Consider the following 68,540-nt stretch of genomic DNA (forward strand, 5'->3'; position numbering starts at 1 on the left):
TGCCACCTCCCAAAAATACTCCTCAACTTTCAGTCTGTCATAAGACTCTACTGACCACCATCTAAGGACCACCCACTAGCTACTCCTGGGTCATGTCACCTTGTTCCTCCTTGTTCCTGGAGGATTTTAGCTGCTGGGTAGCCGTCTCTCACCCACTCTTCCCCTGCTCTAATTCTTGGTGGTTTTAATGACACTTAGATGGTCCATCCAGTATCCTTTGTGCTCAGTTTATTTATCTTTCCTACCACAGTCTTGTCTGCTCAACCCTAGCTCTTTGTTCCTGTGCTCATACCCTGCAGACCTTGTCATAATCAATAACCAAACCACTTCTTGCTCTTAATTTCAGGCATTCTCATTTCCAACCACCACCTCCTGTTTTTTTCCCTATTTATTACCTCTTCTGATATTCTAATTCCCACCAACTTTAGATCCCATGAGGACAATCCCTTGATCAATTCTTTCCATTAATCTCAGCTCTTTTCAATGTCACTTTTTCCAATTTATCAACTCATGGCTCTACCTCCCTTTTAACTCAATCATCAGAATCAGTTTCTGCATACATTCTCAACTTCCCTACCTGACTCTCCTTTCTTTAAGCTTTTCTGGCTAACCCACAAAAATGGGAAAATTCAACTCTCTACCTCTTCTGTGCCTGCACCCAAGCAGCTGAATGGACATGGGGAAAAAATGCAAAACCATGCACCATTGTCTCACTTTTATTTTTATTTTATTTGTTGACAGAGAAAGAGGGAATGGGGGAGGGGCAGAGGGAGAGAGAGATAATCTCAAGCGGGCTCCGCCCCCAGCATGGAGCTCCCAGTGGGAGTTAAATCTCAGGGTCCTGAGATCATGACCTGGGCTGAAATCAAGAGTTGGACACTTAACCGAGCTGACTGAGCCATGCTGGTGCCCCAGTTGCCTCACTTTTAATTCATGACTGCTAACCTCAAGCAGTCCTCTAATGCTGCTTAGCAATTACATTGTGTTTCCTTGTGTGTTAAGTCTTCTGCTGTCCCACACGACTGTTACACACTCTCCTCTCTCCTCAAACTATCAACACTTCTTCCCCCATCTCCGTTCTAGCTGATATTTTTGCTTCCTATTTCAGGGGAAATGGAGGAACGATCAGAAGAGAATGCCCACTGGCTCTTATCAACTATTTGTATGTGCCCAGACACCCTGCCCTTTGTCTGTCACTGTGGCTGTTACTGTGGTTTCTAAGTGAACCTGTTCACTTATGGACCAGACTGCATCATGTCTCCCCCGTAAGGACATTGCGCCAGCACTCTCCCCCTCTCTTCTTTGTATCATGGATTTCCTTTCTCTATTAGATCATTTCAGTCAGCACATAAACATATTTCTCCCATTTGTTTATAAATATATATTAACATATTTTTTTAACTGTCTCCCTACAAATCTTCCCATTTTGGCAAAACTAATTCCTTTCCTTCCATTTACTCTTGGACCCTCTCCAATCAGATTTTGCCTCTGGCAGTCCACCGAAACTGCTTTCCGCATGGCCAACAGTGGCATCTACAGTACTAAATCCAGTGTTAATCTTTGTCTTCATCCTAATCCTAATTGATCTCACTACAGTTATCATGGACCCCCCCTCCTCTGTCACTTGGTATTTCCTTTCTTAAATTGGGTTCCAGGACATCACGCTCTCCCAGATTCCCTCTCATCTCTCTGGCCCCTTCTTAGTTTTCTTTTGCTTCATCCTCAGCTTCCTCAATTCTAAATGTAGAGTACCTTAAGGTCCAGTCCTTGGGCCTGTCCATTTTATTCTATCTCCCTTGATGATCTCATTTACTTCTGTGGCTTTATGTACCATTTATATGATGAGGACTCTCAAATTTATAGCTCTTACCTAGACTGCTCCTTTGAACTTCAGACTAGATCATCCAACTGTCCATGTGATGACACCACCAAGATTTCTAATAATCATCTCAAACTTAACATGCCCTAAACCTAATTTCCTAATACTATCCATAGAGTCTAAACTTCCCCATCTCAGTAAAATCTTGTCAGCTCTAATTGCAAAATATATCCAGAATCTGGCTGTCACTCTTCCTACTGGTACCTCCCTGGTCCTATTACCGTCATCACTTGCCTGTGTTATAGCAAAAAGTTTCCAGCTGTTTTCCCTTCTCTACCCTTGCCTTATCTTCTGTCTGTTCCCATCACAGCAGCCAGAAAAATCCTATTAAAAATAAGTCAGGGGGCACCTGGGTGTCTCAGTGGGTTAAAGCCTCTGCCTTCGGCTCAGGTCATGATCTCAAGGTCCTGGCATCGACAGCAGAGCCAGCTTCCTCCTTTCTCTCTGCCTGCCTCTCTGCCTACTTGTGGTCTCTGTCCATCAATTAAATAAATAAAATCTTAAAAAAAATAAAAATAAGTCAGGTTATGTCACTCCTCTGCTCAAAAGTTTTGCTGTGTGATTTGGGGGAGTTTACTTAAGTAAAATTACTTCACTTACTATCCTTTCTTATGCCCAGTTTTCTCATTTGAAAAACGGAGATAGCAGTACTACGTCATAGGGCTCCTGTGGGAAGTACACAAGATTACGTCTTCAGAGTGCTCACACCAGATTCCTTGTCTGTCTTTCTCAGACAGGTAGCCCCTACCTACCAAACTGTGTCTGGCACACAGCTGGTACCTGATGAACGTCTGCTGACTAGTTGAATGAATAGAACTTCTCAATAGACATTAGCTGTTCTCAGGGATTATTTGTCTCTACAGTTTCACTTTTGAGAACTTATCCTGCAGTTATGCATGTGCACAAAGATATGTGTATGTTTATTTGTCTTTTAAAAAAGATTTTATTTATTTATTTGACAGACAGAGATCACAAGTAGGCAGAGAGTCAGGCAGAGAGAGAGGAAGGGAAGCAGGCTCCCCGCTGAGCAGAGAGCCCGATGCGGGACTCGATCCCAGGACCCTGAGATCATGACCTGAGCCGAAGGCAGAGGCTTTAACCCACTGAGCCACCCAGGCGCCCCTGTATGTTTATTTGTAACACTGTTTATTTAAAAAAAAGATACAATCCAAATTTCCATAAATAGGGGACTGATTACAAGTGTATGATACATACATACATACATACATATATACATATGGAATATTAAGCAGTCATTAAAGTAAAAAAGATGGAGATATATATACTGATATGAAACCATGCCCTGAAAATATTGATGTTAAAAAAAACAAGGTTCAAAGCAGTATACATAGTATGTTCATATTTGTGTTTTTAAAAGGATAGAGATATGGGGTGCCTGGGTGGCTCAGGGGACTTCTGGAGCACTTCCGAGGACGCTTTGGTTGAGGATCCAACTCTTGATTTTGGCTCCGATCATGATCTCGGGATTGTGGGATCGAGCCTGGTGTCAGGCTCCATGTCTGGTGCAGAACTGATTTGAGATTCTCTCTCTGCCTCTCCCACTGTCCCTCCCCCAGCTTGTGCTCTCTCTGTGTCTCAAATGAATAAATAAAATAAAATAAAAAGGAAATAGGATCTTTGGAGAGAGAATTATTTAAGAAGAGATCACACCGTATCGGTATGAGTCCTAACCCAGTGACCTCTGTCCTTATAAGACACACACACACACATACACACTCACAGGGAAGAATGCCTTGTGAGGACAGAAGCAGGGATTAGAGTGTTGCATGAGAAACCAAGCAATGTCGAGGAGGGCCAGCACCCACCAGAGGCTGGAAGAAGCAAGGAAGGATTTCCCCTAAGCCTTCCGACAGTGTGTGGCCCTGCTGATGACACATTGGCTTCAGACTTCTAGCTTCCAGATCTGGGAGGGAATATATTTCTGCTGTGTGAGGCCAGCTAGTTTGTGGTGCTTTGTAACAGCGGCCCTAGAAAACAAATATAAGAAGGAGGGGAGGGGGGAAGCAGAAAAGCTAGTTGGCTCTCAGGGGCGCTCATGAGGTCTGTCTAGTTCATCAGCTGTATTCACAAAACTGATTTTTAAGCAGTGCTTGCTGTGTACCATTCATAAAGGGACCCAGGAAAGCTCTTTCTCTTCTAGCACTTGTTCCATCCGTACTGGGGTCTGGATATTTCTGCCCAGTTGCCTCCGGCTTTCCAGACTTGGTGGAGTGTGTTGCAAAGTGTCTCCCCGCAGGTTCCTCCACTGGAACCCTGTGGGGCAAGGGGTACTCTTGGGCAGGGGGCCTGGCTTATTATCTCAGCAGCTATAGGGCTTGCGCCAACAAACCCTGGCTCCTGCCGGGGGCAGGCTCCTGCTGTCCGCCTTCCAGCCGGGTGTCTGCTCTTTGCTCTCAGATCCCCCCTCCTGTTTGGCCCTCTGGCCCCTGCCGGCTGGGTCACTGCCCCCGCTGGCATCACCACTCTGAAGCCAGCAACCCTGCTGGGCCATTCACAGGCATAGCCTAGTGGAGGTGGGGGACAGATGTTAGTTCCTTGCCCCCCGACCCCCAAAACACACACATATGCTCAATGTGTACCAGTGCCCTGGGAAGGGGTCCAGGCAGAGAGAGTAATGGGAGGCTGCAGGCTCCTGGGGGATGTAAATGGGCTGGGCAGTGTGTGGGGGCGGGGTGGGGTGGGGGGGTATGTGTGTGCATGCATGCACACTGGGGAGACAGACAGTGGCAGTAATCAGTGTGAGATGGAGGGTTTGTCCTCAGACTGCCCTCCTGGGCAATTACATGCCAGCAACTTCATCCACCAGCTGGCACTCAGGCTCGGGACCACCAAGACCTCCCATATAGCCCCCAGCTTAGTCCCTGAAAACTCCCCACCACATTCTCTGGCCTCTGTGCTGGCACTAGGCCAAGGAAGTCGGCCTGGGGTGACTTCTCTCCCTCAACACACACACACACACACACACACACTTCTTCCCCCTAGATGCCATAACCCTCTCAGAACAAACTATCTCCATCCTTTCTGCCTGCTGCTACTTTCTGCCAACTTCCCAACCTCCTCCTCTCTTCCTTACCCTTTTTATTTATTAAATTTTTAAAGATTTTATTTGTTTATCTGAGAGACAGAGATCACAAGTAGGCAGAGAGGCAGGCAGAGAGAGAGAGGAGGAAGCAGGTTCCCTGCTGAGCAGAGAGCCCGAGCGAGCGAGCGAGCGAGCGGGGCTTGATCCCAGGACCCTGGGATCATGACCCAAGCCGAAGGCAGAGGCCTTAACCCACTGAGCCACACTTCCTAACCCTTTTTAAAGTGCAGATGGTACTATTGACGAGACTCTGGAAAAGAAGTGGTCTCCTGAGGTAGTAGAAGGGAGGGGCCCTGAACTCAACTCTGATTCTTCCTTCAGCCCAAGGTGGAAACTTATAAATCAATTGAATGGACCCCCCAGACAAGGGCTTCCTGATTTCAGTGCACACACTCGGAGTGTTGTATGTGTTACGGGAGCACCCACCGTCTACAGGTAAGGAAGTGGAGGTAGATGCAGGGAGTTACTTACTCTGTCTATGCAACGGAGAGACTCCAGTGTTTTTATTCTGCGGGAGGGGAGGCACGGCTGGTGAGGAGACAAATAGGAAGCAGACTGCTTCTAGAATGGCTTATGGAAACAGTCCAGAGAGAGGCTGGACTTGAAAAGGTGCAGGGCCAACTTCTAGGCTGCCCATCTGACCTTAAGAAAGGAAGGGAAAGAGAGGGCTGCAGAAGAACTGGAAGGCGTGACCCCTCTGTCTTCTCTCTGCCCCACCGCCTCCTAGCCCCAGGGCTCCCGGAACACTAGGGCAGGGGAAGGGAACTCGGGAGGCATTTATTTCCCAGTGTACCCCCGATTGAGTACACACCCTCTCTTGGCATTCAGTCTGAGTAGGCTTAAAGGGAGAATATTCTACAGATATAGAGGAGTACCGAGGAGGAAAGAGCAGAGGGAAACAAGAAGAAAGGTAGGGATAGGAAAAAGAGCATGCCAAGAAGGGGGGAGGTGTAGAGGAGGAACAAGAGATTCAGACCAGCAGAGTCCTGGGAAGGAGAGCGGCCCCACCATTTGTCCGACCTCCAAACCAGGATGAGAGGGATTCGGAAGCAGCCTTGCCTATGGGCTGAATTGCAGCCTCCGCTCCGGGAACCCTGAGCAAATACGCCCTGATCCCCACATAAAGGGCCAATTAACCGCGCCATCTCTGGGAACAAATCCGCTAACAGGGTGACAAGCCCCTAGACGCTGGCAGGCCCTGTGTTTGCTGAGAGGCCCATTGGGAGCAAATCAGGGGATTAGGATGGGGCAGGAGCCACATGGTGGGATGCAGTTTCCTGTCTACCACAGCTCTCCGTGCCCTGCAGCAAGGCCAGGTGCCGGGACCCTGGATTTCTGTCCAGGCTTAGCCTCTGGTGTGATAGAAGCTGGGTGACCCCAGTCAGCAGGAGGCAAAACACAGGGTCCCAGAACCGGAAATCTGAAGCATCAGAGCAGAGAAGGTAGTACAATATCTCCTTATCAGAAGAGGAAATTGAAGTCCACAGAGGGGATGTCTTCCATTTGGCAAATATGGGATTGGAAAGCCCTTCTGGGTGCACCATTCCTGAACTGATTGCTTTTCTGGTGAGGGAAACCTATCTCTTACAGTCTCTTACCTGAATGCTGCCTGGCCCTGGAGCAAGGGACAGTGTCAAATCCCATATTTTAGTACCCTGGTGCTAGCCCCTGTCTACACCGACTCATCTCAGCCTCAAGGTCAGGTGGGATTTAAGCCTTTTGTGGGGCACCAGACCCCAAGTTCAGCACAGGCAGACCAGGTGCTGAAAGAACAGCTCCCAGGGCGCTGCCTCCCGCAGGACAGTCTCAGCACCCCAATCCCCTAGCACTTTTGTCTCCGGCTTTGGGAACTTAGTCCAGCGCAGAGCTGCTGCGTGTGGATTGAGGGTGGAGTTCTGGGACAAGCCTCCCCCTCTTTGACAAAGTGTCTTCATTTGAGCACTCCCTGCCTGATACTTTGAACTCGGGAATGTGTTTACTGTGGGCTCTGTGACCCGGTGGCATCCACCTGTCTGGATCTAGGCTTGTTCACCAGCCCCTCCCAGGTCAGAAGCAGCCACCCCAGGAAGGTGGTCTCATCATCCAGAGCCTGAAGACTGGGCTAGAACCCCACCACTCAGCCATCAACATGGCTTTGCCCCAGATAGATAGGCCCAGGTCTCTCGCTCTCCTTGACACCTCAACGCTATCTCCAGCCTAGAAAAGTGAGCAAGTGAGTGGGTGGTGGAGGACGAGGAGATTTTTCAGGTAAAAAGAACTGCAGAAAACTCAGAAGCAGGCTGGGTGGAGAAGAGGGGATCACGGTTTCTCCCCACTGCTCCGCATTGGAAGGACAAGCTTTATCGAGTACGAACGGTTTTGCACGAGTTTTGCATCAGGCCCTTCTCTTCTCTTGCACTTGCCTTTACAGAAAATACTGCTCTCTTTGTCTTTGTCCTGGACTATCTGCCTTCAGTCTCCTCAAGAAGGTAAAACAATTTAATAAACCACGTCAGCGCACAGTACTGTAAAAGTATGCAAATAGATGGCCCGAGGTATGCATATAGATGCTAAGTGCTCGGGTTCCCTTGAGCCTGCCCCCTCCAGTTTTATCCTTGGTGAGTCTCCTGCGCGTACTACTAGAGTAGAGCGTGTGGAGCAGGACTCCGGGTCAAGACACAGCACCCTGTCCCATGTTCTCTCCGCTGTAAAACGGGCTACAGCGGGTTGACGAGTGGACGCGCCGTGCAGTTATTCCGCACCCGCTCCGGACTCCCGCGCCAAACCACTCCAGCCTCCAGCACTTCGCAGCTAAGCCCCGGGACTTGGGAGGAAATTGAAACCAGGGCTTTGAGAGGTGGAGGAACGTTCTTGGTCTTAGCCTAAGGAAGGGTTAAAAAGAGAGAAGGGAATTCTGTTTTAAAGTCAGTCAGAAGGGCAGAGTCAGACAGAGCCTCATCCCTCATCTTGGCTGCTTTGAGAAAGGAGGGAAACTGCTGCGGTGTCCAAAACCCCGACCCGGGACGCGGGGCGCGGGGCGGGGACTCAACTCGCGCGCTACGCGACTCGAGTCTCTGGCCCTGCTAGTGGCCATCGGGGTGGGGATGGGAGGGTGGAGGGAGGCGGATTAATCCCTTAATTACGCCGTGATCGGCGTGGCACCTGCTTTCCGCCCGCCCAGCTCCCGGGGGACCGCGGCACTGGGGGGTGGAGAGAAGGACGAGGGAAGGAGGAGGGCACGCGGAGGCACGCACCGTACCCAGGCGCGCCGGCAGGAGAGCGGCACCGTGGCTGGGGCAGCGCGCAGAGGCTGTGGAGGGGCTTACGGCTCCCGGCCCGCGGGTCTCAGACCCAGGGGCTGGGCCCCGAGCCCCCCGCCCCGATCCCAGCTGGGTCGCGCCATGCTGCGCTACCTGCTCAAAACACTGCTTCAGATGAACTTGTTCGCGGACTCGCTGGCGGGGGACGTCTCCAACTCCAGCGACCTGCTCTTCGGCCTCAACTCCTCGGTGGCGGCGCTCAACCACAGCCTGCTGCCCCCCGGCGATCCTTCTTTCAATGGTAAGACCCTGCCCCGTGGGGACGTCGGATCAAGGGATGGGGTAAGGCGGGAAGGCGGCGAGGAGGGGGAGGCCAAAGCGCCCCTGCCTCAAGATCTGGAACCAAGCGGAGCGTCCCAAGCGCCTCCAGGGGGAGGGGGTGAGAACCAAGGGGGAATTTGGGGCTTGGAGCCCCTGAGTGGGGGGTATCGGCGGAAGATCCAGGGCTTGGGAGGAGATGGCTGTCAAGTCCGTTGCTCTCCATCTGCGCAACCGACCCCCGCGGCCACCCCAAGTGAGGAGAACCGTGGCTGGTGATGGGCAATACCGAGCTAAGAGAGGCCGGCACACAGGGTAGGGAGGGCGGAAGAGGGCACGCGGTCGTCGGAGGGCCGGGGCCACTTGGTGACCCACCCAGCTAGCAGGTTTTCCTTCGTGGCCCCAAAGTTTTCCAAGAACTCACTTAGGACTTGGGTGAGGAAGCTGAAACGTTGGATGTGTTAGCTACAGAGGGCGACAAAAGCGGAGGGCGGTTTAGGGAAACTTCGACGTTTGCAGCTCAGAGGTGGAACTCACAACCGGCCCACCCGGCAGGACTGCGGCGGGCGGGCTGTGCCGGCGGGGAGGTCGTTACCGCTAATTACGGTGATTAATAAATGACTGAGACAGCGCGCGCTCCCCTAGCGCTGCGGGGAGGTGGCCCGAGTTGGCCGCTTGGAGTCTGGGGAAGACGCCCGATCGCGCCCCCTGCCGGCCGCGTCGGAAATTCCAGCTTTCCCGGACACCTTTGCCCAGGATTTCCCCTCTGGTTCCCCCCCATCCCTTGACATCCACCCACTACAATCTAGGGGCAGCACGGTCCTGGAAACTCGAAGAAGATTTAAAAAGGAGACATGGGCAATGTGCATGTGTTTGTGTGGGTGGTACTCCAGGTGCTGAGGGAGGAGCCCCAGAGCTTCATTAGCATGATCATTAGCTATTCATTAGCTGCTGTCGGAGCATCTCCTGAGACGGGGAATGACAGGGAAGAAATTCCAGGGAAAGGGTGCCTGCAGCTGTGTCTACAGGAATTAGGGGGAAAGGGCCGACCAGAAGGGTGTGGTATATACAAGGCAGCAGGGCCAAAGAAGGTGGGAAGTGAGCTGGAATTCTCCGAATACCTGGCCCCCCTTCAGGTTTCCAGGAGGTTAGGGGCAGAGCCCTTCTCCCAGACAGCACAGATACACCTCTGCACTCCCAGCGGTCTATCTAATAGTGTTGTCACCAAGAAGTGTCTCATTTACACTTGAAAATGTAAGGAGATCTGTAGGTAAGTTATTGACGGCCACATCTTGCAGCCGAGGAAACAAATTCAGAGAAGATGAAAAGTACTCCAGCGGTCACAAAAGCAGCATAAAGCTTAGCAATAACAAACCTATTTCCATTACACCCTAAGGTTATGCGATGGGGGAGAAAGAAATATTAGGGCTTGATAGAATCTGATTAGGTACGGTGAGCTAGGGAGGAAGAGCCCCGAAATAATCAGGGAATTACCATATTTATTGAGCCTTCCCCCAAGCGCTTACATTCATTATGGTATTATGACAACCCTATCACCACTCCCATATTCAAAATAAACAGACTCAGAGAAGCTCCATAATTTGCTAAGTCTGTATAGCTAGGAAGTGTCAAATCTGAGATCTCAGCCCTACTTGGTTCCAGGACAATCCCTGAGCTCTTAGCTGCTCTACCGTGGCTCAGCATGGGGCGCTGCCTAAATTGGGACTGGGGTGGGATGCTGTAGAAGAGACAGCTGAGAAGCAGAGATTTCCATTTGGAAGGAAGGAAATCGAGAAAATTACTCCCTTCCCTAAGTGGGAGGGAAACTGATCTTGTCCTAGCCAGTTTAACTGTCCCTGGACAAAGTCGGCATGGGGCAACCCCTTCCAGCTTTGTCTCCGAAGGAACTTCTAAGAGTAGGGGTGGGGCAATGAAACCCAACCCCACACCGACGCCTGGAGCTCAAGGTCCCGGGGGTTTTGTAACAGAGTGGGAGGGGCGCGGGCGGGGGTAGGGTAAGGTAGAGAACAGGAGTCGGGGTACTCCTGGTTAATTGAGGACTCCAAATTATGCGAGGCAGCAGCGGCGCCTACTGGCCGCCGTGGGTTACAAATCCACTTGTGATGAAGTGGGAGTGTCTGAGCCTAATGGGCTCGAGGATCCTGGATCCTAAAGCAACTGCGGAAGATGAAGCCCGCAGGAGTCTGCAGGCCAAGTGAGAGCCAAGAGCAGACCGTGCAGGTGAACCGATTCGATGAAACAAAAGAAGGAATGGAGGCCCCTTCCTAGTTAATGATTCAGGAAAGGAGTCCCCTTCCTAGTTAGTGATTCTTAGCCTTTCTCTGCTACATCAACCTGTAGAAGAATCTGTTGAAAACTCCGCACCTCTTAGAAAAGGTGCGTTATTCGCATGTTGCTACCATTTTCATTCAGTTCCTGGGACTTTACGGGTTTCTCCAAGCATGATCGTCTGGGAGTCAGTAAGAGGGGTACCTGGCTGGCTCAGTCCGCAGAGCCTGCGACTCTTGATCTCTGAGTCATGAGCTCAAGTCCAACGTTGAACATAGAGTTTACTTAATAAAATAAACACACAAACAAAAAAAGACAAAGAAGCACTCTACGTCCATTCACGGACTCCAGGTTAAGAACCTCTCCTAGTCCCAGACTCTAGTCATATCACTCTCTTCTCACCTTTCCTGAGAGACCCCAGGCTGGCCCACCACCATGTGGAGGCCAAGGACCACGTGTTGGCTCTGGTGCCCCGCTTCAGGGAATGAGGACAATCTGCGAACCAGTCGGTGTGGGAGACTGACTACCCCTGGACTAGAGGAGTGGTCTACTTGCCCCGACAAGGCCCAGTCACTCTCCACTTAACCTTGAGAGAGAAGGCTGGTGTCTTTAGGCAGCCTAGAAAGCCAGCCTAGGAGTTTGTGTCCTGATTCTTCTACTGATGTGCCTATCTGTAAGCATATCCTTTCCAGCCCAAGAACGTGGAGGTACCTGTCTGCCCAGAGGACCCCTTCGGAGGGAAGGGGGATGGGGGGCAGACAAGGTTGTCTTTCGCTCTGGAACCTCTCCCTAATTTCCCGGGGCGAAATGCTGTGCCAACCCCCCTGCCCTCAGCGTCAAGGGTGGAGCCGGAGGACGCGATGCCGCGCATCGTGGAGCAGCCGCCAGATCTGTTGGTCTCCCGAGGCGAGCCCGCCACGCTGCCCTGCCGCGCCGAGGGCCGGCCCCGGCCCAACATCGAGTGGTACAAGAATGGGGCGCGAGTGGCCACTGCGCGCGAGGATCCGCGCGCGCACCGCCTGCTGCTGCCCAGCGGCGCCCTCTTCTTCCCGCGCATCGTGCACGGGCGCCGCGCGCGCCCCGACGAGGGTGTCTACACTTGTGTGGCGCGCAACTACCTGGGGGCAGCGGCCAGTAGAAATGCCTCGCTGGAAGTGGCAGGTGAGAGTCGCACTGTCTTCTGGTTGGTTCCCACCAGATGCGGGAAGGCCCCAGGTAATCCGATCAGGAACCAGCCCCAATCAGCTCCTTCAGCATCTTCTTTTGGGACCGTGACCCTGCGTGTCTAACGTCCACGCGCTGGCCAGAGTATTTTTGCACCCGGGGAAGAGTTCGGGTCTGTGGTGATACACCCCTCCCCAAAACACTTCCCATGTGTCCTGACCCAGTTGTTCATTTATTCCCCTGGTCATTCATTCTCATTCTCTCTTTGTCTCTGTCCCTGTCTCTCTCTCTCTCTACAGTCCTCCGTGATGATTTCCGGCAGTCTCCTGGAAACGTGGAGGTGGCAGTGGGGGAGCCGGCGGTAATGGAATGCGTGCCCCCCCGTGGCCACCCAGAGCCTTCCGTGTCCTGGAAGAAGGACAGTGCAAGACTCAAGGAGGAGGAGGGGAGGATCACGGTGAGAAGGTCGTCTTGGTGGGCGGGGCCATAGGGTAAGGCGCCCTGCATGTCCCAAAGGAGGAAAGAGTGAATCTAAGGGTTTTGGAGGGCCAAAGAGTAATGTCTTGAGTATGATAAGATTTAAGGAGATTTAAGGTCCTGGCATTAGCAGACCAGAGGCTGAGAGTCAGCTAGTAAGTGAGGGATAAGTTAAGGATGGATAGGATGGACTTGGAATAAAACAGGTGGGGAGCAAGAGGCCCCAGGAACTTGTGGAAGGTAGGTTTGGCTGTGGGAACAAAGACCTGAGGGCCCCTCCCCCCCACTCTTGGGCAGATCACTTAAGGATTCCTTATCTGATAAGTGGGTCAATTTTTCTGGTCTTCTTACTGGGCTTATTGGGAGGATGAAATAAATAAATTTGCTTTGATGGCTACCAAAGACCAAAGTTACCATTATTACTCTGCAGATCCGTGGAGGGAAGCTGATGATGTCACATACACTCAAGAGTGATGCAGGGCTGTATGTGTGTGTGGCCTCCAACATGGCGGGAGAACGGGAGAGTGGGGCCGCTGAACTTGTGGTACTGGGTAGGCACAGGGAGTTTGGGGGTTACAGGGGTGTGCAGCCTGGGTCGTAAGAAGCCGTGCAGACCCCCCGGCGATTCACTCACTCCCGCTCCATAGAGCGACCCTCGTTCCTGCGTAGACCAGTGAATCAGGTGGTCCTGGCAGACGCCCCCGTGGATTTCCCATGTGAGGCGCAGGGGGACCCCCCACCCCGTCTACGCTGGCGCAAGGAGGATGGGGAACTGCCCACAGGCAGGTGAGAATCCCTCTCCTCCTGCCTGTAAGGCGACCCAACCAGCTCAAGAGCTGGGAAGGCAGACACCATCTCACTTGATGACACACAGAAACCTGTCTCCTGTGGCCCCTGCCCTATCTGGTTCCTGTCTCATTTGATGGGTCCCTGTTGGGGCCTACCTTGTCTTTATGTATCCCAATTGTGGTGTCTGTCCTGGGGGAGAGAAAAGGGGTCTGTAGCTCTGGCCAACCCAGCCTGGGGGTGGGGAGTGGAGCAGGTATGAGATCCGGAGTGACCACAGCCTTCGGATCGGGCGTGTGAGTGCTGACGACGAGGGGACCTACACCTGTGTGGCTGAGAACAGCGTGGGCCGCGCCGAAGCGTCTGGCTCCCTCACTGTTCACGGTAAGGGCCCACATGGGACCGCCCGAGGCAGGGATGAGTTGCAGGAATGTGCAGGACCGGGTAAAGAGGAGAAGGAGGAAGAAAAGGCCGACTGGGAGAGATGGGTGGGCCACTTGAGACTTGGAGAAGAGAAAGGAGGAGAAAGCTGAGCCTGCTTGAACAAGAGATGGGTATCAGCTCCCATTAAGCCAACCTTGGGCTTCCCTCTCTCTCCTGTTCCCTCAGTCTCCCTTCTGAATGCCTGACTCCCTGTTCTTTTATCCCCTCCCCCTTCCCAGTCCCACCCCAGCTGGTGACCCAGCCCCAGGACCAGATGGCAGCTCCTGGTGAGAGCGTGGCTTTCCAGTGCGAGACCAAAGGAAACCCCCCACCTGCCATCTTCTGGCAAAAGGAGGGAAGTCAAGTAGGTGGCCAGATCTGTGGGCTTCCCACAAGCTTCTCTTCTGGGTCTTAGCCGCCCTCCTTTTACATTCTGCAGACTTCTCCTGGAGGCCCTGTTTTACCTTTGGTCCTCCCAGAAACCCTTGCAAGTTATTTGGGAGGCTTAAATAAGATAATGAATATAAAAGGCCTGGAGCATATTGAACACTTTAAAAAGAAATGATGTTAATATGTTTAGGTGGGAGGAAGCAGTCCTGTATGGTAATTCCCTGGAGGATCCTTCTATTTTAAGCAAGGCTGTCCTGAAGATGTAGCAAATCCAGCCCATACCTGGGGCCTGGGCTTTAATAAACTGCTCTGAAAAGTATTTACTCTAACAAAGCTGCTCAGGGCACAGCAGGACTCGATCATCTACTTCCAAGGGACTTCCCCGGGGGAGCTCATGGTCAGCCCCCTGTGCAAACAAATTCCTCAATACACAAGCGGAATGAACACTCACTGAAGTTACAACATGAGTACCGAACGCTAAGGGAAGGGAATTTTGCTACTGGGAAACAGGGTCAGTATAATCAAATAAGTCTGACTAATCCCACCCCAGTGGACAACCAGTTCTCCCACTACCTCATTCCAAACCCACACCACAATTTTCCAACATCTTCTCCAGCATCTGGGATTGCTATATTTTAATTAGTTTCTTAAATGAGTAAAAATGCTGATGGTAGTAGAGGGTGGGAGTAGGTATCCATCAGGGGGTCAGCAAGGTGCCATTTACCTGTGACCCAAACCTCTTTCTCAACCTTCCATGTATCTACGTAACATAGAACCAGAAAGAAGGGGAAAATCTTAAACCTTTATCACATAATGTTTTAAAAGATTTTCACAATTACTCATTTAATCCTTATAACTATCCCCTAAGAGCCAAATTTGGGGAAATCTGGGCTCAGGAGGGTTAAAGAGCTTGCTCAAAGTTTCCCAAAGAATAAGTCACAAAGCTGGGAAGTGCACCCCAAAATCATCTAATAAAATTACCACATTTTTGTGAGTAGATCTAACTAGTTGGCCCAAGGTCATATAACTGGCTGGTGGTGACAGGGTAGGAACTAGAACCTTAGGAATTCTCTGAATTCTGGGGTTGATGGGAATAGGGATCTTTCTCTCAGCCGGCTGCCTGCTAATTCCCTACCCTGGTTCCTTGCTCTGTCCCCAGGTTCTGCTTTTCCCCAGTCAGCCACTTCAACCCAAGGGGCGCTTCTCAGTGTCTCCCAGTGGCCAGCTCAACATTACCTCTGTGCAGAGCGGGGATGCTGGTTACTACGTGTGTCAGGCTGTTAGTGTGGCCGGCAGCATCCTGGCCAAGGCCCTATTGGAGGTAAAAAGAGGTAGGTGCTCATGGAAACAGGCCTGGACCCATGGCCTAGAAGGAAACAATGGCTTCAAGATAATCTGTTTTTCTTGGATTCTATATAATATGTCTGCAAGGGGAGGGGCGCGTTCCTGAGACATGACCTTGAAGTTTGGAAATCCACTACAGCAGCCACTGATAGGTGGCTGGTCCCAGGCAGAGACTCCAGATGGTTATCGAAGCCCCCTCTGATCTCTGGGGGGAGGAGGAGAGAAGGAACAGAGAAGGAAGACAAGGGGCTGGTGGCCTGAACCCGGGATCCTCTCCTGAGGTGCCCAAGTTCTTCCTCTCTCAGCCTCCTCCTTGGATGGGCTGCCTCCCATCATCCTCCAGGGACCAGCCAACCAGACGCTGGCACTTGGCTCCTCTGTGTGGCTGCCATGCAGAGTGACTGGGAACCCTCAACCTAGTGTCCAGTGGAAGAAGGATGGGCAGTGGCTGCAGGGGGATGACCTCCAGCTCAACCTCATGGCCAACGGTACCCTGTACATCGCCAGCGTGCAGGTGAGTCCTCCCTACCCCCGGGGACCTGAGTAACTGAGCATGGCCACACAGTCCACGTGCCCACCTCTCGTAAGTACCTGCTGGGACTCCCACCATCTCTAGTCCTCTGCTCTCTGAGACCATGGAAAGTGGATCATGCCTTCCCCAGGCTTCTGAACAACCCCCCCTCAACCCCCTTCACCCGACCGTGCTCCATCTCCAGTTTGCCAGTTCTCTACCCTCCCCTGCAGGAGACAGACATGGGTTTCTACAGCTGTGTGGCCAAGAGTTTCACCGGGGAGGCCACGTGGAGCAGCTGGCTCAGGAGGCGGGGTGAGTTTTGCCTCTGGCCCCTTGCTTTGTCTGCACCTTCATCCATACCTGCTTGGAAAGTAGTCAGTACCTCCCCAGGCCCCAGCACTGCTTGAGCTTCCAAATACCATGGCCACGGTGGTGGGGAGGAGGAGGACGGAAGTGGTACCCTTGCGAGGCTGATGTGAGTAGGGTTTAGTTCACTCCTTTCCCTTCTCCACTGTCACCAGTGTCACAGCTCCCCAGCTTCTCTGTGAAGGGGGCAGGTTACATGGTAGGGGCATCCTTTTCCCATCTTTCTACTTAAAGATTATTTCCTCACTGCAGAAGATTGGGGAGTATCGCCAGAGCCCCCTACCGAACCCAGTATCCCTCCGGGGCCTCCCTCTCAGCCAGTGGTCACTGAGATCACCAAGAACAGCATTACCCTGACCTGGGAGCCCAACCCGCAGGCGGGGGCCACAGTCACCTCTTATGTGATAGAGGCCTTCAGGTATGGAGAAAGTTTTACATGCAAACCTGGAAAGTCAGAAGGGAATCTTATGTCCTTGGCTTGGCTTATGGTGGGGGGAAGCTTGGCTTATGTCCTTATGGTCTTGGCTATGGTGGAAAGAGTTTTGCCAGTTCCCTCTCCCAAGGTGAGGAGATAGGAGGGGGCCATAGAGAATGGATGAGAGGGAGTAGACGGGTTGGGGGTCCCTGGCTCAGACAACTGTCACCCCATCCCGGTTGCAGCCAAGCAGCTGGCAACACATGGCGGACGGTGGCCGATGGCGTACAACTGGAGACACACACGGTCGGTGGTCTGCAGCCCAACACCATCTATCTGTTCCTGGTGCGCGCTGTGGGAGCCTGGGGCCTCAGTGAGCCCAGCCCCGTCTCTGAGCCTGTGCGCACCCAGGGTGAGTAAAGTCAGAGTCCCTGGCTCGGGGATATGACACGAAACACTGCAGATCACCCCTCCCTTCAAACTATGACAGAATGGCATCTCTTCTCTGCTGTGCCAGGCCTCTCCTGGTAGCCCAGCCCGGAATAGGTCATGTCTCCCTCTCGTGGAGGGAACAAGAGAAGAAGGGAGAGGGGGAAATTCAATCGTCTTGGCAGACCCTCACTTCTGAGACTTTTACCCACAGATACTGTACCTTATTAGGACTAGAAGGGACCTTGGTAGGTTCATCTTCATGCTGGAGATGAGGAACTGAGGTCTCTAAAGTGCAGAAAGTTAGGTTCATAGTAGCTGGACACCCAGGCCCACCTCCAGAAACTCTTTCCCTGACCAGCTCCCTCCTGATCCTGGGGTGTGCTCTGGGGTGCTAAGTAGTCCAGTCTATGGGTGCAGTGCAAGGTAGGATACAAGGACACTTTCAGTCTCACTCCCTGTCCCTGGTGGCCCCTGCTGAGTGGGCTCTCTGGTCACTAGACAGCAACCCATCCAGGCCTGTGGAGGACCCGTGGAGAGGACAGCGGGGGCTGGCTGAAGTGGCTGTGCGCACGCAGGAGCCCATAGTCCTTGGGCCCCGGACCTTGCAGGTGTCCTGGACTGTGAGTGTGGCATAGGGATGAGGTTAAGGGCAGGGATGATCATGGGGGGCCATAGGGACCTCTAAGAATGGGTCTGGGAGGGTGGGAGGTGAATGCTGGGGAAGACAGGGTGAGAGGAGGAGGGGCAGGGTCCAGAGGACTTGTGTGATCCCCTGTTTCTCCTTCTGATGTGCTTTGTCCTGTCTCCTACAGGTAGATGGTCCAGTCCAGCTGGTGCAAGGTTTCCGGGTGTCTTGGAGGGTAGCAGGTCCTGATGGGGGAAGCTGGACTGTACTGGACCTACAGTCCCCAACCCAGCAAAGTACTGTGCTGAGAGGACTCCCGCCAGGGACCCAAATTCAGATCAAGGTGCAAGCACAAGGCCAGGAGGGGCTGGGGACTGAAAGTCCTGTTGTGACCAGGAGCATTCCTGAGGAAGGTAAGGGAGGAGGAGCACAACAGGAAAAGGGGAGTGGGGAAGGATAGAAGTTTGCAAGGGAAGAGCAAGGGGAGCTGTGGGAAGTAAGGATATCTGATATTTCTGTTCCCAAGGTGATACCTGGGAGTGGGAAGGTTGGGGCAGGAGGCGTGCTGGCAATGACTGTCTTTCTCATCATACTCCACGGTGGGCACAGCCCCCAGTGGTCCCCCTCAGGGAGTAACAGTGGCCTTGGGGGGTGAAGGCAACAGCAGTGTCACGGTGTCCTGGGAACCTCCACTCCCTTCCCAGCAAAATGGGGTCATCAAGGAATACCAGGTACACAGGGTTTTGGAAGGGACTGGGGAGGGGAGGGAGAGGGAGAAGCTAGGGGCTAGGATTAGGGAGGAGGGAACCTAGACTTTGGGGCTGGAGATGTGGTTGGGGAAGAGGAGAGAGGTTTCAAAGTGTTCCCTCCGGGCTGAATGATGCCTGGCTAGCCCCCTCTACTATTCAGAGTTTCGAGTTTCCACGTGAAGCCAGGATCCCTTTTCAGACTCTAAACCCGGGTCTCGGTCTCCCCAGATCTGGTGCCTGGGCAACGAGAGCCGCTTCCACCTCAACCGGTCCGCGGCAGGCTGGGCACGTTCCGTGGTGCTCCGGGGACTGCTGCCCGGTCTTCTCTACCGGACCCAGGTCGCGGCGGTCACCGGCGCTGGCGTGGGCGTGGCCAGTGTCCCGGTGTCGGTGCAGCTGCGTGAGTCCGAAGAAGGGGTGGGCGTGCAGGGCTGGGGAACTGGAGTAGGGGGTCCTGGCGTAGCTGGGCCTACGGGGTCAAGGGTGCCCCCCCCTTCCTCGGTGCCAGGTTTCCAGGCTCCTGGTTCCCCTCACCTCTCTGATCCCCACAGCTTCCTCGCGGGAATCGGAGCCTGGGCTGGAGGTGGGCCCGGGGCTGGCGGAGCGGCTGGCGAGGGTGCTGCGGGAGCCTGCCTTCCTCGCGGGCAGCGGCGCCGCCTGCGGGGCGCTGCTGCTCGGGCTCTGCGCCGTCCTTTACCGGCGCCGGCGGCAGCGCAAGGAGCTCAGTCACTACACGGGTGAGCGGCGCCTGGGGGGCGGTGCAGGCGGAGGGGCTCACTTGGGCGGGGGGGACGGAAAGGAGGGGCCTGGAATGGGCGGGGCCTAGAGATCCCGCCCCTCCGGAAGGGAGGCGGGCTGTCCCGAGAGCAGGACGGGAGGAGCTCGCCGCTCCGGGAGTGGGGGCGGGGTCAGAGGAAGGGGTGGCTCCCTCGAGAGGGACGCGCAGAGGGCACCGTCGTTCAGGGAGCGGGCGGGACTGGGGGAAGTGGCAGACCTAGAAGGGGTGGAACCTGAGTCTGGGAGAGGGATAAAATATTCCCCTAAGATGACTCGAGAGGAGAGCGGGCTTTGCAGTCAGTCTCAGTATAGAAGGGGCAATTCTGGAGGGGGCGGGGAGCTCTTTCCCGAGGGGCGGGGCCTAGCAGGAGCGGGCATGGCCAGGGTCCGAGTATTAAAATGTAAGGCAGGATCTGGGTGGAAAGGCGGGGCCCGCTGAAAAGAGCCGACTTGATTTCTGCTACTCCCTGGTAAGGGGCGTGTCTGGAGAGATTCGGAGGTCTCTTCGATCAGGGGTTCCCAATCTTGGCTACACATGGGCATCACTTGGGGAACTTTTTAGAAAAATACTTTTTTTTTTTTAAAGATTTTTATTTATTTATTTATTTGACAGATCACAAGCAGGCAGAGAGGCAGGGAGAGAGAGAGGAGGAAGCAGGCTCCCTGCTGAGCAGAGAGCCTGATGTGGGGCTCAATCCCAAGACCCTGGGATCATGACCTGAGCTGAAGGCAGAGGCTTTAACCCACTGAGCCACCCAGGCGCCCCTAGAAAAATACTGATGCTTGAGTCCCACTTCTAGAAATTCTGATGAAATTGGTCCAGGGGTACAGGCTGAGTGAAGGAATTGGGACCGTGGCCAAGAAGGGTACAAGAATGTGGGTATTTCTGACCCTTTCTCCATTTACCCTCTTCTTTCTCCCATGGATTCCTTTTCGGAAGCCTCCTTTGCCTACACACCTGCAGGTAAGCTATCTCTGCTCCAGTGGGGTTCAGACCCCAAGTACGGGCCCTTCTCTCACCCAGTCTCCCCCTCATCTTCCCAGTGTCCTTCCCACACTCAGAGGGCCTCTCTGGAGCCAGTTCCAGGTAATCCTTGTAATCCATCTTCCAAGGACAATCCCCCTCCATCAAGCCACCATTCTCCTTCCTCCTCAGGCCTCCCTGCCACTGACTGTCTCCCACCTGCCACCCTCAAATTCACCATTACCGATGACTCTTAAATTCCTGATGACTCTTAAATTCGACTCTTAAATTCGCTAGCCTGTTCAGGCTCTGGGTCCCCAGCGTTCACGTGCTTTCCCTCAGGCCACCCATGGGCCTTGGCCCCGCCCCCTACCCTTGGCTAGCAGACTCGTGGCCCCACCCATCTCGAAGCCCCTCAGCCCAGGAGCCCAGGGGGAGCTGCTGCCCCAGCAATCCTGACCCAGACGACAGATATTACAATGGTGAGGAGTTCTAATTCCCTCAGTGGCACACCTGGCCCCCAACACCCTTCTCTCCTCTCCACCTCCTGGGGCACACTGAAGGGAGCTGAGGATTGCCAGTTTTCCTGAGGTTGGTCAGTCCTTGGGGAGGATATGAGTTGGGGGAACTTCTCTCATGCCTAACCTTTACCCTGGTTTGGGAGGTAAGGTTTGGGTGGGGGAAGAAGTTGATTCAGTGGGATCTCCTTTTGCCCTCCATTCTCCTGTTGTCGCTATTTCTCTGTCTCTGCACCCTGTCCCTTGCCTCCCCCCCTGGCCTCCCTCTTTCTCCTCCTCAGAAGCAGGGATCTCACTGTACCTGGCTCAGACGGCCCGGGGCACTGCTCCCCCTACCGAGGGTCCTGTCTACAGCACCATTGAGCCACCTGGGGAAGAGCTGCAGACCTTCCATGGGGGTTTCCCCCCAAATCCCTCAGGGGACCCAGGCACCTGGAGCCAGTATGCTCCTCCTGAATGGATCCAGGGGGACAGCGGTATGACTTAGTCCCTAACACCCCCATTTTAGCTCTGAGCAGAGCATCCCCAGGGAATATCCCTACCCTTCCCCTCTGGAACCCAGCCCAGCACCTTCTTCTGACATTTCTCATCTGCTTCTTATCTCGGTGTGTCCCCATCCTACCCTTCTCAGGACCCAGGGGAGGCAAAGTAAAGCTTCTGGGAAAACCTGTGCAGATGCCCTTTCTCAGCTGGCCAGAAGCCCTGCCACCACCTCCCCCTTCCTCTGAACTGAGCTGCCTAGAGGGGCCTGAGGAAGAGCTGGAGGGCAGGTAAGGTTGTGCCCTGTTGCAGATGCCCTAGACAGATGGGACCAGCCAAGGGCCCCCTGCAGGGGGAGGGCAGAGGTGCTAGGAGAGGAGCGGAGAGGGCAACCAGAAGTAGAAGGTATGGAAGCTACTCAGTCATCACTACTCTCCTCCCTCTTTGCCCCCAGCTCAGAGCCAGAAGAGTGGTGCCCACCAATGCCTGAGCAGAGCCATGCGGCAGAGCCCAGCTCCAGTGGAGTGTGCTTGGTCCCTCCATCCCAAGGGGAAGCCCCCTCTCCCACATCTTCCTATGGACAGCAGTCCACAGCCACTCTTACCCCCTCACCTCCTGACCCTCCCCAGCCTCCCACTGACATTCCCCATCTCCACCAGATGCCCAGGTAGGGAGGTATATAGCGCCTTGCACACTATAGGCCCTGGGAACATATCTATTCTGTGGATGACTGGATGGATGGATGGATGGATGGGTCTGGGATACAGAGGTCTCATGACCGCGTCAGAGTGGAAGTGTGATTCGGGAAGGAACTTGACGGCTGACAGGGTCTCTCACTCCCTTCAGACTGATTCTCCGTTGGAGTGGCTCAGCAAGCTTCTTGGGGCATTTCAAAAACATGGCTCCCTTCATACTTCCCTAGCTTTCGAGCCCTGTGGGGGACAGCCTGTGCCTTATTCATTGGAGTATCTAGCACAGTGCCTGACACATAGTAGGCACTTAGAGTTTCTTGAGTGAACAAATGCTAAAGCCTCATGTCATTGCAGGAGGGTGCCCCTTGGGCCAAGTTCCCCTCTCAGTGTATCCCAGCCCACTCTGAGTAGCCACGAAGGGAGGCCTGTTGGCCTGGGTGCTGGCACCACAGTCTCCCATCACCTCAGCCCCAGCCCTGTCCCCAGTACAGCCAGCAGTGCCCCGGGTGAGTCTGCAGAATGATCCGTCTGCCCCTACCTTCCCACAACCCCCCCCCACCCAGCTTGTTTCCTCCTCACCCTCAAGCCCCTTTCCTGATCGTCTCTCGTACCTGCTCTTCTCCCCGTCTGCTAATGCTACAGGGAGAGCCCGGCAGGTGCCTGGGGAGATGACTCCTCCACTTCAAGGGCCCCGTGCCCGAATCCGGAAACCCAAGGCTGTTCCCTACCGTAGGGAGCACAGTCCTGGCGGTGAGGGTGCCATGGGCCATGAGAGATGGTGACAGTAGGGGGACTAGGCAGGAAACCAAGGGTGAGCTCTGGGGGCTGGAGGAGGGAGCAGGTGAACCTAAATCTTGGGCCATTCAGTCGCAGCCTCCTTGTGCCAGGGAGTAGGAGTGGGAGAAAGATCGGTGTCAGGGGAGGTGGGAGAGTCTGCTGAAAGCCAGTCTCTCCCCAGACTTGCCCCCACCACCCTTGCCGCCACCAGAGGAAGAGACAAGCTGGGCCTTAGGGCTGAGAGCAGCAGGCAGCATGTCCTCCTTGGAACGGGAGCGGGAGCGCAGTGGGGAGAGGAGAATGGTGCAGGCTGGGCCTCTGGGGGCCCAGCGGGGTCCCCACCTGGATGGTAAGGAGGGCCAGGGCAGGCCAGAGGGTCACTGCTACACCAGAAGGGGGCACTGGAGGCTAATTGTGTTGTATAGACCCTGCCATCGAAGGGCTCTGAAATTTTCAACCCATCTCACCCCTCACCTTCCTTTGGGTTCATGCATTTGGTCCAAACCTACACTTGTCTCTGTAGCTTTCTCTGAAAAAAATCCCCTGAAGTTCGCCAGTTGTGTAACTTCCCAGGACTGCAGCCCAGATGAGGGAAGAGTGGGGCTGGGTGTTCTGTCTGTCCTTCCCCAAGGCTCTTTCTGTCTGGGAGTTCCTGATGGGTTTCTGAGCACACGTTATGTCAAGGCCACGTGCTGGTCATGCTGTTTCTCCTCAGCCCCCAGGATGGCCTGAGCACTGTGCCGGCCGTCAGCAATTCTCAGAGCTGGGATTGAGGCCAAGGTGGCCCAGTGGGCAAACAGGGACATTCTGTTCTCTGCCTGGGCCTGGTTGCCCTTCTCTCTTGTGTGCAGAAGAAGCCTGGCTCCCCTACAGTCGACCAGGCTTCCTGTCCCGGGGCCAGGCCACCAGCACCTGTTCCACAGCGGGCAGTAACTCTTCCAGAGGTTCGAGCAGCTCTCGAGGCTCCCGGGGCCCTGGCCGGAGTCGGAGCCGGAGCCGGAGCCAAAGGCCAGGACAGAAACGTGGAGAGGTGAGGGCTGGGGTGTGCAAGTGATGGGAGTAGAAGGCTAGGCGCGGTGAGCCAGGGGTGACTGAAAATAGGAAGAGAAAGAAAGGCTTTCTGAGCTAGTGTCAAAAGGAGGGGACCCAGTGACTGAAGGGGGAAGGATCCTGGAGAACAGGTGACAAAGGTGAAGACAAGGTCATACTAAGAGGAGCCTGGCCTCCACAGAGGAGAGTGGGTTCAGGAAGGACTAAGGAAGAGAGGAGGCCCGACCCCTCCCACAGCCTGCTTGTCCCAGCCTAGGGCCTTGCAAACCAGCCTCTTTCTCTCTCTAGGAACCAAGATGACCCTCAAGGATACCAATCAGGAGTTCCACAGGGAAGGGCTTGTCCCCCGGCCGGGGAGCCTTGCATGAGAGCCCCTCCCCCTGGTAAATGGGGGTGAGCAGAGAGGAGCGGGGGTGGGGGTTTCTTCCCTCCCAGCAATGATGCTTAGAAGCTAGAGAGCCAGGTCTTCCCTTTCTATCTCAACCTGAACCTCATTTGTAAAAGTGACAATAAAAAGAGTCTGATCGGAGCCCTAGACCCCGCTTGTCTGGTTTCACGCAGGACATGGGGAAGAAAGGGGCTGCGAGAGGGTGTAGATCAAGGCTCAGAGTAGCTTCCATTTCCTTTTGAACTTCCACAAAAGCCTGAGGTGAGGACAGGGGCCTGTCTTGCCTCCTGAAGGAGCTGAAACCCACTGAAGCCCAGTTAAAGGGACTTTCCAAATGACCAACAGTGAGAAACTGTCCCACCTTCAGACAACCAAGCCAGGTCCTCCTTGGGTGTCCTCCTCAGTGGTCTGTTTACTCTCCTGTAAGGAAATATGCCCCTCACAATAATAATAATTTTTAAGAAATTCAAACAGGTGTGCCCGGGTGGCTCAGGCCCTTAAGCATCCAATGCTTGAGTTCGGCTCAGGTCAGGATCTCAGGGTTGTGAGAAGGAGCTCCGCTTCTGGCTCCTCACCCATGGGGAGTCTGCTTGTCCCTCTCCCTCTCCCCCTCTCTCTGCTCCCCTCTGTCCTCCCTCCCCACTCTCTCTTCAAAATAAATTTTAAAATTCTGTAAACAATTTTTAAAAATAAAACTCAAGAGAATGGGGTTGATGGGGAAACCCCAGTCGACAAAGGAAAACAGGCTTCTTTCAAATTCCCTGACCCCCTCACAGAGGGTGTGTGTACACAAGGAGACCTCTAGGCAGGCCCGGGTGTGACTGGTTTGACTGGCATAGAATTTTTGGAAATTTTGGCCCTGAATGCTACAGTGTGCATGGCTCCCTCTCCCACAGCCCATGCCCCCGAATGGTCTTCTGAGCTTTTGTTTCCTTCTGACTTCTTCACCCCCAGGCTCAGTAACTGCCCTGGCCTCTCAGGGGACGGCCACTTGCCCCCGCCCCTACCCCAAGCCCAGGCTCTGACTTCTCCTGCCACTGTGATCTGAGCGTGCACAAATCCCTTTTTTCTCCATTGGTCTGGCGAACAGGGTTGGAATGTTTTCAAAAGGAATTTTACCAGGAAGCTGAAAGAAAAACAAAATCCAAAAAAGGAAAAGCAAATCGAGAGGAACGGATATGTATCCAGAGCATGGATTTGTCATCCCGAGACTGAGACACCCCAGCCCAGGCTGGCCTGGGGAAGTAGTTCCGGTAGCGACGTGTCCCCCAAGCCCTGCCTCACTTGGCCTGTGAGTTCAGAGTGGTCTCCGGTTAGAACAGCTTAAGTCTAGGGGTCTAGCACCCCCTTTCAGGGCCTGCTTCCTGATTGACTCTCCCTAAGTGCATCCTCCTGTGGCCCCTGGTCTTGCTCAGGAGCACTGTCCCCCCAAAACTTGTGTGTTCTGCCCCTGCCTTTCCCACCGCATTAGAAGGACAGGCCCCCATCTGCCCTTCCAGAACCTTCTGTGGCTCCGGCTCTGGCAGTCTGGCTCCATTGCTCTGTACTATAGTTTCGTCTGAAGGTTGTTCACTAGATAGCCATTACAGGTGGTTCTACCTACTTCATCTATTTTAGGAAACCCTCTGGTCTTAACCTTCTGGGACTGGTCTCTGGGGAGGGGGCCTGGGACCACTGAAAGAAGGAGTTGTCTTCCCAGGACAAGTTGCAAAGATCAGCAGACCAGGGGAACCCAAAGGATGCGTGTAATTCTTCCCTCAATCACAGAACAGAACTAAATGTCTCTCCCTGAGGGCCAGTGAACCCCTGATCCCATTCAAACTCAGAATTCTTCCCATAGCTCCCGGTACCCTCCCCAAAATGGCGCTCTGGGGAATGAGCTCACCTCACTCAAGTCATGACAGTTTCATGGTATCAATTTCTTAAGCTCATAGAGTCCACAGTACAAAGAAGGGGTTTGTCCCCCATTTTCCCACCTCCCTTCTTTCAGCTCCCTCCCTGGATCCATGCTGGCCCTTCTGCCTTGGTAGCTAGGAAGGGCCTTACCCCTCCAGTGCTGGTCGGTAGGTCCTCCTTCCTTCTTCTACCAGGTGTGGCTGGGGGAGAGGTGAGCCTGTCCCCGTGGGAATGAATGGACCCCTCCTGAGAGGGGTGGCTCTGTACAGCTCCTTTCCCTCCTGCCTGCCCCACAAACTGCTGCTGTCCTCTGGGAAGACCTCTGGCTCCCCTACCTCCCATGGTCCAAGTGGGTGGGGAGGTTGGGGGATAAGGCCGCTTCTCAGGCCAGAAGACCTGGTTGTGGGATGGACGGAAGGAGGAGAAAGCAGGGGTGAGGAGTCAGGTCTCGATGACCTTTGGCTCCTTGAGGGCTCTGGGTCTACTTCGTGCTTATTTTGTTTTGCTTTCATCTGTTTTCACAATCCCTGAAGGAGGAGAACTCTCCAGGAGGCTGGGCAAGGTGGTCCCCCAGCTGCAGAGACGCACAGGCCAAGAATGACACTCCACGGCAGGGGGTGGTTTGATTTTCTTCTTGGTGGTCTTGGGCACACTTCATGAGGAGTCTGTGGGGGAAGTCCAAGGAGAGTGAAGTTACCTGGCGGCTCCCTCTCTCCTGCCCAATGGCCTGGGCTCCCTGGCCCCTCCCTAGAATCCCTCAGTCAAGGTCACCCCACCAGCTCAGAAGACAGACACTTACTGGCAGCCTTGGGCTCAGGACAGCTGAGCTGACTTCTTCGGGAAGAGATCCGAGAGTCGGGGGGCCAAGGAGGCAGCCCTCTTCCCAGCTGCTGGCTGCGGTGGTTCTCCATGTCCTCTAGCCAGTCTGACCTCCACTCCCACAGCGGCAGGGAGAGGGTGGAGGTCAGGAAGAGGTCATCCCCGGGGGAGGGAGGTGAGGAGGCATCTGTCAGGGACGGTAGATTTATTTGGAGAAGGCTAACCTTCACTCTGAGGGACCAGATTAGGGCAGAAGGCTTAGGGCCTGCTTAAGGCATACTCTCAACCCAAAACATAATTTAGCCCCAACTCAGCCCATTATTTCTGGGAGCCACTGGGTCCGTTGGTTTCTTTAGAGAGAATAGTTCTAGCTGTTTCCTCCTAGCCCAGCTCTGGCCTTCTATCCATACTCTCACCCTTCATCCCCCGCCCCCCACCCCAGGCATCTCTCTTTTCTTTCTGTCCTGGATAATCCTTGCTTTCCCATTTACCACAAGCCTGGTTGTTTTTCCTGGAGGCAAAGGGTAGAGTTAGGGTTCATAAGGTGGGGATGGGGGGTCTGACAGAGTATATGAGGAAGAAGGGACGCCTGGGTGGCTCAATCCGTTAAGCGTCTGCCTTCGGCTCAGGTCTTGATCCCAAGGTCCTGGGATTGGACCCTGCATTGGGCTCTCTGCTCAGAGAGGAGCCTGCTTCTCCCTCTGCCTGTCACTCCCCCTGCTTGTGTTCTCTCTCTCTCTGACAAATAAATAAAATCTTAAAAAAAAAAAAAAAAAGGGAAAGGGCACAGGGAGCGCTGAGCTACTGTCTGTTGACATGGAGATAATGGTCCCACTCTGCTCCACAGGCAGAGGGGTGAGGTTCTCCTCACCCCAGTCACAGACAGGGCAAGAGGAAGGGTTTGTAAGCATAGCAGGAGGTAAGAGAGAAAACAGAACTTCCTATAGTGAGGAGGATCTAGAACAATGGGTTTGAGTGAATAGAAGAGGTGGGAGCAATCTTTCCCAGAGACCAGCATCTGGGTTAGGAGGAGGAATCTGGAGGGAGGGCAAGGGGCCACGCAATTGGCTGCTTCTGGGCTTTAGCCTTGATCATTTTGTCCTTGTTCTGTGGGTGACCTTGGGCAAGTTAAAAAACCTGTTTGATTTATAGTTCCCTCATTTGGAATAGAAAGATAAAAGAATATTCCTTATTCTTCATAGAGTTGTTAATATTGAATGTATATAAAGCACTTATCATGGGGCCGGAGACATAGTAATCATTCAATAAAAGCTTGCTGTTTTAAGGATAACCACAAAGACAATGTTAGGAAGCCTTGCCTCTTGGGGAAAAGGCTGGATTCTTCCAGGAGCTGTGTCTGTTCCAAGGGGTGGAGGTGAGAAGTGAGGCAGGGTGATCTCACATACCCGTGAAGACGCAGTCCGCCTCCCTGGGCTCCAGTCCAAAGCCAAAGGTGTCCACGGCCATTGCCAGGGCCCGGGCAAAGTGGGCATCAGCGAGGAAGGAGCCATCCGAGGAGCTGACCAGGCTGGCTCTGGCGCTGGGGGCGTTGTCCTCGGAGGCGGAGCCCCAGCCATTGGCCAAGGAGCCCTCGCTGGGGGTGGGGGTGGAGCAGGGCCGGGGCCGGCACAGCAAGCCCCTCACCTCGGACCCCACGCCTCCTCCAGCCCTGCCCACGTCTGCTAGCTCCGAGGCTGTAGGGATGCTGATGTAGCCATAGGTGACAGGGGGGGAAGGAGCCCTGGGCACAGGAGAGACACTATTCCTGGAAAAGACACAAGACGGAGATAGGACCAAGGTTGGGGTGGACAGGCTGGCATCATGGAAGAATTTCTGGCGAGAGAGGGTGGGGCTGGGGAGAGAGAAACATACTCCTGTCCCAGCTTATCCCCTAGTCCTTTGGTCTCCCTCAGGCAACTCACCTGGGGGTCTCCTCACCCTCACTGAGCTCCAGGCACAGGGCCACCTCCTCAGGAGTCAGCACACTGTCTTGATCCTCCCCCAGGGATGACAGTGAAGAGCTGGACAGACGACTGGACTCTGGGCTGGGACCAGACAGGGAAGAGGCCTGGGGGCTGGAGGGGCTGGGGCGACTGGAAGGGATCAGGACTGGGAGGGGGACTGCTGGCAGTGGGAGGGAGGAAGGCGCTTGGGGCTCTGCAGAGTGCCTGATTGGGGTAAGAGAATGATGGGTGGTTAGTGCAGCCCCAGTCCATTCTCCCCCAACCCCCATCAGAGATCAGCAAACATCCCTCGCATGCCTAGTCCCCCATCCCTGCTTCCTGACCCCATGCCCTCTTACTGCGTCTGCTGACTCTGAGCAGGGGCTCCATGAGAAGTGAGGGGTGCTGGGGGGAGAGGCCGTGAAGCCAGCTCATTGGAGGAGCTGAGGAGCTGCGGTCCTAGGGCCCTCCAGGCCACCAGAGCCTGGGGCACATCTCCTGGGAAACAATAGCCTGGGGGTGAGTCTGGAAGAACCCCCATCAGCCCCAGACCCCACCCCCACCCCCAGCTTCCTGTCCTCACACCCCACCTCTCCAGGCTCCTCAGGGGCCAGAACAGCCACCTGCTGGGGCTGCAGGCCCCTACACCCTGCCTCACCCTCTCATTTCCCTTTTCGGGCCTCTTCTCACCTGGGCTTTGGGAAAGGTTCTTGGAGCCTCTATTCCCCAGCTCCCAGGCCCAGAGCTCCAGAGGGCGGCCGGCCCGGAGGGGTGGGGAGCTGTTGGCTTGCTGCAGCTCTGCAAAGGCAAGAGACAGTGGGTGGGGGGGCAAGCCAGGGTGGGCCTTTCAGACTCCAACCATAGGCTCTATCTTCAGCCCAACATTCAGCTAAGCTTTAGAGTCCCTGAACCCAGAGAAAAGAGGGAAGAACTTCCCTCCATCCTCTCCACCCTCATCCAGGCAGCTATGATAAGGGAGGAAGGTAGCACTAGGCTTGGAGTCAGAAGACCTGCAGTCAGAGCCCAGCTCAGTTCCATAGCTGCTGTGTGACCTCAGGGATATCCATTAACTTCTCTGAGCTTTGGTTTCATTTGGGAACACTCGGTCAAATGATAATTTTGCCAATTTTAATTTATTTATAAAAACAGATTGGGAATTTCTGGTGCCTAAAAGATACTTCAACCATTGTATTTTCCTTAGGGTATACATTCCAATCTTCCTGATCTCTATACCCTCACATTGCTACTTCTCTCAGGAATTTTGGCCCTGTGAAGACAAATATCCCTTCTTTTCTTGGAGAGAATCTGTTAATTTCCATCTCTCACAATACAAATATCTTGCATGGTTCTGGACCCTGCCCTGAGAAACTCGAGTATATCTCACTTGGGAAGAAGTGTTGGATTGTCAAGTTCAGCCGAGTGGGTGAGACAAACCTGCACATGCCGGGTGTAACAGGAAAGAGTCAGTGGAGAAGAAGAGTACCTCTAGAATAGGAAGATGTGTTGGTCTCACCTGGGGAGGCAAAGCCCTGCCCATAGATATTTGGTAATATTTGTTGAAAGAATGAGCAAAATGGATGGATAATATCAGAGATGAAGATGTCAACACAAGGGGAAAAGAATCACAAGATGGCGGCTACCATCTGGCTCACATGGCTGCTTAAGAGATAGGGCTCTGAGTGGAGAAGCTGAGGTAACTGAAGAAACAGACCCAGCTGTGTGCAGTGACCGAAGAGCATGCTTCTTGGTCAGGCCAAACCAGAAGAGAACCGGGAGGGTAATCGAGGGAAGAGATTTCCTCAAGACCAGAAACCAGGAAAATAGCAAGTGAAGGGAAAAAGAAACAGCCTTCAGATTAGTGTCACATGATCAGAAACTCAGTTAGGAAAGGGGTTCCTTCCTTGGCAAAAACAGAGACCAGGCAGGACCCTCGAGGCAGAGTTGTCTAGTCGGTTCGATCTCAAAGATTTGGAGGTCACCATGGGCAGCTTCAGAGCAGGACGAGATCAAGGCTATGGCATTCACCAAGACTATCTGGGTCCTGGGAATCCATGTACAGTGGCCAGACCTTCTGAGCCACTGGGATGAAAACCCACACAATGGCTAGACTTCCTCCATCAAAATTTCCTTTTGTTCCTAGGCTGCTTTGTTTTTTTAATTTATTTCCTTTATTTGTTGTGTGACCTAGGGAGTCCTGGAGGCCAACTTCAGGTGCTCCAACTCTGCTCTCAACAGCTTTGTCTCGTCTAGTTCTGGCTTCCTGAGTAAGCTCAGAAAAGGGGACACGTGTTGGTTGGTTGGTGTGGACAAGGAAGAGGAAAGGCCAGTCCTAGAAAAGGCCACCTTTGTCCCAGCCTGTTCTATTTCCTCTAAAGGATTCCCATCACAAAAGCCTTCCACCACGCTTGCAATCACTTAGATTTTAGTTTTCAGTGTTATTTGAGCCAAGTGTGCGATAAAAATGTCATCAAGATGAGGTCAGATCTCATTGGGCATACCTGAATGGCAATAAATATTTGTTTGAATTCATTCAGTGTTTAGGATATCTAATGTATGTATCTGGCAGAGTGGAACTAAGAACCAGATATAATGGACGAAACATGAGAGTGCAGTTGTGGTGGAGAAAAAAACCCAACTAAGGTCAAATAATACGAAAAAAGGAATAAGGATGTCAAGGGGAATAGCAGGGCACTGAGAAAGTTTGCCAGTGTCAGAAGACAAAGAATCCTCAGTCTTTTGGACTCAGGGACAGCAATAGAGCCAACTCCATGGCTCTGGACAAGACCATGGCATGGTCTTGCTGCTGGGGTCCCGGGAACTGGAGGTGGTCCACTGAGTGTCCCCATTGCAGGAGAGCTGCTGTGGTTGACCAGTGGGGCTGGGGTGAGGAGACACAGGCTGGAGTGTGGACCAAAGCCTCATCCCAGAATTGGAACCTGTCTTAAGAATTGGCTGTAGAAAACTACTCACTTCCCCCCACCCCACCCCAGTAGTATTAATGTTCTAGAATGTGCTATACGTCATATCCAAGTCAGTATAGTTCTCCATGGGAAGGCGGGTTTTTAAAGGGGACTTTTTCAACCCCTTTTTAGTGGCTATTTCATTACCACCTAGAATTTCTAATGCTATAGTTCTGAGGCAGTGCTGGAAAGAATGCCAACTTTGCTGATATTTAGAGTCATAAAATTCTGGACACTGGACAAGGTCTTAATTACTCTGAATCCATCTTTGTCTTCATGAAAGTTGGATTATATCCACTTAAAAAAAAGAATTGGCTGTAGGACATTTGTAAGGCTTACTAATCAGCACAGAAGGCGCACGAAGACAGCAGGTGGAGTGCAGACCAGTGTTCAGCAAGGAGAGAAAATAGTCAGTGTCAGAATAGAATCCCTCAGGGGTGCTCCCAGAGGGTGGCCTTGAGAAGCGGACCACTTTGGCTTCAAATCTGAGTTCGGCAGCTTACTGACTAGTGGGATTTTGAACAAGATACTCATTTCTGATCCTCTTTCCCCATCAGCAAAATTAGAGAAATATTACCTAGCCAAAAGGTTGGAGGGTGTTTTTAAAGGAAATAGCAAACACGTGTCATCTAACATATAGTAGTTGCTAAAGAAACAGATCCTGATTCTTTTCTCTCTCTGGGAAGGCAAAGCTGGTAGGCAGAAGTCAGGAGAGATATCCGGGCAGAAAGGAATTACTCTTCTCTGGGAAGTGAGTTGGGAGTCAGTGTCTGGGGAGGCCCCAGGCACAGTGCACGAGGAGATGAGGTCACTCTACTACTGGTCACATGCTTTCAGGTTCTAATGTTGCTTATATGCTGGTCAGCCGCTCTCCTTAGACTCTGAGCCCTTAGATGGCAACAGCCATCTCTCATGTCCCCACAGCTGGCTTACAGTGGTGCTTATGAAATGTTTGCTAACTTCAAACAAATACCGAAGTCAGCCCACGACTGCTGTGGCCAAGCGGAAACAGAGCCCAGCCTAAAGGAAAGCAGAGGCCGGCACAGACCTCCCTAAGTGCTCTGGTGATAGTGGGAAGACCCTGTGTCTACCAGCTCAGGGGCACTGGAAGCCACGGGTGGGATACAGCCCACATCCAGCTGCGAAGCCCCCAGACCACGTCCCACCACATTCCCGCTCCTCCCTCCTGCCACCTGCTCCAGGCTTTGTCTCGCCTCCCCATCCTTACCCTGCTTCTTTTTGGCCTTCCAAGCCTCTACAGGGGCCAGAGGCAAGCCGGGGGAAGCGAGGCCTCTGCGGCTGCACAGGCTGTCTGGACTAGGCCAGGGGCTGGAGAGCCGGGCCAGCTGGGGTGGGAGACGCCTGACAGCTGGGGTCTTGGGGCTTGGCCGAGCTGGGGGTCCGGGAGGCAGCTCAGCGATGAGGGAACCATAGAAAGTACTGGTGTCAGGAAGCAGGGGCACGCCAGGGCTGCGGGGATCCCAGGAGATCACTGTGATAGGAACAACGGGAAGAATTATGGTGAGTGCATCCCACCCTGCGAACCCCATGCCTGGCCCTGGGGTCCCCCTGCTCCCCAGCTGGGCCCTGGCCCCCACTGGGCATGCTTACAGGAGCCACGACAGTCTAGTGGGTCCCGGCGGTCCACTCCCAGCCTGCTGCTGAGGCTGCTGCTGCTGCTCAGGTCCCGAGAGCCCGAGGTGGAACGCCAAGTGTCTGCCAGCCAAGGGGAGTCGCTGTGATCCATCCTGGGACAATGGAGGGTGGGGGTAGGGCAGGAGAAATGGGGGGAAGCAAGAACATAATTGGCCAAGACCTCCAGCTCAGAGGGGAGCCGAGGGGTCGGTAGAGCTTTATTCTCCCTGCTCGCTAGCCCTTCACAGACTCCTGAAGATCTCTGACCTGGTGCCCCGAACTTAGTGCTCTTTTCTTATCCTGGGATCAGGGGGAGTCCAGGTGGCCCAGAACCAGGAGGCAATGAAGAGGGACAGCTATGTGCCCAGACAAAGGGAACACAGATGTGGGGGCAGATAAATCCGCTGTGAAAATCCCCGTCTGCCTCAGCCTAGCTGTGTAGCCCTGGGCAGCGAGATCTACTAGCCTCTCGAAGCTCTGGTTCTTTATCTGTAAAAGGCCACGAAATAAAGCTTTCCATATAAGGCTGATATTGTGAGTTGAAATGAGGAAACGTGAGATCACTCAGCTAGGAGCAGGAGTTTGCTACATGGATGTTGCCTTTCTCTGTCTAGTCTGGTTCCTTTTGAACTGGGTGCCCTGCCGGCTGCCCGAGTAATCTTTCAAGAATAGGGATCAGAACAGAGCAACTCTCTGCCTAAAACCTTCAGTGGCTCCCAATTTACCAGGATAGAGCCCAGCTGCCTAGCACGGCTAACAGGGCCCTCGCTGGTCAGGCTTCCAGCTCCCTAACCTTATCCTTTACTCTGACCCCTCATGCACCCTATGTCCCAGCCAGAGCAAATGGCTTATCACAGGGGAACTATGACCATAGCCAGCTAGTCCTTGCTGCTCCTTTTCCCTTCCCCTTCTTACCGGTAGGGTAAACATGGAAACTTCCTCCCATGTTCCCCCACCCTTCCCTGCCACCACATATCTTGTACATGTTCCGGCATTTCTTTTCTTTTCTTTTCTTTTCTTTTCTTTTTTTTAAAGATTTATTTATTTGAGCGAGAGCGAGAGCAAGAGCAGGGGGAGGGGCAGAGGGAGAGAAAGAATTTTCAAGCAGACTCCCTGCTGAGTGCAGAGCTAGATCCCCAAACCCCAGGGACCATGACTTGAGCTTTAATTAAGAATTGGCTGCTTAACCAACTGAACCATCCAGTCACCCCCACATGTTTCTGCGTTTCTAACACCAGATTGCATTCCTATAGGCACCCGGCTGTCTCTCTGCTTAGAGGGAGAGTTCCTGGTGGGTGGAGCCTGTGCTAAAGGAATGATGCAACAGAACAATCAGAATGGAACCCCCCTGGGGCACCTGGGTGGCCAAGGTGGTTAAGCTTTCCGCTCAGATGAGCTCAGGGTTCTGAGATCGAGCCCCATGTGAGGCTCTGCACTTAGCGTAGAGTCTGCTTAAGACTCTCTCTCCCTCTGCCCCTCCCCCATCTCACTTTATCTCTCAAATAAGTAAGTCTTTAAAAAAAAAATGGAATCCCCCTCAAAGACAAGGGATAAAGTCCCAGGGGATCCAAAGACAGTTCAGTGTAGAGCAGACAAAGCCCAGGAAGTAGCTGGAAAACAAAGGCCAGCGAGCACAGAATAACGCCGGAATACGGCCCAGCCAGCTTGGAACATTTTTCTGGGCTGAGACACTGACCGCAAAACGGTAGCCTGAGGACTGGACGTGCCTGGCCCAGAGTAGGTGTTTGATAAATTTCTGTTGAAAGATGCAGACTTGGAACGTAAAGCCCTTCAGAGGAAATCCATTGAGATAAAGAGCAGGAGCAGGTGGGCAGAGAGTTGAAGTGGTTATTTAGTGTAAAACTCAGCCAATAAGACAAAAAAGGATGTTTTCTTTCTTAGCATCATGTGTTACAGCTGCAGACTTGCTTTGGCAGCCAAAGACCCTGAGAGCAGGTGTACCTGCCAGCCGACCCTGATACTGAGAATGGAGGAGGGAGACGCAAGACCGTAGGGGCAGAGCGCCCTCTGCTGGAACTGTGGGTGATTACTGTGACCGAGAGATCCCTCCATAGGTAGATGATCTCCTGAATGCAAAGGCACTGCGAGGTGGCCACTGGGTATACAGAGAAAGTGAGAAATTAGACTGGTCTTCCCGTGCTAGGTATTCCCCACGTAGAAGAACGAGTCAGCAGGACAGTCTAGAGAGTATTAGTGAGAGGTGGGGGACAAGAGCACTGATTAAGCTTGGGGTGTTACTAGCTGAGTGGCCTTGAGCAAAGTTACTCAAGTCAGGAGTCTCGGTTTACTCAACCATCAGGTGGGGTGACAGGAACATAAATGAAAGAGAAATTAATTCTCCCTTGGAGTTCGGGAGAGATTTGGGTAGTAGGGTCCCAAAGTGCAGTGGTGGCTGTAGGAGAGATAATATTCTATCCAGTTCTCCATCCCCGCTCCACTGTCCCTTGGCCCCTGCCCTGCCACACCTCCAGCCCCTCCCCCATCTCTCACCTGTGCTTTAGGATGGCGTCCTCACTGGTGTATCGGTACAGACCTGGGAGAGGGTGAATGGAAGGCTAGATCCAGAGTGTCCAGCCCCAGGCCTGAGCTCTAAACCCCTGTATTGTTCGGCCTCGACCTCGGGTGTCCACCGCCTCCTCTCACCTGGGCCCAGGTGCACCCCAGCTCGGCGCCGGCGGTGGACACACACGGCGGTGCCCAGCAGCAGCAGCCAGAGCAAAACGCCCCCACCAGCAATCACTTCTGGCCGTTTCAAGGTGGCCCGCAGCTGCTCCAGGGTCCAGGGACCATCCCTGAGTTCTTGGGTGGCTCGCTCCATGGTCCGCTCTGTTCGGGGATGTGAGCTCAGTGGGCAGGGCGTGTTGGGTGATGAGAGTGGGGCAGGGGTGGGGTGATGAGAGTGGGGCAGGGGTGGGGTGATGAGGGTGGGGCAGGGGTGAGATGAGAGTAAGGGGAGAGGAAGGTGGGAAGGGGGGCTCACAGGGTATGGGTGGGCTTGTGGGCACTGGCCTCACCTAAAAGGAGGCAGACAGGGCTACTGGGGGGCCCTGTCCCGGCGCCGGTGACCGCAGCCACTTGCACGCAGTAGGAACCTGGCTTTCGGGTGGCGATCTCCAGCTGGGTCTGCTCGCCCGCCACTGTCCAGTTGGCTAGGGGCAGTGAAGTGTTGCCCAGGCTCCAGACCTGAGGCACAAGCAAAGGTCAGCACTTATCCCCCTGCTCCATCCCAGGAGCTGAAACCTTCATCGCCGGGCATGTGACCACCCTGCCCTGCTGCTCGCCTGCAAACCTTCCCTGTGCCCCGTGCAGCCATACTTCTTATTCCTCTCTCTGTACAGAGTGAGAGAGACTTCTCTCTAGCCTGACAGAAACAGGACCAAGGCAATTCGCTAAAATAGACATCCAGCCGTGGTTCCCAATCTTCACATTGCTTTAAGGTCCCTGGGAGGGTTTGCTAAAAAGCCAGGTTTCTGGATCCCTGAGTTTCTGATTCATGGAGACTGCCTGGGAAGGACTCAAGGATGTGCGTTTCTAAAGCGTTGTCAGGCGCTGCTGCTTCTGGTCCAAAAACCACGTTCTGAGGCCCCTGGCTTAGAAGGTGGGAGTCAGACAAGGCCTGGTTTGATTCCTGTTCTGTTTCCCGCACCTGTGACCTTGGCCTCACTTTCTGTGTCTGGAAAGTGGGGCTAATAACCTGGGACGGACTGTGAGACAAAAATGAGATCAGGTAGGAAAGGGCTTGGCAGGATCCGGCAAACCCTCGCTCAGTAGCAGAGTGTCCCTTGCTTCTCTGCGGGGTGGGGGGGCGATTTCCAGCGCCCCAAGCAAGGGTGTGAAGGGTGTCAGAGAAGAGGGATGTCCTGGTAGGACCAGAAGGATGTACCTGGTAGCCCCGGATGATGCCATTGTGGTTTTCAGTAGGTGGTGGGACCCAGCTCACAAGGACACTGCTGTTGCCAGGTTTTAAGGTCACCTCCTGCGGAGGGGCACTGGGCACTAGAGGGGGGGAAGAGAAGCTGTAAGGGATGGTGAAAGAGGGGACTCCAGGAAGTAGAGCTGGGACAGGGATGAGGTCACAGACCACACTGATAAGAATGGGAGCTTCCTGCAGCTCAGCTTGCTGGTCACAGCAGAAGGGAGTCAGGGATTAAGACCCACCATCCCCCCAGACTGGAGTGGGACAGTCGAGGGGCCCATAGACAGCAAGGTGCCGCTAGTATCCTGCTGAGTCCTGCAGGCATCTGTCTCTGACCTTGCTCGGGCAGCCTCAGGAGCAGCACGTTGCTTTCAGGGCCTTGAGCCCGGCCAGAGGATGGTCTCACTTTGAACTCGTAGTCGTGGCCCCACAGGAGGCCTCCAAGCTCTGCACTCTGCCAGCCGGCCAGCAGGGCCTCTGCCCATGGAGCTCCTGGGCCTCCTGGGGCCGTCTGGACCCTGAACAGGGCTGTGTAGGACTGAGCGGGTGCAGCAGGGCCGCTCACCTGGGAGACAGTCCAGAGGAAGGATGGGGGTCAAGGGGTTTTATGATCAGCTCTTCCTTGAGCTCTGAACAGGCACCCACCCCTAGGTCCTGGGCCTTACCTTCCAGCTGAGCCACACCGCGGGCTCAGGCCTGGTGCTCTTTGCCGGGTCTGGGTTCAGCAAAGTCACATTTTCCAGCTGAATGTGCACAGCCAGCAGCTCCAGAGGCTCCTTATAGTTTTGGGGCTCTGTGGGAGCAGAGGGCTGGTCTGGGGCCTATAGGCCAGAGTGATGAGACTGAGGAGTGAAACATCCCCCAGATGTGGAACAACCAAAATTCCCAGGTTTCCCAGTCTAGAGCACTCCTACTTCTCCTCTAGGATGGGGTCCCCATCACTCTGATCCCCATCCCAGGTTGATCTGCACATACCCTCAGCCCAGCCCAAACAAGGCCCTACCTTGAGCTGACCACCCTCGCCTTACCCTGGACAGATACCCTGGCTGCCCGGCTCTCCCGCTGTCCTGCACTGTTGGTGGCCACACACATATAGGTCCCTGCGTCACTCTTCTCTGCTCTTGTCAACTGCAGGGAGCCCCTGGAGACCTGTCAAGGCCAAGTGCTTTGTGGAGTCTTCCATGTGGGGTGGGGCTCTGATGGGGGAGGGCAGCTTAGGCCCCTCCTCAAATGCTGCAGGGCACAGGGGGCAGGGGGCAGGGGCAGGTCACTCCCTCCAGGTGTGCCCCATTCCGCTCAGGACCGGAGAAAGTACAGGAAGGGGGCCACACTCACACTGTGCCGCCCTGGCTGTAGGGTCAGGGGTTTGCCATCCTTCCACCAGGAGACTGTGGGCTCTGGGAGGCCCCGGGGCGGCCCACACTCCAGAACCACCGGCTCACCCACTGTGGCCACTGTATCCTGAGGCTGGGTCTGGAAATCCTCCCGAAGGTCTGCAGGGACGATGGAGGGTCGGCAGGGGGGCCCTGCCTCGGTGCCTCCCATGACACTTGCCCCATTCGGCTTTACCCACATTTTCACTGCCCTGTGTTCACTCTTCAGAGCCCCCCCACCTCAGTTCTCCCAGCCCAGGCCTTCCCTCACAGACGAGCCCCCAGGTACCCTCACCTCAGGCCTTGGGCCCCAGGTGTGCCCTGCCTCCCCCCCCCCCCCGGGCCTTACTAGCCACAGACAGCCGAGCGCCTCGGCTGACCACTGTGCCCAGCCGGTTGCTGGCCTCGCAGGCGTAGACACCCAGGTCTGCGGATAGGGCCTGCTCGTCGTGGGCACGTCCGGAGGCCGGGGGCCGCCGCAGCAGAAGCGTTCCGTCAGGTAGGAGGTGGTGGACGTCTGGGGGGGCCATGCTCAGGGGCTGTCCATTCAGCAGCCAGCGGATGGTAGGAGGTGGCTGGCCTGAGGCTCGGCAGTTCATTTTGGCGGGGCCTGCGCCCTGGAGCAACTGGTCCTGGGGGTGGACTAGGATCTGGGGTGGGGAGTCCTGGGCCATGCCTCCTGCAAGGGAAAGGGGGGGTGGACTCCACTCTGACTACCAACAGGACCCCGCAGACCCCTGAACATCTCCTCTGCCTTCTCTTGTCTGAAGATAACTTCCGATAACAACCTAGCCAGGAGGGGAGAGAGCTAGCACACGGGGTGTCCAGGCAGAGCTCTTAATCTCTCTGTCTTTCTGTCTCTGTCTCATACATACATCGTCATCATCACCATCCTTATCACCATTCCATCATCGTCCTCATCTCTGATCCCCCTACTGCAAAAGGGAAACAAAGGAGCAAGGGGGCCTCTTCTCCCCCGGGCCAGGCCTTGGATCAGGGGAGCAGGGGCTAGGAAAGGGGAGGGCCGCACTCACCTGTGACAAGCAGAAGCAGGAGAGGCAGGGGTCCCGGGACCCCAGGGAGGCCTCCTCCTCCGGAGCCCATGGCTGCTCTCGGGCTCCTATCCTTGTCAGAGCAAGCACTTTGTACTGCTGCTCTGAGCTCACAGCGGAGGGAAGGAGGGGCGGGGAGGGGTGGTGGTGGTTGTTTGTGACCGAGACTCTGCCCCAGGAGGGAAGCAGCTTTGAGGAAACTCATGCTTCCTGCCTGGCCCTCCGTGCCTTGGAGAACTGGGAGGAGACCAGCAGAGAGAAACTCTGGCCTTGACCCTCTAACCATAACCCCTGACTCCAGCTCTGGCCCTAAGCTTTACCTTGGGGTCGAGTCTGGGATTTCCTAAAGGTGACCTTCACACTGACGTAATTCCAAGCACAGCCTTCAGCCTCTATTTAAACCTTGATGCCAACCAATCCTGGTCCCTTGGCTCCAAGCGCTTCCCTTGCCTCAGTGGAATGGAGACCCAGCGGTGGTGTCTCAGGGCACCACAGTGAGAAGCTGAGGGTAGGAAAAAAGTGGACCAAGGCAGCTAGGGGGAGGGAGGCAGGAGCATATTGTCATGCAGTCCACGACCCCTAGGATGAGGGGGTGGGTAGGGCAGAAGATGGGAAGGCTTTAGGAGCTCCAGAACAAGTTGGGAGGTGCTCACGGTGTGTTCTACTTGGCTGGGAGACAAAGGAAATAAGCTGTGGGAGACCTTGGACCAGTTCCTTCACCCTTGCAACTCGTAGGGTTTGTAATAGTAGCAATAATAGTAAAAGTCTCCACCTTGAGGGTTGGAGTAAGACTGAGATGTGATCCTGCATGAAATAACTTAGAACAGCGCCAAATGCACTCTCAGTGATGGGTAAGCCTTAGCCAATATTGTTATTTATTTATTTTTACGCACATGCCATCACTGAAACTATTCAAGCATCCTTGGCAGGTATCTTTTTCAGGGTCTTTCCAGCTCTGCAGCCTGGAGACAAGCCTTGCAGCTTCTGAGCCTGCAATGTCCGTGCTCACCCTGCCGCTCCTACCCGCCCCCTCCCCTAGAGAGACACTGCTCTCCCCTCTCAGAGACCAGCTACTGTTTACAGGTCTCTTCCTCCCAAATCTGGAATCTCAGCCATTTCCTGGAGCTGTTCCCGGAAGGCCAAGGCCAGGCGCTGGGCCTCAGCGGAAGAGTGTCCAGCCTTTGTTCCCCATTGTTCCTGGCCAGCTCCTCTGTGGGGCCCCTAACACAGCTGACTCCCTCCCTTCCTCTCCCTTCCCGCTTGGCCTCAGCACCAGCCCCAGCCACAGCGCTAGGCCTCCTTCACCCCTCCTTTTTCCCCTCAAATGCAGACTAACACTGATAAAGACAGTCAGAGCAAGAGAACACCCTAGTCTCTAGAAACTGGGCATTTCTAGCAGGTAAAGAGCAGACAGAGTGAATGCAGCATAGTGATAGAGCTGGAAGGTAGGAATTGGGGTTAGAGAGCAGCATCTGGTATTTCGGAAGTGCTATTTCAGAAGGGCAGTGACAAGTCCGTGGCAGGAGCATAGGCGTCTGTGTGCCCAGCAGAGTGGAGTACGGTTTATGGAATCCAGGATCTGGGAGGCCAGAGTGTTGAAGGAGGTATTCATGTGAACATTGAGGTCATCTAAGGACAAGACAAGGAAGGATGTTGTGGGACAGATGGATTTACTGTACCTACTGCCAACTTGGGATTTTTCTTGGGTCCAGAGCCCCCAAGTCCATCTGACCCCAGACTGCCTGCTGTCGGTCACCTTTCTGTAGTCTATTCTGCTCCATTGGACTTGGGGAGCCCAACCAAGTTCTCCACTCATGATTTGAACCAATTGGATTGTACTCAAATCTCTACAACTCATAAAGATGGTATAGGCTGGCAAGTCTCACAGGAATTCAGACTCATGGCTAGCCCTATCCTCAGGTACACAGTGGGGAGGGGTGCCCATGCTGAACAGCAGGAACGGAGCTCCAGAAGGAGGCTACAGCAGCCCGAGGAGCTGCCCCAACCCCACAGTCACATTCCTCATCCTTGGAGATCACCTGCAGCATTCGCCTCCATTCCCAGACTCTGAAGAGCCAAGTGCTAAGAATTGGGCTTTCCTGGGAGACACTGAGATTCTCCTCACTCAGTCCAAGCATCCAGGGTCCTCAGAAATCATGGAGTGATGGCCAAGGGGACTTCCCAACAGTAAGGTGTGTCTGGATGGCTCCCAGGGATCACAGCGCTCATTTCCAGCAACCGCACCTCGCAGCATCTGTGTTGTCTCATTTCCACACATTAAGGAAGAGCCAACGGCATGAGTCATGCGGATGAGGTTAGCCCATGGGGACTGTCTCCAGTTATTTCAAGGACGCTCTGCTCTGGGGCCAGTGACCAGTTTACACAGAATCTTCCTTCACCTCCCGGTTTTAGAGTTTTGTGTTTTTGCGAGTAATTCTTTAGTTGCTTGTAAGAGGGAAGAGAGGAGAGGAGTTAAGTGTCCTCCTGAGGGACCCTCCAGGGCACATGGTTTCTCACCTCTGGCTCCTGGCTCCTATGTTCTCTGAAGATGCAGCCAGGACTCCTGCTGGGCAAGCTGGGAGGGCAAAATACATGAATTCAGGTGGGATTTGCAATTAGCCACACTTAGGCATAGATCCTGGTTTGACCACTTACTGGCCCAGAGACCTTGAATAAGTCACATAACCTCTCTGAGCCCCATTTCCTTTATCTGTAAAATGTTTGCATCAGGTTTATGGGGAGTGGATATGGAAGTGCTTAGAAAATACTAGATGTGTGTTAATTATCTCTCGTGTGCCTTGGAATACCATACCTCCTCTCTGACCCACACAGCCACAGCCAGCCCCAGCTACCTGGAGGCACTCTTTTAGGTCTTGAGATCCTACCCTTTCAGTCTTCTGGTTTTGCTTTATTTTTTCCTCTTTGCTTAAGTTGGTTTGGTCCCAATCTTCAAGTTCTCATTTTTGTTGCAGGATACCAATGGCTGGAGGGAAACTCAGTCAGGAGAGGAGACTGTAATGAATTTCTCTAAGCTGAATGGGAAGGTTGCCCTGATGCTACCTCACTGCCATAGCATCTGTTCTCTGGTTCCTGGGCCCATGGGTGTCAAGGGCAAGTTCAACATCCATGGGGGGGGACTCATATCTAATGATTTTAACCCTACAGTTTCTTGACCTTTGCAACACCAATGACTATGGGTCACCCTAGACCAAACACTGGAGACTAGACCAAATGGAGATTCCCAAGGCTTTCAATTTTCATGTCCAAGAAGAAAAGGAGATCAGTTACTGTACTTTGTGTTCAACTGGTCAATGCCTTCCAAGACTTCAAAGACCACCAGGAGCATACTAGTTTCTGAATATATGGGGTTTATTACTCCTTGCAGCTAAGGAATGCTCACATCACGGGGAACTGTGCAGGGTCTCAGTGAGAGACACTTAGTTGCTCAATAAGACACTTAATAGGGTGTTAGAAAGAACCAGTTATGGGATTTGGGCTTTGACTGGCTGATATTGGTGAGGGTCCTATGAAGTGAAGCTTTGCTCTAAATTGGGTGCTCTCACGAATCAGGGACAAATCTATGATTCTTTGCAGAAGAGTGTCTTTGATAATTTCCTTGCTATGCAGTAGATCAAGTCATTCTTCTTCTTCTGTTATGAACAGTGCTGCCCCTAACCTTCATTTTCTATGTCTCCTAGGGTAACTAGTAATCTAGTAGTAGGATTTCTGGGCCTTGGGTCCTACAAATATTCAACTGTAGATGGTCACGATTGTTTTCCAAATCAGTTGGTGGTACCAATGTCCTTGAACCACATCCCCAGAACTGTTGGTAGACCTCTGAATTTTTGACAGCCTAGCATGTAAAATAATATTTTATTATTGTCCCAATTGGCATTTGCCTGATTAAATAATAAAGCTGACCACGTTTCAAGTGTTTACTCACCGTTTGCATTTTCTCTTCTGGGAAGTATTTGTTTCTATCTTTGGCTCATTTTTTTACTGCTTATTTGTCTTTTTCTCAATAACTTTCAGGAGTTTTATATAAGCTGGATAATAATTCTCTGTGGATTAGAGATGTTGCAAAAACAAGCTTGGCCTTCTATTTTCTCTTTCTTTATGGTATAACAGATGTTCTTAACTTTACTGTAGATAAATTTATTTTTATGCTTAGTGTATTCTTTCCATTTTTGAAGAAAACCTCTTTTACACTAAAGCCAAAAAGATAGTCTCCCATATTTTCTTCTGAAAGTACGAAAATCTCACATTTAAGTCTTTGACCTATCACTAATTGATTATTTTATATGGCTTATGTATATATATATATATGTGTGTGTGTGTACATATATATTTTCAGATAGTCAATAATACTCCCAGTACTACTTATTTAGTGATTTGCTGTGATTCCTTGTTACCCACCAAATGTCCATACATATGTAGCTTGTTTCATTGGCCTATTTATCTATCCCTGTGTGAACATCACATTGTCTCAATTACTAGAGCTACCTAATAAATCATGAGACCTGGAAGGGTGAGTCATTCTCCCCTTCTTTTTCAAAAGTGTCTTGGCTCTACTTAGGGCTTCAGCTTGTCAAGTTCCTTGCAAACCTCGTGGACCTGATTGAATATATAGGAAGAACTGACATCTTGTAACATTAAGTCTTCCTATTCTTGAACATGTATACCTCTCCCTTTATTTCACTCTTCCTTCACACCTTTCACACTTTTTCTTTCTTTCCTTCTTCCTTCCTTCCTTCCTTCCTTCCTTCCTTCCTTTCTTTCCTTCTTTCCCTTTCCTTCTTTCTTTTCTTTCTTTCAAGATTTTATTTATTTATTACAGACAGAGATCACAAGTAGGCAGAGAGGCAGGCAGAGAGCATGGGGGGTGGGAAGCAGGCTCCCTGCTGAGCAGAGAGTCCGATGTGGGGCCACAACCCTGAGATCATGACCTGAGCCAAAGGCAGAGGCTTAACCCACTGAGCCACACAGGCGCCCCTCCTTCACGTCTTTCAATAATGTTTTAGATTTTGCTGCCCACATTTTGTTAAATGTGTTTTTAGCTGACTCCTTAAGCCAAGACAGTTGCAGTACTCCCTACTATCCTGTACACTTGTCCCTGTGCACTGCTTGTCACCCCTCCCCCAAAGAAGTAGAGTCTTTTCCCCCAAAGCTCAACTGGCCTCGTGAATTGCTTTGACCAACGGAATACAGTGGAAGTGATGTGATGTGTGGAACGTTCAGATCTAAGCCTCTAGAGAGCTTGCAGCTTCTACTCTTGACTTTTTTTTTTAAATGTTTAGTTAGCCAGCATCAGTTTTTGACGTAGTGTTCAACGACTCATTAGTCGCGTACATGCTCTTGACCTTTTGAAACACCGCTCCGAGGCTGCTACACGAAGAAGCTCGGTAGAGATGAGCTATGCGAGCTGAGGATTCCTAGACCTACTAGCCAACCACCCGTATCAGTCAGCAGACAGGTGGGTGAGGCCATCTTAGGCTCCCAGATCCCCCTCAGGACAGCAGATGATGTGGTCACACAAGTGACTCATGGCACCGGCAGGCGAAGCACTCGGCAAGTCCAAAGCAAACTGCTAACACAAAGGATTGCGACTGAATAAAATAGCCGCTTTTTTTTTTTAAGATTTTTTTATTTATTTGACACAGAGAGAGAGAGAGAGAGTGAGGGAGGGAATACAAGCAGAGGGAGTGGGAGAGGGAAAAGCAGGCTTCCCCCTGAGCAGGGAGCCTGAAGAGGGGTTCCATCCCAGTACCCTGGCTGGGATGATGACCTGAGCTGAAGGAGACACTAAACGACTGAGCCACCCCGGTGCCCCAAATAGCCAAATAGTTGCCTTTTTTTTTTTTTTAAGATTTTATTTATTTATTTGACAGACAGAGATCACAAGTAGTCAGAGAGGCAGGCAGGGAGAGAGAGGAGGAAGCAGGCTCCCCGCTGAGCAGAGAGCCCGATGCGGGGCTCGATCCCAGAACTCTGGGATCATGACCTGAGCTGAAGGCAGAGGCTTTAACCCACTGAGCCACCCAGGCACCCCAACTTTTCTTTTAAGTTACTCAGTTTTGGGGTGGTTCCTTACAAAACAAAAAGAATCGAGATACCTTGACATTATGTCTCGTAGTTTGTCAATTCTTTCAACTTGTCTATGTAGGAAAGCATATAATCCAAATATGAAGTTTTGGGTTTTTTATTTCCCTTCTTTATACTTTTTTTCCCCCCTGCATTGCCAGGATCGTGTTGACCAGAGAGAGTGACCATGGGTCTCTTTGTTTCCTTCTTCACTTAGAAGGTATTCTTCTAATGTTTCCCCATTAAGAACGAGGGTTGGGGCGCCTGGGTGGCTCAGTGGGTTAAAGCCTCTGCCTTCAGCTCAGGTCATGATCCCAGGGTCCTGGGATCGAGCCCCGGGTCCTGGGATCGAGCCCGGCATCGGGCTCTCTGCTTGTCGGGGAGCCTGCTTCCTCCTCTCTCTCTCTCTCTCTGCCTGCCTCTCTGCCTACTTGTGATCTCTCTCTGTCAAATAAATAAATAAAATCTTAAAAAAAAAGAATGAGGGTTGCTGTTGGTGTTTTGTAGATACTATTAATCAGATTTCAAAAAGTGTCCTTTTTTTTTTTAAGTGTCCTTTTATTTTTAGTTTGTTAAGAGCTTTTGATCATGATTAAGCATTAAATTCTACGAGGTTTTCCTTGGCATCTATTCAGAAGTTTGTCTCCTTTAGACTGTGAATGTGGGGAATACCATCTATGAATTTTATGTTTTTTTAAAGATGTATTTATTTATTTGAGGGGGAAAGAGCAGGAGCAGAGGGAGGGGCAGAAGGAGAGTGAGATGGGGAGCAGACTCGCTGTTGACCGGAGAGTCTCTTCATGGGCCTCTCCGGTCCGTGAAGGGCTCTTCATGGGCCTCGATCTCACGACCCTGAGATCACGACGAGAGACAAAACCAATAGTTGACTTCACAGTTGGCGTAACTGCCTGAGCCACCCAGGCATTCCATGAATTTTCTATTTTAAAATTTTTCTTGCATTCTTGGTATTTACCCAAAGGAGTTGAAAACTTACGTCCACACAAAAATATGCACACAGGTGTTTGCAGCAGCTTTATTCCTAATTGTCAAAACTTGGAAGTGACCCAGATGTCCTTCAGAATGTGAATGGATAAACTGTGGTTTATCAGGGAAGTGCAAATCGAAACCACAATAACACACCACCTCATATCAGTTAGAATGGCTGTATCCAGAAGACAAAGGATGATGAGGGTATGGAGAAAAGGTAACCCCCCAGGGTACTGTTGGTGGGAATGTGAATTGTAGAGCCACTATGGAAAACAGCCATGAAGGTTCTTATAAAAATTAAAAATAGAACTGTTATATGACCCAGCAATCTCTCTTCTGGGTATATATCTGAAGGAATTGAAATCCAGATCTCATTAAGATACCTCCGGTCCTGGGCACCTGGGTGGCTCAGTGGGTTAAAGCCTCTGCCTTTGGCTCAGGTCATGATCTCAGGGTCCTGGGATGGAGCCCTGCATTGGGCTCTCTGCTCAGCGGGGAGCCTGCTTCCTCCTCTCCCTCTGCCTGCCTCTCTGCCTACTTGGGATCTCTGTCTGTCAACAAAATAAATAAAATCTTAATAAAAGAAAAAGAAACCTGAAGTCCTATGTTCATTGCAGCATTATTCACAATAGCCAAGATACGGAAACAACCTGGATGGATAAGAAAAGTGTGATACATATATATATGTATCTCGTATATTTTGAGGTTAGTCAGATACACACAATTCAATTTTATTTTTTTTTTGGTGAAATAAATATTTTAATAATTGTAGTTACCCTCTATCGCAGACACCACTAAGGTTCCATGTACAATTCTTCAGAAGTTACCTCTAGCTGAAGGCTGCTTTCCGTTTGGGGACCAAATCTGGACACATGCAGGGCAAGCTAGAAGCACTAGGTGCTAAGGCTCACGATGCATGGAGATCTGGCTGATCAATACCCCAGCTGCCTGGTCTCTCAGTTGGGATTCCCCTGAGATCTGTTGATCTAAAATCTGATTTCAACACTGCTCTCCCATAGTCCCCCATAGTACTGAGCTCCAGTTTCCCACAGTTTTAACTGGTTTCATAACATATCCCTTACTGACTTGGATTGCTTTCCTGATCTACTTCCTTACACTCTACTGGTGTTTCCTGAAATAAATTATTTGCACTCAAATTCAAGGCACCTCACTTAGTCCTAATATTAAAGGAGGCGATCTATTTAATTGGGATACTTTGGGGAGTCAAAGGCCATACTGGTTGTTGCTAGGATAACAGAAGTAAGCCAGGACTGTCTCAGGCAAACAGGATGTAAGATCATCTCACTAATCAGGCTTTTTGTCCCGAAGACCATGTGTCTTGTAGTTATGGTTAATAGTTATCCCAGCTTCCTCTTGCTTGCTGTTTGCCTGGTATACCTTTTTCCGTTACTTTATTCTCAACTTTTTTGCAAATCTTTGTATTGGGTGTATTTCATTTAAATAACATATGGCTGGATTATCAAAAATATAACCCAACAGAAAGTATTTTAACTGATGAATTTAGGCGATTTACAATTTATTTTTAATTTTGCCTTGTTTCTACCATCTTATTTTTGACTTTCTATTGTTTCACTTTTCCTGTGTTAGTTTTTTTTTTCTCTTGGCTTAAAAAAAATTGAGTTTATGTTTGTTTCTTTATTCTTTTTTCCCTTTTTATTATTTTGGAATTTAAACCAGTTCTCTCATTGTATTCTTTTAGTGGTTACCCTAATAAGGTTCCCTTGATTATTTAATAAAATCTGAAGTTACTATCTTAAACAACCTCCCCTCCGCAAAGAATTCAAGAATCTTGCCATAGTTTCATTCGGATAATATCCTTCCCAATTTATATGCTATCATTTTCCTGTATTTTATTTGTCAGGTTTTGGAAAGTACAAATTAGATACTATTACCATCATTTTATGAGGCACTATTATAGATTTGCCTACGTTTTTACCCACCATTCTTTTTTGTATCTCAAATCTTGCTTTTCCCTCTTCCCAAAATAGACCGTTTAGGAATTCTTCTAGTGTTGATGGTAAACTGTAGTTTTTGTTCATCTGATAATACTTTTATTTTGTCCTCATACTTAGAAGATTGCTTGGCTAGGTTCAATAATCTGGGTTAATAGTTATTTGTCTATTATTTTGAAGATACACTTCACTTTCTAGTGATTTTTTATTATTGTGTGAACATGCAAGACCCATCTTTCTCTCTCTGGATGCTTTTTAACATTTTCTCTTTGTCTTTGGTATACTCTGCTTTTACTATATTTTGCGTAAAAGTGGAAATTTAAAAATTTATGTCATGTGTGTTAATACCCTTCATCTGTATATTTACATTTATCATGAGTTCTACAAAAACTTCAGTCATTACTCTTAAAATATCGTCTCTCTTCCATGTATCTATTCTCCCCTTTGAGCTCTTGACAAAATACATGCTAGATCTTTTCATTCTGCGTGCCATATCCTTTACTCTCTTTTTCATATTTTTCATCTTCTTCTTGGCCTGTGCCTTACTCTGAGACATTTCTTCAGACCCATCTTCCAATTGAACTAACTCTCTTCAACTCTACTTAGTGTGCTGTTTAATTTTCTCATTAGCATTTTTATTTATGTAAGTTCCATTTTTATTTGTAACAGTTCTATTTTGTTCCTGTTCCACTTTGGTCACTTTTGACAGTCCCCTGTTGCTGGTTCATTTCTACAATTTTGTCTTTCATCTCTTCAAACATTTCGTAGTTATTTTATATTCTAATGTGATAATTTCAATATCTGAGGGCCTTTGGGTTCTAAATTTACTGCTTCTTCTATCAGCTGACTCTCACTCATGGTGATTTGTTTCCTTCTATGTTTAGCGGCCTTTCATGGTCATACCTGCTTGATCTTAATCTTTGAAAATTTTAGGAGATGCCGTTCTCCAGGGAGGATTTGCATTTTTATTTTGGGAGCTTGGGACTCCCTTTTGGGATACCAACTTAATTCTGGAGTCTTGGGCTCAGCTCCCCCACCCTGCCGGTAACGGAAGTCTAGTCTTCCATTACTGTGCTAAAATAAACATTTGCTCCTGGACAATCCACATTTTATGAGTGCTAAGTAGTCTAGACTCACCTTATACTTGCAAGCTTTTATACAGGCTGCTCCTTTCCCCGGCAATATGTGTTCTTTCATCCTGTTTCCTCACCTGATTAACTAATCTCTCTAAGACTAAGTTCAAGCCTGTTCTCCAAGACACTTTGGCTGGCAACCCCTAATCTAGGTTAGATGATGCTCTTACAAGCTCTCAGGACCTGCTGTAGCAACTTCAGTCACGGCATTTTCCACACTGTATTGTAATAACCTGCTTACTCACCTGTCTTCCTCCATGGGACTGTCTTCTGGCTAAGGGTCATGGCATAGTTAACACTGTTTCCCCAGTGTCTCACTCAGGGCTAGTCCAAGGTAGATCAACACATTGATTGAATAAATGAGGGAGCACTGGAATGAATGAATGAGTGAGTGGGTGAGTGAGTGAGTGCTGATCTTGGAGTGGACAACTCGGGATTTGCAAAGAGGGTGAAGGATGATAAAGGAAGACGAGAAGCAAAAGGAAAAGGGAAATGACTAGCTTTTTAAGCTCCTTGTTTTGTTCTCCTTGCTTAAGCGCAATAAAGTTGTCCTTTCATTTCATCAAAAGTTTATTGAACATCCAGTATGTGCTAGGCACTCTGCTAGATGCTGGTAATACAAAGATGAAGATCAAAACAAAACAAAACAAAAACAAAACCACTTCCTTACTTATCCCCCCTTACCCCAGATTTAAGGCAGATTTGGCTTGAGCCTGGGAAGCTGGCCCCTCAGGGATTTAGCCCCAGGCCATGGAGTACAGCATGCTCTCCTCTCCCCCTTACTTCAACCCTCCCTCCCAACGCAGAACAGCCTGTACCCCTTCTCCTGCATCTCCCACCTGCCCGAGCAACTTTCCCCTGCAGGCAGGATCTCATTCTGGATGAAGAACCCAAAGTTAGGGGAGCAGTTCTGGCCAAGAAGGGAAAGCCGCAAAGGCACCTGCTCAGTGAGCCTGGAGAAGTGCATGGGGACAGGGAGCTGGGAGGGGTATGCTGTCGAGGTAAGGGTGAAGGGGGGCAATTAGAAATGTTGTTGCCCTTGCAGCTGGAACAAAACTTGCCCCGTGGAGTGGTGGGGGACAGGGGTGTTTCTCTGTAAGATGGTGGAGAGTCAGGGTTGGAGTTCAGGAATTTGGGGAGAGGCCAGGGATGCAAGGACCCCTACAGGCATCAGGGACGGGAGGTTAGAACACAGAGGCCCTCCTTCTCTTACAGATTTTTAATTGTCCTCACTGCTCACACAGTAGATTACTGTGTCTCCTGCAAACTGTTCAAGAGGCAGTGACATGGGCATGGCCTGTGTACTTTCATCCTGTTCTTTCATCCTGACACAGGGGCCCAACCTCTCTGTAACTCTATGCTAGTGTGATTAGGGAGTCTGCCCTTGTCCTATCTCCTGGGATCTAAGTATCCTGCAACAAGGCAGGTGGGAGGCTGGAGGCCAAGCATTGGAGCTTGTCTCCTTACCATCCCGGGGAGCAGTAAGCCTCCTCCTCCTCCCCTTCCCTACCATCATTCTGCAGACTGGAACCTTACTCTCTTAGAGCTGAAGGAAGCCCAAGAACCTTTCCCAGGGATAATGATTGTTTGAAAGGCTTGTTTTTTAAGGAAGCTAGGGAGAAGGCATAGGTGTGAGGGTTTCAAAAAAACAATTTCTTCACTTAATCTAGCTTTCTGGGTCACGGGAGTGAGAACCTCCTTCTCTGTAGGAATAGAGAAGGAAAGAATGCTTGGTTGCCACTGACGGAGGCTTTGGGAGGAGGCCAAGCTCTGGAGGCTTGACTCCTTTGACCTTGCTAGGGTGCAGGTCAGGGGTCAAAGGAATGAATTTGACTCCTGCCTCACCAACTGGTGCGCACCCAGGTACCAGATGCCCGGAGCAGGGTGCTATAAGGCACTGTCTTCACAATAATTCCCCGGATGCTCAGAACTGTCCTCTGCACACTCACTAACTGGCAAGTTTAGGACAGCTGTTCCTTTTGGGTAAGTGGCCTTTCTAATCCGAGCTTACCAAGAAAGTGTCCCGGGAACAGGCGTTTGCTCAGAGGGGAGGAAGGTGGGTGGGAGCACAGAGCTCGGTAGGAAGGGCACAGGAGAGTCATGGGGGTTAGGTTACTGATGTTAGTTTCCATAAGACTCTTGGGGGATTGGGCCAGAAATTTAATAATCTATATGGTCCTAAAAGGGCACAGCCCATACCCACTGAGAACACAGCCGGTGAAACCAGGAGCAAACGCCACCCGGTTTCACCACTTGAGACACTCCTGGCTGCCCCACTGCGTCCCCATGCTTAGGCTGGCCCCCACACGAGACCCCCGCGCCCTCGCGGGGACCTCCCCCGGCTCCTGGCGGCAGCGGTCGCGCCCCCCCCCCCCCCAGCCTTCCCTGGGCACCCGCTTCTTTGCAGGGCGCGCCCTCACCCCGGGGGTGCCGAGGAGGCTCAGGCGCTGATCTCCACCGGGCTGGCCTCGTCTTGCTCGCGGATCAGGTGCACGCCCGCAGTCCGCAGTGTGCGCGAGGCGCTGCGCGAGCGGCCGGGCGAGCCCGGGGCCCGGGGTGGCGACGTGTGCGTCCGGCCGGTGGCTGGGGAGCGCGCGGGGGAGCGCGGGTAGCGGCGGGCCGAGCGGATGGGCAGCCCCGGCGAGCGGCCGGGTACTCCGGGCGACACGGAGTAGCCCGGCGGGCCGGGCTCAGTGATGCTCCGAGGCTCCGGGGCGGGGTTCTCCTCAGGCTCCGGGGAGTCCTGCAAGGACACGCGCTGCCAGGGTGAGCGCCCCGTCGGGGACGCTGGGCTTATGGAGCTGAAGGAGCAGGTTTCCCTCCACCCTCCCACCCGGTGCAAGGCGGCAGACAGAGGTCTGGTTTTTCTGGCCATACAGACCCTTCGTGGTGCCTGGCAGGTAACAGGTGCTCGGTAAATGCTGACATGCATTAACTTGAGCGCTCTGTGCCCTTAGTCTCCTCTTCCCACTTGTCTGGCCCGGGCTGAGACAGACTCCGTTGTAGAACAGTGGGGGAATCATCAGAGTTAGAATCCAGAGACCTAGAAGCCTAGATCTGCCACTTAATATGTATTTACTTGTTTGATCCTGGGCAAGTCATTTCACCTCTGTCAGCCTTATTTTTCTGAGCCCTAAAGGGCGGATGACACAAATATTTCCCAGGGTTCCTCGGAGTGCTATAAAGAGAGAGCAGTTCCCTGTGGCTATGGCACACCGGAACGCGGTAGGGCTCACTGTGTGTTTGTGGGGCACCGACCCAAGTGTGCTCACCTTGTCTTTCAGGATATACAGAGCCATGGGGTTCTTCCGCTCCTGCTCGCCGCCCCTTGGGAGGGTATCCGCTGCGCAGAGCGAAGAGTGGGGGTGGCTGGCGCCGTACAGGACCCTTTCCACCAGCCAGCACCTACACTCTTCGCTCCCGGAGGGGCCGGTCAAGGCCCCGCCACAACCTCCACCAAAGGATCCAGAATACCTGGGGTCCTACCTTGGCTGCACGTCTCCCTGCTCTGCAGTCTTCGTGCACTTGGTGGAGGAAGGGGCCCTGCACAGCTGGCTTCCTTGCGGCCCACTTCTGCCTTTTCCCAGCAGCCCACTGATCTGAGTGCCGATGGGATGGGTGAGTGGGTGGCTGGGAGCTCACCTTCTGGTTTCAGACGGTCGTCGTTCTGGTCCATATATTCCAGGGAGCTCTGCTTCTCCAGCTTCCTCTTCTTCCTGCAAATCAACCCAACAGCCTCTGAATAGAACTGTCGAGTGTGAGCAGGGGAGGGTCTGAGTGGCAGGGTGGCAAGAGGAATCTGGTGGCCACAAGAGAGGCCTTGTAACAGGAGGATGGGCTGGGGGCAGCGGGAGTGGCAATAGCCCGTGAGCTTTGGAATGAGTCGCCTCTAGGTTTGCATCCCGAGTCTGTGGCTGGCATCGCGGGCAAGTCCCCAAACCTGTTTGGGTCTCAGTGTTATTATCTGTAAACTGCGGAAAATCATACTTAAAACGCAGTTATTAACCACAACAACCATGCCCCGCCCACAAAAGGTGCTCTAAGGGAAACCATTGTTTGGGGTTGTGAGCCCAGAATGTAGTCCCATACGCAGCACGCAGCACGTAGCACATGCAAGGCTACACGTAGCACGTGCAAGTCTAAGAGGGATCTCCGGGGAAGAGGTGCAGGCCCCTGGGGGGATGGGCATTTAAGAGACTAAGAGAGAAGCCTAGAGCGTGAGGTGGGGATGGATGGAAGGATGAGGGCGCTCAGGGTGTGGAACTTGAAGAATTACCCAGACTTTTTGGAGGGTTTCCAGCAGGCACAGACTGTCACCAAGGTCACAAGGAGGAAGATGCCTCCTGTGGACAAGATGATGTAGAGGGAGCTTCTTCCTGGGAAGAGAGAGAGAGGTCGAGAGGTGGGAGAGAGTTCAGAGGGGAACAAGTCTGGTGAGGAGAGCTCCTGCGGCAGAAGGAAGAGAAAAGGATCCCCATGCGGCTTGGCTGGCCTATAGCGGGCGGAGCCGGCTGAGCCCACTTCCCACTGGTTGCTGGCCTCCCTGGAAAGCTGGCCCATCCCTGCCTCTCTCTCCCCATCTAGGGGCCCTCTGTCTGGGCTGTCCTCAGTCCCTCACAGTGCCGGCCTCTCAGGATTTGGAGTTCCCAGGGCGAGAAGACAGGGCACTCACTGTACACGGTGATCTTGATGGGCAGGCTGCGGCCCTCGCTGATGGGGTTCTCCACCACACAGCTGTACAGGTCATCGTCCTCCATGAGCACGCGGGTGATGGTGAGCACCTTGTGGTCAGGGGACAGGAGCATTCTCGAGTCATTGAGGAGAGGTTTGCCATCCTTCAGCCAGGTGTAGCTGGGCTTGGTGCCGTTCTCGTGCGAGCAGTTCAGGGTGAAGGCCTCGCTGAGCTCCAGCACAGTGGTGGAAGCCACTAACACCTGTGGCCTGGAAATGGGCACTGAGTCCCAGGGGTGGGGGAGCCTGTGAGCTGGGGCCAAACAGTGTCTCCCCTCCACTTCGTAACTCCCTGCCTTCCAACATGTTGCAACTAGATTTGTGGTCTGAGAGGCCCTTCAGGGATCATCAGTCCAATCTTTCCCCATAATCCACCCATTCATTCATTCATTCATTCATTTCTTTACCGATTATTTGTGGAGCACATACTAAGCACAGAGGGTACAATACTGAATAAGACAGCCATGGTCCCTACCCTCACAAACCTTCCCTTCCTTCTTCTCAAATGTCTTTTCAAGATGTCTTGAAACTGGCCCCGCCTGGAACGTATTTCAGTTGGGCTAAACCTATGTTCCAAACGTCTGGGTTCCAATACTGGCTCTATCACATACTAGCTGTATGACCTTGGGCAAGTTAGTCAACCTCTTCGTGCCTCAGTTTCTGTATCTACAAAATGGGGGTAAGTTATATTAACTATACCTACATTATTATCAGCATTAAATGAGTCAAGGTATGCAAAACACTTAGACTAGTTTCTAGCCCACAGTAAGCACTCCGTGTGCATTAGCTGTGTCCTGTCTGCCAAAAAACTCTGATGCCCGACTGTCTCACTCTCAGCTCCCCAGTGGCTTCTGTGTTGGTGTGTTCAGGATCTGGCTAGTGTACTGGGCAGACCCTGCCCAAATCTCAGGACCAGTCCCGTCTCCATCCCTGTCAGAGCAGTTTACCATCCACAGTGAGGTTGATGGTCTTCTCCCCGGTGAACGTGTCATCCGTGATGGAGATCTCAACCTCATAGGTGCCCTCGTCGGCCAGCTGCAGGTCACTGAGAAGCAGGGAGCCATTTTCGAAGAGGCGGATGCGGTCTCGGTAGTCAGGCCGTAAGGTGCCAATGACCTCTGTGCCAATAGACTGTACCACAGTCACTGGCTTGTCCCGCTTCAGCTGCCACTTCACCACGGGCTTGTCACTGCTCGTGCTGCTATACTGCACGGAGAGCAGGGCTGACTTCCCCACCGTGCCATGGATCAGGCGCACCGGGCTGGTGATGTTCACCCCCTCCAGCGGCTCTGTGGACGGACACCCATGGGGAGAAGGCAGTATCAGACCCTTGGCTCCCTAACCCTCTCCATCCTTTATGTCCTCAGTTGTCTTGATGCCTCACCCTCTGGGCTCCTCATGCCCTGTCAGTCCTTCCTTCTTACCTCTGATGCCATGTCCTCGCCCATGATAGCTCTGGGCCCCTCTGATCCTCCGTCACCCTCACACCCATCCCATTGCCCTCAGTCCTTCTTCTCACTGGCCCTCTGCCTCTGGTGGTTTTCTCCAGCGCCTTTCTCTTGAGGAAGACCTCCAACTAACCCACACACTATGTGCTCCATTCACAGAAACATTTATTGAGAACTTCACATGTGCCAAGTACTGTTCTATGTCCTGGGGATGTATCAACGAGCAAAACAAACATAGACCTCAGGATGAGTTTGTCAGATTTGCTTCTTGATTGGGGATTGGGAAAGTAGGGAATGGAGAAGCGTGGAAACAGAGATTCATAGAGAAGGGAGTGCGCCACAAGACAGTGTCAATAAAGGGGAAGTTTAGGGGCCCTTCTTCATTCATACCGAGAGTCTCCTCTCTCCTTGCCCTGGTGGCAAGGAACATTTTACTAGGCCTGCCCAGGGCTGAACAGTTCTTCAGCTGAGTAGTTGGTTTTGGAAATACACCCAGGCCCCAGCCCAACAGGCAACTCCTATAGAAGAGGGATTTGGGATGGGCAGAACAAAGAGTTTGGAATCAGAAGACCTTGTAAGATTGGGCTCTACCACCTTCAGGCTCTGTGGACCTGGGTAAGCCATCATTCTAGGCCACATTCTTCTCATTTAGAAAATCAGGATACAAGTACAACAAGAATTTCCTCATCAGGTTCACAAAGGAAAAGCACAACACATACATCACCTACTGTCGTGTAGTAGAGAGAACACAAGAGTGAGCATTAGAGACTTGGGCCCTTATTGTTGACTTAGGACCTAGGAGAAGTCACTTCTGTGTTTGGGACTCAGGTAGGTAAAATAAGTGGCAAACTTGATGTTATAACCACTTGTTCCAGCCCTGCCATTCTGGGATTTTGCCATCGTATCCAATGGTTACCCCATCTAGAGCTGGATCTCATATTTCAGAGATCTCTTAGGGGGCATTGGGGCCTGAACCGATGCCATTCATTGGTGTAACATGTCCTTGTAGAACATTACGACTACCCAAAGGAAGGTCTTCTAGAGGGGACATCAGTTGGGAGCAGGGCTGAGTTTAGCTAAACAGACACTTACAGGTCAGGTTCTCAGTCCCTCTGTACTCCCAGCTGCTCTCTCTGATGGTCACTGCCTCTGAAGTTCCCTGTCTCTTTCTCCCACTCTCCCACTCTGCTACTATTTTTTAAATTTGGGAAGTTAAGTTGTACCTTTCCTTTCTTTATTCTCCTCCTTGAGCTCAAAGGACCCAGCCCAAACCAGGAGGGCATTAAACTAAAAGGTGAGTTATGGAGATCAAAGCAAAGTAATAAATCTATTCAGTCCATTTTTGGAACAAGCTCTTTGTTAAGGAGTGAGCTCATCATCTTTGAAAGGGGTCAAGGAAAGGCCCATTGCTGTTCTTTCACTTCTTTGTGCTTCAGTTTCCTCCTCTGTATAAGGAGGTTGTGGGCCCAGATGATCACAAGGGGTCTTCTCAACTCTGGCATTCTATAATCCCTTACCTGCCAGGTATGTTAGAATCATAAAACCTTAAAAGTGGAAGAGACTATTTGAATGATTAAGTTGCCATACATAGGACTATGATATACTTTTTAAAAAAAGACTCATTTATTTATTTGAGAGAGAGAGAGCATGCAAGAGAGCAAGGGAGGGGCAGAGGTAGAGAATCTTAAGCAGACTCCCCCCTGAGCATGGAACCCAATGCAGGGCTGGATCTCATGACCTGAGCTGAAACCAAGAGTCAGTTGCTTAACCAACTGAGTCAGCCAGAGACCCCTAGGCTTGTTATCAAGAGGAGTTTTGATTTGGGGGAGGTAGATGGACAAAATCAAATATTTTCAAATATTTTTTATTGAAGATATTTTTTCCCATAAAAGCATGTATAAAAATGAAAACAAAATCTGGTTCTGGCTCAAAGATTTGGTAAAAGAGATGGTGGGGACCAGACTCCTGTCCTCCCCAATAATTTGGGGCACTACTAGGAATCCCTCTGGCTCTGTGTATCAGACTGAAATCCACTGATCACATAATATTTCAAGTTTCTTCCAGCTCTCAGTTTCTGTGACTGTTTAGGTGGGATTTCCTCCCTAGCCACTGCGAGGTCTCAGGCTTGGCTTGATTTAGAAAAACAAGTTTTCAGAGTTTCCTTTATAAGCAAATAGACTTTGGTATGTGGGACTTGAGGTGGCCCTGAGAAAAGTCATTGAGTTTCATTAAAGGCCATGGTGGTGATGAGTAAATGGTTGGGGAACCTCTGTTCAGGACACAGTTGGAAGCAGTGGGGTGTTTATGCATGAGGGTTGTATATGCAGAACCGTCCTACATCAAACTTTGAGGGTTCTCCATCCAGGAGGCTGGGAATTGACAGTGCCAGCTCCAAGGAAAAGTGGAAGGGATTCCCCCTCCCTTCCATCTTCTCTGGCCCTCCCTTGAGCTTCCCCTGTGTCCTGTCTCTCCTATCCTATCCAAGGTCCTAGTGGTCCTTTTGTGATGTCTTCCCAGCTCGGATCAGTTCATTTTGTCAGTTTAAATTTGATTCTTCTGCATAAAAACATTGGAAAAGCTACCACATATGGATTGCCTTAGGCTTCACCTTCCTCTAGGTGGGCACCTTTCTTGTGTGCAGGAACATGGGTATGACTATGAGTCGCAGGGATGTATGTACACATGTTCAGAAATGAATGGAGCAGTCTTTCCGAGAAGTTAACAAAGAGAGTATTTTGCTGAGCAAACACTGTTTCCAAAAACTCTAGCCAAAATTAGAGTTGGTATTAAGTTCAGGGTTCTACAACTTTCAAGGGACACAGAGAACTGGGACAGGGCCAAAGCAGGACACAGAAATGAGGAAATGGCTGTAACAACTATGATCCACAGTGGAAATAAAAAGGGCTAGGGCTATTCAACCTTGAGAAGTGATTAACTTAATCATGGTCCTTGAGTCTCTGAGGCATCATTATATAGAAAGTCTCTGTTCCCACTGGAGGCTGAACAAAAGGAAATTGACATCACAGCAAGATTTATCTGTCAACTTAAACTGTGCCATACTGATAGGTGGCCTCTCTGAAAGAGGGTTTTGTCCAACAGTGACAACCAAGGAATGTTAAGCTTTAAAATATGAGAATGTATATGCCAGTGGCCTTGGGTTCCCTTAAAGCCTCTTCCTTTAAGGGAATCATCATCTCTTCATTTTTCTATGTTCCTTTATGCTTGGCACAGTTTTCCTTTTACCAGTATTTGCCTGAAATTTTCCTTTTAAAAGTGTCAGTGAGATGATGCCAAACAGGTATTCTAGGATTTGGTCTTTATACACCTAGTCCATACTCACTAGCACCATGGGCTGAAGTTATATCATTTTTTATGGGTTTTTGTCTTGTTTGGGTCTGTCACCACAAAGAAGTCCCTCTGGTCATCACAGATACCCTTCTCTGGCCTTTCTCCAATTCTATTATTATTATTATCATTATTATTATTTTTGAGGTGAAGTGAGCAGAACTGCATACAAGAATCCAAGGGTGGCGAATGTTTATAGCAGCAATGTCCACAAAAGCCAAACTATGGAAAGAACTTAGATGTCCATCAGCAGATGAATGGATAAAGAAGATATGGTTCATATATACACAATGGAATACTATGCAGCCATCAAAAAACTCCAAAATCTTGCCATTTGCAACAATGTGGATGGAACTAGAGAGTATTATGCTAAGCAAAATAAGTCAATCAGAGAAAGATAATTATCATATGATCTTTCTGATATGAGGAATTTAAGAGGCAGGGCAGGGAGGTCATGGGGGGAAGGGGTTGGAAAATGAAACAAGATGGGACTGGAGAGGGAGACAAACCATAAGAAATTCAATCTCAGGAAACAAACTGAGGGGTGCTGGGGGGTGGAGGGGATAGGGTGTCTGGGCTATGGACACTGGGGCGGCTATGTGCTATGGTGATTGCTATGATAAGACTGATGATTCACAGTCTTGTACCTCTGAAGAAAATAGTACATTATATGTTAATTTTAAAAAGGAGGAAAAAAAGGGAGAAAAGAGAAAAAGAATCCAAGGGTGGCACATAGCATGGTTTTCTAAAGGGAAAACATTTTGTTTTCTGCTTTTGGTTTTTAATGTTCTTCCTAGTGATCAGTGCTCTGAGAATAAGCCCCTTCTTTGTCCTGTCCTATAGGTGCCCTACTGATTACATACTTGTTGAGGTTACTGTGTTGGGTTCTCCTGTTGGTATCCTGTTGAGACCTCCAAGGACCGATAAGAGTGTGAACTCATTTTAAGTGTCAGTCATTCAGGAACACAGGAGAAAGCCAGAAAACAGAAAGTGTGAAGAAGGCCCTTGGGGTCCAGGAAGAGAGAGGTCTTTGTACCTTTCTATCTGTACTTTGAAGTGTATAGATGTTCAGTAATGTGTATATAGCTAATAGGTATTAAATGGCACACAGAGATTTACCCTGTTTTAGATCAGAACAAGCATTGCTGTTAAGCTGTCAACTCTCCAAAACTGACTTAAAAATTTAATACAATACCAACCAAAATCGTAGGAGGTTAACCTTGTGAAAGTGCACAAGACTAGACAAACAGATCAGTGGAATAGAACAGAGAGTCTAAAAATAAACTTATATATGATCACTTGACTTATGAAAAGGTGAAGCTTCAGTGCTCTGGGGGGAAAGGATTCTTTCTGCAATAAATAGTGCCAGGCCATCTAGAAAAGAAATGAATCTTGATCCTTACCTCACACCTTACACAAATATCAATTCTACATCAATTATGGATCTAAATGGGAAAGGTAAAACAACATTACAAAAAAAAGGAAAACATAAGAGAATATCTCTGTGCCTTGAGGGCAGACAGATTTCTTAGGACACAAGAGTGGTACCCATAAAAGAAAGAAGTGATACATGAACACAATAAAATTAAGAGTTTCTGTCATCATAAGATACCATTAAGAGAGTAAAAGGCAAAAAAAAAAAAAAAGAGAGAGAGAGAGAGAGAAAGAGAGAGTGAAAGGCAAGCTGCAGGATGAGAGATATTTGTAAGGCATATATCCTATAAAGGACTTGTATCCAAAGCATATTTCTTAAACTACAAATCAATACTTTTTTAAAAATCCAGAAAACTTAGTAGATGGGCAAAAGACTTAGAAGAGGTACTTCTAAGAGGTACTTCTAACTATCCAAATAGTTAATAATGATATGAAAAAGATACAACTTCATTAATAATTATAATGGAAAAGGAATTTTAAACCATAATTTGATATCACTCATACTCACTAGGGTGACTACAAGAAAAAGGGACGCATACAATTGCTGGTGAAGATGTGGCATGTCTGGAGCCTCTGGTGGGAATGTGGATTGATCCAATCACTTTTGAAAATTGTTTGACCATATGTGGTGAAATTTTACTAAAGTTAAATACACACATATAACTCAGCAGTTTGACTCCTAGGCATATTCCCAAAGAAATGTGTACATCTGTTCACCAAAAGACAGGTCCTAGAGTATCTTAACAACTGTCTTGTAGAACCCCAAACTAGAAACAACCAAAGTGTCTATCAAAGTTGAATAGAAATATAAACTGTGGTATATTCGTACGATGGAATACTATAAGGCACTGAGACGAAACAAATAACAATTTCAACAGCAACGTGAATGGATCTTACAGATTTGGTGTTCAGTGAAAGCAGCCAGATACAAAAGAATGCATGTGTATGATTCCATTTATACAAAGTTCAGAGACATGCAAAATTAATCTGTATTAGAAGTTAGGATACCACCGTAACCCTGGGGGAGGGCAACAGTAACTGAAATAGAATGCACATGATTCTGAGGTGCTGAAATGTTCTATTTCTTGATCTTGGAGTCTGGTTCCATGGGTTCATTCACATTTTAAAGGTTCTTTAAACTGTATCCTTATGTTAAGTGCATTTCCGTACATAACTCTCTGTTAGAAGAAAAAGATAGGACCCACAATGTGGAGGTAATCTTAGGGCTAAATGGATAGAAGCCAGGTAAGGGACTTCTTCCTCTTGGGACCCTAGAGGATGGAATAGTTCTAGGATCTCAGAGAGTAAAATTTTGCCAGTCAGATTATCTAGATCTATGGCATGCCATGTTCATGTCTGTATGTCGGTGTTTTAGCCTCTAGAAAAAACCTTGTTTGAATGTTTCATGAATTGGGCTGTGATCAATTTAGGAAAACCTCATTTGTCCATGTTAGGGACAAAGCATTAAAGACTGAGTGTTGGGCACCTGGGTGGCCAGTCTTTAAGCGTCTGTCTTTGGCTCAGGTCATGCATGATCCCAGAGTCCTGGGATCGAGGCCCACATCAGGCTCTCTGCTCTGCAGGAAGCCTGCTTCTCCCTCTCCGCTCCCCCTGCTTGTGTCCCCTCTCTCGCTGAGTCTCTCTCTGTCAAATAAATAAATAAAATCTTTAAAAAAAAAAAAAGACTGAGTGTTTCTTACCCCCTTTAAGTCTGATCATAAAAAACTACATTTCTCAGACTTCTTTGCAGTTAGATATGGCTATGTGACTGACTTCCAGCCAATAGAACCAGTGGAATTTATAGGTACCACTTATAGTTTAGAAAAACCTCTCTCCTGTTGTTGGTTTTCTGTTTTTGTGTTTTTTGTTTTAAATTATTTACCTGAAAGAAATGGAGAAAAACCTCAGGGTGACAGGGTGACTACTGGAAACACATGTCAAAATTGATAGAGAGCTTTATCAACTTGGTCCCTGAGAACTTCACGGAACAGAGCTCTTCCTCATCCCAGGCCTAGACTGGAACTGTATTGTCCTATTACATAGTAATATGTACTATTACACGGAACTTAAATTTTAGAACATATTTGTCACAGAAGATGGCATTTTCCTAACATAGTGAGCATGGCAGAAATTCCTTGTGGGATCTTAGCTCTTTGTTGTTCTCTCAGCAATACCATGGCCCAAGCTTGCACTTACCTCTTACCCATTGTCAGTCATAACTAATATCCCATCAGCCTAATTTTTATGTTGTGCTCTATTTACTGGCTCACATTTTCCCACACAGAAGATCCTTGGTCACCTTTTGTTTTTACCTGGTCACACTGACACTCAAGGTCTTTCTATAATTTTTTTCCTTACCATTTGATGACCTGAAAGAATTTAGGGACAGCTCTGACTTGTGTATTTCCCTGTGTACTTTGTATTCTCGATTCACCGCCTCCGTATTTTCAGCTCTGGTGGTTCCTTCCACTTGTTGTAATTTCCACCGAGACCACTCTCACCAAGGCGAATAGTTACCTCTGAATTGCCATCTCCAACAAACTCTTTCAGTTGTAATATAATAATAACGGTTGAGCTATAATTGGTTCTTGATATATTGGAACTCTTTGACACATCTGATGCTCATTCTCCAAAAAACTCCCAACTCCCCTAACTTTTTGGACACCACATTCTTCTAGTTCCCTCTCTGTCTCTCTCACTGTTCCTTCTTGGCCTCCCCAGAGGGCCTTTTTCCCCCTCGACCTTCCGCTACAAATCTTGGGGTTACTCAGTGTTCCATGTTCAGCCCATTTTCTCCTTCTAGGTGATATTATCCATTCTCATTGTTCTGGATTTCACCTATAAGCTGACCTCCCTGCCCCCCACCCCCACTGCCGCTTTAGGCTATTTCACAATTTCCCATAGATGTCTCATGGGCATGTCAACCTAAGTACGGACAGTACTCATGATCATACCCCCAACCCTGTCCCAGGTGTCACTTCAGGTTTCACACAGAAATCCTACCGCCCTCTCTGGATCCTCCCACTTCCTGTCAATCACTAGGTCCTGACCTTCCCTCCAAAATATTGTCTCCACATGTCCTGTTCCCCCTATTTTTAACCTAATTCCAGCTCATGTTATTTCTCTCTTGAACTATCTCAATAGCCTTGTTATCAGTTACATTGTGCCCCCCGCAACCCCAAATTGATATGTTGAAGTCCTAACCCCCAGTACCTCAAATGGGACCTTATTTGGCAATGGGATTATTACAGCTGTAATAAACTGAGATGAGGTCATACTGGAGGAGAATGGGCCCCTAATCTAGTATGACTCATGTTCTGATAAAAAATGGAAATTGGACACAGACACAAGCATAGGAGAATATCCTGTAAAGAGAGAAGTTCTGCTGCCCCAGCCCAGGAACTACCTAAAGCCAGCAGAGAAGCCTGGAACAGATCCTTCCTTAGCACCCCAAAGAGAATATGACCTTGATCTCAATGTTTTAGCCTGCAGAACGGTGAGACTAGACATTTCTGCTGTTTAAGCCACCCAGTGTGTGGTTCTTTGTCCCAGCAGCCCTAGCAAATGGATATAAGCTTCCCTGCCTATCTCGTTTGCCTCCAGCTTCTTCCCCAATGCCTCGCAGCAGAGCGAGCTCTCTGAAACACAACCCATCCAATACCCGCTCTCCCCCTTCACTGTTTACAGATTATGTCCCAGGTTCCTTAGTATGGTTTACAAGGCTCTTGCCGAATTCACATTTTCCTCTCCAGCTAAGTTGAGTGGCTGGGCTGCCCCCAACTGCGTGATGCCATTTCAAAATATTGACCTGTGCCCATTTCCCCAACTATAATGCCTGTTCCCACACCTACTTAGTATTCTCATCCTTTAAAATTTAGTGCAGACATTCCCAGGACGCCTGCCCAGATATGCCTCCCCACCCCACCCGGCACCACGAGCACCAGCTTTGTGGATGGGGTAGGTGACATCTCTCTGATCCCGGGTCTCCTCTGTGTATCAGACACACAGGAGTTTCTGCATTTTATTAGAATGATCTTTGCATCGGTTTGCCCCAGCAAACTGTTAATTGCCAGGCTCTCCGGAGTAGTGTGTGTGTGTGTGTGTGTGTGTGTGTGTATACGCCCATGCCCCCCACACATATACACAGAAACACATCTATTTAAAGTAAGATCGGTTCTCTAAGGAGTTGATAGGGGGCAGTACAGAAGGTAGGGGTCCATGGCACGGGGTGAGTTATGGATAGATTGGTGTGATTTCCAAAAACCAAAAACCAAAAGGCTCATTATCTCCCAAGCTTGTTTCATCTCCCTTGCTGTTGTACACTCAGGGCAGCCGGGGTGGGGGTTGGGGAGACACAAAACCCAGATCTCCCCCACCCCTCCAAGCCCCATCATGATCCCTTGGAAAGAACGCCGGACTGGCCCACGCCAACAAGACATCCCATAAGAAATGGCCCACTGCCCTCTATCTAATGTACTGAATGCCGTGGGAGCTCCAAAGTCATGCAGCCTTTTGGGGGAGGGGCGCAGGGGCCGGGCAGGAGGCGCAGAGAATGAAGAAATACATTCAACACTAATGCCTGAATTGACTGAGATGCTTCCCACGGCCGCTTAGCTCTCTCCCCTCCTCCCACCTTAAAGGCATTCTGACCTTCAGCTCTCCCTCCCTCCCTTTTGCAAGTAGCGGGCCCCCTCTCCAGACCCTCTCTTACTCTTCTGGTCTCCTACCTGTCTGGATCAGAAGAAGGTAGACAAAAGGAGTGAGGCTCAAGGCACTGAAGGCTCTGGATGGGGCTCCCCTTTCTCTCTTCATTTTGGGTGGCGTTCTCCAGCTCCGGCGCACACAATTAGCATGATTTCTCCACTCTGGGCACGTCCCTTTGTACCACTCGGAGTTTCTCTGCCCGAACACAACCCTGCCAACTTCCCTCTGAATACACAGAGCCCTGTGTATTGCTGGACTTGTTCTTTCCTCTCTTTCAGACCAGGCATTTTCTAGTTTCAAAGCACTACATCCCTGGGTCGGAAGGGGGTATCTGCTTAGGATATAATCCTCAGTGCGGGTTCTCACCCGATGGGCCCCATCCGTTCTTTGCCTTCCTGTGCTGAGCCCCACTACCTACCAGGGGGTGATGAAGATTGAGGCTCAGTGAGGGGACTGGCCTGGGACACACACTGAACTGGATCTTGTGTCCCAACCTCCCCTGTCTCCAACTCACGCTCCGTGTTCCTGTGAAGGAAGGGCGCGTGCCAGGGACAGACCTCCAATAAGCTCTGAAAAGGGAGGGAGAGGAGTTTTTAAAAAGCCCGGGGAAAGACAGACTCCAGAGAACTGCTGAAGAAATGGAAAATCCCTGTTCCTCCCCCAGGAAGAAGATTGGAAAATGGCTCGAATTCTATTATTTTCCTACCTGTCCTCGTCCTGCCTGGCACTCTCTCTCCTATCACAGAACCACATAGATGCTGGGGACCTCTTTCTAGGAACCACTCTGTTCACTCCCCTGCCTCCAGCCAATTTTCTAGAACGTGTCAGAACACAGATGAAGGTAATACTCTAACAGCCAGGATCCTGGTTCTGTTAGCAGCTTTGCCACCTACTTATCTCCTCTTGTCTCGAGGATGTGTTGAGGAGAAGCATCCTCACTCCACCTGACCCCTGACCCCTGACTACGTGTCCACACCTCTTCAGGAGGGCTGTCAATGGAATGTGTGCTTACGAACTGTGAGATCTTGGGATGGGCTTACAATCTCCTTAAGCCTCCAATTTCACATCTTCTTTGTAGGGTACGTAACTTCATCGTAGGAATTGTTGAGAGGATCAACAATAACTCAGTACAGTGGAGGGCCCTGGAAACTCTTTGTTAGAGAGATAACATTTTAAACTTAAAAAAAAAAAAAAAAGCAACCCCACTGCCTCTTCTTTTCTTTCATTCCTGTAGCAATCTTTATATTTTGATGAGATCAAAGTTTATAGCTCCCCTCTTGGTTGTCTCTGAGCCTGATCTTAGTCTTGTAAATGTGGTAGCTCCCTCTCAAAGGAGTCTTGTTCCATATGGGAGAAAGCCCGAGTAGGCCAGTTTTCGAGAACGGAAGACTCATTGCATAGCTCATCTGAGCCAAAGGATGGAGAGTCGAGGAGAGAAGCACTGGTTTTGAACTTCATGAAGGAACTCCAAAAAAATATTCTGAAATACATAAAGATTCTTTTTTTTTTTTTTTTCCATTTTGCATTTCTGTGTCTATGACTTTTCCCTAGACTTTTGCCTCTGGTAAAAGTTAGCATGGTTTCAGTAGACATACAGTGAAAAAGAAAAAGTCAAGATTAAGCTTTTGACATCTAAAACAGTATTTGAGAGGCAGCAGCAATTATGAGCCAGTCTTTGTAAAGGACAAAAGGATATTTTAATTTCCTTTAACTATCACTTGCACCTATCACGAGCAACCTGTGGACAGACTCACAGAGTTCTTCTGCTGAATAGCCTAGATAAAAGGCCTCTTGTGTCCGTGAGGGCTAGGCCTTGAGGCTTATTGTCTGAGGGTAAAAGGAGGATATGATGTTCAGGAAATAGAAAGTCTGGAGGCCGCCTTTTTTTAGACTGAAGGACGATGGCAAGAAAAATGTGATAGCTGGAGACCTAAGCAGAATCAAACTTCTCAGCATCCTGCCTTCCCCTGCCCTAGGGTTGGACCTTAAGCTCCTTATATCCATACAGAATATGCAAGTGACCCAAAGTATTCACAAGCTCCCTTAAGGGGACTGAGAAGTGCCCAGAGAACAAAGAACTGGCAACACCTGGGGCCTGCCAACTCCTGTGGAAGGGTCAGCATGTGGCTCAGCAGGGAGTAGGGAAAATGCCAAACCCGTCCACAGACCCCAGCTCTGTCCTTGTCATGAGGTCTCCTAAGCCATACCGCATACGCTCACCTCAACTCTCCTTAGACAGGAGCCGGGTTGGGGGAGGGAACTAAACACATTGAATGGTAGTTACATAAGTTGTTCCAGCAGTGACCAAGCCTTCTCAAGATAATGTCAAAATAGATGGGTCAGAATGAGTTTACCAGGATGGATTAATATGTGACTTTTCTCTGCTGCCTGGGGGCTGCAAGGGGGCACAGGTGGTGGGTTGCAGCAGCCAGCCACAAAGGCACAAAGGGACTGTGGTTGCTTTGAGTGTCTGGGTATCCAAGGAGCAATCCTGCAATTTTTCTCCACGTCCTTCTAAGATGAGTAGACCTAAAGAAGCTTATGTTATGGGCCTACACGTCTTTCTCTCTTAAACCAGTGAGGGCTCTGATTGAAGGACTATGTCTTACTGGTCTCTGTAGTCCTACGGCCTAATATAGGGCAGGCACATAGTAGGTTCTCAGCAAACAGTTGCTGAATATGGCAGGGATGAGAACTTGATGGGGGGCGGGGCACTCCTTAAGCGACTGGATACAATGTCGGGGAGCTGGGACAGGGGCGTGAGGGCAGGGAGGGCACCAAATAGTGACTACCGCTGACAGACCAGTTTGGGAGTACATATGAGGCTCATCTTTGTGAATTCCCAGAAATAACTGGGATTCACTTTGCGGGGGTGGGGAGGGTCTTCCTCATCAGATAAGCAACTGGGTTACATACACATAAGGTCAAGC

General features: G+C 50.9%; 3 protein-coding genes across 5 annotated transcripts; 1 reads left to right on the top strand and 2 right to left on the bottom strand.

The window, feature by feature from the left end:
• The first annotated feature begins 8,298 nt into the window (after positions 1-8,298).
• Positions 8,299-24,081, top strand: ROBO3 (roundabout guidance receptor 3). The gene is made up of 28 exons (XM_032868821.1): positions 8,299-8,522; positions 11,663-11,989; positions 12,292-12,449; positions 12,900-13,020; positions 13,117-13,255; positions 13,512-13,639; positions 13,918-14,042; positions 15,228-15,399; positions 15,718-15,926; positions 16,157-16,238; positions 16,545-16,710; positions 16,953-17,119; positions 17,638-17,759; positions 17,952-18,177; positions 18,374-18,495; positions 18,742-18,913; positions 19,065-19,250; positions 20,231-20,254; positions 20,335-20,377; positions 20,597-20,736; positions 21,054-21,248; positions 21,404-21,542; positions 21,707-21,919; positions 22,299-22,450; positions 22,587-22,694; positions 22,903-23,070; positions 23,573-23,751; positions 24,060-24,081. The coding sequence occupies exons 1-28, from the start codon at positions 8,363-8,365 to the stop codon at positions 24,069-24,071; spliced, it is 4,155 nt and encodes a 1,384-aa protein (XP_032724712.1). The 5' UTR covers positions 8,299-8,362; the 3' UTR covers positions 24,072-24,081.
• Positions 24,082-26,049: 1,968 nt separating this feature from the next.
• ROBO4 (roundabout guidance receptor 4) lies at positions 26,050-39,914 on the bottom strand. 2 transcript variants are annotated; one of them, XM_032868823.1, is made up of 18 exons: positions 39,757-39,914; positions 39,072-39,401; positions 38,685-38,842; positions 38,378-38,498; positions 38,015-38,142; positions 37,686-37,914; positions 37,317-37,429; positions 36,448-36,616; positions 36,077-36,259; positions 35,924-35,966; positions 33,389-33,525; positions 33,006-33,269; positions 29,508-29,615; positions 29,177-29,315; positions 28,797-29,042; positions 28,281-28,639; positions 26,855-27,061; positions 26,050-26,720 (listed from the first exon to the last, which is right to left on the bottom strand). In XM_032868823.1, the coding sequence occupies exons 1-18, from the start codon at positions 39,824-39,826 to the stop codon at positions 26,710-26,712; spliced, it is 3,015 nt and encodes a 1,004-aa protein (XP_032724714.1). In that variant the 5' UTR covers positions 39,827-39,914; the 3' UTR covers positions 26,050-26,709. The 2 variants fall into 2 exon arrangements, with proteins under 2 accessions (XP_032724714.1, XP_032724713.1); XM_032868822.1 differs by having other exon boundaries at positions 37,686-37,909; positions 38,010-38,142.
• A 12,389-nt stretch (positions 39,915-52,303) lies between these two features.
• HEPACAM (hepatic and glial cell adhesion molecule) lies at positions 52,304-66,002 on the bottom strand. 2 transcript variants are annotated; one of them, XM_032868825.1, is made up of 7 exons: positions 65,634-66,002; positions 55,627-55,968; positions 54,621-54,902; positions 54,225-54,324; positions 53,435-53,664; positions 53,221-53,291; positions 52,304-52,691 (listed from the first exon to the last, which is right to left on the bottom strand). In XM_032868825.1, the coding sequence occupies exons 1-7, from the start codon at positions 65,716-65,718 to the stop codon at positions 52,389-52,391; spliced, it is 1,413 nt and encodes a 470-aa protein (XP_032724716.1). In that variant the 5' UTR covers positions 65,719-66,002; the 3' UTR covers positions 52,304-52,388. The 2 variants fall into 2 exon arrangements, with proteins under 2 accessions (XP_032724716.1, XP_032724715.1); XM_032868824.1 differs by having other exon boundaries at positions 53,591-53,664; positions 65,634-65,828.
• Between the last annotated feature and the right edge of the window lie 2,538 nt (positions 66,003-68,540).

The sequence above is a fragment of the Lontra canadensis genome, unplaced genomic scaffold (assembly GCF_010015895.1).
Source record: "Lontra canadensis isolate GAN:19392208 unplaced genomic scaffold, GSC_riverotter_1.0 scaffold36, whole genome shotgun sequence".
In the NCBI taxonomy this organism is placed as follows: domain Eukaryota; kingdom Metazoa; phylum Chordata; class Mammalia; order Carnivora; family Mustelidae; genus Lontra; species Lontra canadensis.

What these genes read in the sequence shown, in the direction of transcription:
- ROBO4 (XM_032868823.1), bottom strand. Translation starts at nt 39,826, where the DNA reads ATGGGCTCCGGAGGAGGAGGCCTCCCTGGGGTCCCGGGACCCCTGCCT. An exon ending in AGCCAGGGTATCTGTCCAGG is followed by an intron (nt 38,143 to 38,377) that starts GTAAGGCGAGGG and finishes CTGCTCCCACAG; the next exon opens with AGCCCCAAAACTATAAGGAG. An exon ending in GCTCAGAGTCAGCAGACGCA is followed by an intron (nt 29,043 to 29,176) that starts GTAAGAGGGCAT and finishes TACCCCAATCAG; the next exon opens with GCACTCTGCAGAGCCCCAAG.
- HEPACAM (XM_032868825.1), bottom strand. Translation starts at nt 65,718, where the DNA reads ATGAAGAGAGAAAGGGGAGCCCCATCCAGAGCCTTCAGTGCCTTGAGC. An exon ending in CCTTCTTCTGATCCAGACAG is followed by an intron (nt 55,969 to 65,633) that starts GTAGGAGACCAG and finishes GTCCGTCCACAG; the next exon opens with AGCCGCTGGAGGGGGTGAAC. An exon ending in TGTATATCCTGAAAGACAAG is followed by an intron (nt 52,692 to 53,220) that starts GTGAGCACACTT and finishes GTGTCCTTGCAG; the next exon opens with GACTCCCCGGAGCCTGAGGA.
- ROBO3 (XM_032868821.1), top strand. Translation starts at nt 8,363, where the DNA reads ATGCTGCGCTACCTGCTCAAAACACTGCTTCAGATGAACTTGTTCGCG. An exon ending in CGCTGAACTTGTGGTACTGG is followed by an intron (nt 13,021 to 13,116) that starts GTAGGCACAGGG and finishes CCCGCTCCATAG; the next exon opens with AGCGACCCTCGTTCCTGCGT. An exon ending in GGCAAAAGGAGGGAAGTCAA is followed by an intron (nt 14,043 to 15,227) that starts GTAGGTGGCCAG and finishes CTCTGTCCCCAG; the next exon opens with GTTCTGCTTTTCCCCAGTCA.